General features: G+C 43.6%; 4 protein-coding genes across 12 annotated transcripts in view; 2 read left to right on the plus strand and 2 right to left on the minus strand.

The window, feature by feature from the left end:
- Nucleotides 1-3554: 3554 nt before the first annotated feature.
- LOC106560312 (AP2-interacting clathrin-endocytosis protein) lies at nucleotides 3555-17082 on the plus strand. 6 transcript variants are annotated; one of them, XM_045687713.1, is made up of 8 exons: nucleotides 3677-4139; nucleotides 5048-5109; nucleotides 6020-6665; nucleotides 10839-10926; nucleotides 11291-11427; nucleotides 11575-13560; nucleotides 15438-15519; nucleotides 15851-17082. In XM_045687713.1, exons 3-8 carry the CDS (start codon nucleotides 6149-6151, stop codon nucleotides 15858-15860), a joined length of 2820 nt encoding a protein of 939 aa, XP_045543669.1. In that variant the 5' UTR covers nucleotides 3677-4139; nucleotides 5048-5109; nucleotides 6020-6148; the 3' UTR covers nucleotides 15861-17082. The 6 variants fall into 6 exon arrangements, with proteins under 6 accessions (XP_045543667.1, XP_013978567.2, XP_045543669.1 ...); XM_045687711.1 differs by lacking the exon at nucleotides 3677-4139 and adding an exon at nucleotides 3555-3670 and having other exon boundaries at nucleotides 15438-17082; XM_014123092.2 differs by lacking the exon at nucleotides 3677-4139 and adding an exon at nucleotides 3565-3670 and having other exon boundaries at nucleotides 6023-6665; nucleotides 15438-17082.
- Nucleotides 17083-17228: 146 nt separating this feature from the next.
- Nucleotides 17229-22865, plus strand: LOC106560315 (protein SPO16 homolog). Its single transcript, XM_014123100.2, has 5 exons — nucleotides 17229-17621; nucleotides 17823-17916; nucleotides 21638-21809; nucleotides 22077-22155; nucleotides 22752-22865. The coding sequence occupies exons 1-5, from the start codon at nucleotides 17430-17432 to the stop codon at nucleotides 22863-22865; spliced, it is 651 nt and encodes a 216-aa protein (XP_013978575.1). The 5' UTR covers nucleotides 17229-17429.
- A 292-nt stretch (nucleotides 22866-23157) lies between these two features.
- On the minus strand, nucleotides 23158-36676 carry LOC106560313 (glomulin). Its single transcript, XM_045687715.1, has 18 exons — nucleotides 36461-36676; nucleotides 36149-36277; nucleotides 33004-33114; nucleotides 32775-32883; nucleotides 29669-29921; nucleotides 29397-29499; nucleotides 29023-29201; nucleotides 28862-28915; nucleotides 28733-28763; nucleotides 28543-28632; nucleotides 28398-28439; nucleotides 28229-28302; nucleotides 27891-27975; nucleotides 25380-25489; nucleotides 23910-23973; nucleotides 23663-23798; nucleotides 23427-23512; nucleotides 23158-23333 (listed from the first exon to the last, which is right to left on the minus strand). The coding sequence occupies exons 1-18, from the start codon at nucleotides 36494-36496 to the stop codon at nucleotides 23232-23234; spliced, it is 1794 nt and encodes a 597-aa protein (XP_045543671.1). The 5' UTR covers nucleotides 36497-36676; the 3' UTR covers nucleotides 23158-23231.
- A 28822-nt stretch (nucleotides 36677-65498) lies between these two features.
- The window catches only part of LOC106560317 (zinc finger protein Gfi-1), a 6377-nt gene continuing 592 nt past the window's right edge, over nucleotides 65499-71283 (minus strand). The window contains exons 2-7 of one of the 4 annotated variants that reach the window (XM_014123103.2): nucleotides 68694-68912; nucleotides 67957-68148; nucleotides 67336-67748; nucleotides 67044-67181; nucleotides 66739-66904; nucleotides 65499-66516 (exon numbers count right to left, since the gene is read on the minus strand). In XM_014123103.2, the coding sequence (XP_013978578.1) occupies nucleotides 66329-66516; nucleotides 66739-66904; nucleotides 67044-67181; nucleotides 67336-67748; nucleotides 67957-68148; nucleotides 68694-68805 (1209 nt within the window). In that variant the 5' untranslated portion in view covers nucleotides 68806-68912 and the 3' untranslated portion in view covers nucleotides 65499-66328. Of the gene's footprint in view, nucleotides 66517-66738; nucleotides 66905-67043; nucleotides 67182-67335; nucleotides 67749-67956; nucleotides 68149-68693 lie in introns of all 4 variants that reach the window. The other 3 variants (XM_014123101.2, XM_045687716.1, XM_014123102.2) reach the window with 3 other exon arrangements.

Raw genomic sequence — 71283 nt, forward strand, 5'->3', positions numbered from 1 at the left:
ACACACACAACATAGGACAGACACACACGACATAGGACAGACACACAACATACGACAGACACACACAACATACGACAGACACACACGACATAGGACAGACACACAACATACGACACACATACAACATACGACAGACACACAACATACGACAGACACACACAACATACGACAGACACACACGACATAGGACAGACACACAACATACGACACACATACAACATACGACAGACACACAACATACGGCAGACACACACAACATACGACACACATACAACATACGACACACATACAACATAGGACAGACACACACAACATGCGACAGACACATACGCAAACACACATGCAAACACACCCAGAGACAGAAAGAGAGAAATGACTCGTTCTATCAGTTGTAGACGGTCCAATGAGGCTAATAATATGCATGAAAACTTCCCAGTAACAACATCCTGCTGCATGCTGAGACAGCACTAGATGTTCTAGGTGCAGTCCCAGTCACAAATATTTGTATCATTAGTATCTGCACATATGATTTAAGTGTTCTATTTAATTCAGTGGGTGTCTGTCCTCATAATATGCCAATTTACTGTGTCTGACTGCCCTGATCGGAATACACATTACAATCCCCTTGCCTAGTCGCCAACCTCTAGAATCATTCCACACTGTTATCACAGTCACAGTTCATGTATACAGCTGTGGTGACGATGAGTTTCCTAAAGGATTATCCTAATCAGCCTCTGAAATTGGTCTGATTTAGTTAATGTATTGGCATGGGAGTCTGAGATGTGATTATAATCTAGCCGAATGCAGTGTTGCCCCTAGGAGTTTTTTCAGCAGTGGTGGCAAGGGTAGTGGGGGTAACGCCAGTAACGCTAGTGCATTACTACTAGCATTGACTGATTGATAATAATTGTTGGTTATAGTTGTTTTTCAAGGTTTGTTATGATCTGTATGGTGTAAAAAGTGTTCTACTTAAGCAATTTAATAGAAATAAGACACCTCGGGGGTTTTTGGTATATCGCCTATATACCACGGCTAAGGGCTGTGCCTATGAACAGTCCTTAACAGTGGTATATTGGCCATATACCACACCTCCTCGGGCCTTATTGCTTAATTATAAACTGGCTACCAATGTAATTAGAGCAGTAATAATACATGTTTTGTCATACCCGTGGTATACGCTCTGATATACCACGGCTGTCAGCCAATCAGCATTCAGGGTTTGAATCACCCAGTTTATAATGTGTAATAATTGTTGTTTTTAGCTGGGGGTTTCTCTGCCTCTGGCCAGTATTCACAAAGAGTCTCGGAGTATGAGTACTGATATAGGATAAGTTTTGCCTTCTAGAGATCATAATGAAAAAGTATATATGGAAAGTGAACCTTATCCTAGATCAGTAATCTTTTGAATACAGGTGTAAGGCCATGATCATTAAAAAAAATATTGTCCTCCTTCATCTTAAACGGCACCGACCCCCACCGCCTGCTATGCTCTCTTCCAAATCTCACACATACATTGGGTAAAAGGGAGTGATTCTTACTCTACATATACAAACGTATGTGAACACCCCTTCAAATTAGTGGATTCGGCTATATCAGCCACCCGTTGCTGACAGGTGTATAACATCGAGCGCAAAGCCATGCAATCTCCATAGACAAACATTGGCAGTAGAATGACCTTACTGAAGAGCTCAGTGATTTTCAACGTGGCACCGTCATAGGATGCTACCTTTCCAACAAGTCAGTTTGTAAAATTTCTGCCCTGCCAGAGCTGCCCCCGGTCAGTAAGTGCTGTTATTGTGAAGTGGAAACATCTAGGAGCAACAACGGCTCAGCCATTAAGCGGTAGGCCACACAAGCTAACAGAACGAGACCACCGAGTGCTGAAGCTGGTAGCATGTAAAAAATCGTCTGTCCTCAGTTACAACCCTCACTACCGAGTTCCAAACTGCATTTGGAAGCAACGTCAGCACAAGAACTGTTCGTCAGGAGCTTCATGAAATGGGTTTCGATGGTCGAGCAGCTGCACACATGCCTAAGATCACCATGCGCAATGCCAAGCGTCGGCTGGAGTGGTGTAAAGCTTGCCGCCATTGAATTCTGGAGCAGTGGAAACTCGTTCTCTGGAGTGATGACTCACACTTCACCGTCTGGCAGTCTAACAGACGAATCTGGGTTTGGCGGATGCCAGGAGAACACTTCCTGCCCGAATGCATAGTGCCAACTGTAAAGTTTGGTGGAGGAGGAATAATAGTCTGGGACTGTTTTTCATGGTTCGGGCTAGGCCCCTTAATTCCAGCGAAGGGAAATCATAACGGTACAGCATACAATGACATCTAGACGATTCTGTGTTTCCAACTTTGTGGCAACAGTTTGGGGAAGGCCCTTTCCTGTTTCAGCATGACAATGCCCCTGTGCACAAAGGGAGGGAGATACAAAAATGTTTTGTTGAGATTGGTGTGGAAGAACTTGACTGGCCTTCACAGAGCCCTGACCTCAACCCCATCGAACACCTTTGGAATGAATTAGAACGCCAACTGCGAGCCAGGTCTAATCGCCCAACATCAGGGCCCGACCTCACTAATGCTCTTGTGGCTAAATGGAAACAAGTCCCAGCAGCAATGTTCCAACATCTAGTGGAAAGCCTTCCCAGAAGAGTGGAGGCTGTTATAGCAGCAAAGGGGGGACCAACTCCATATTAATGCCCATGATTTTGGAATGAGATGTTCGGCGAGCAGGTGTCCACATACTTTTGGTCATGTAGTGTAGTTCCAGAGCCCCGTTATGCCTATGTAATTACTCCCAGGGGAGTGTGACACCGCTAAAGGCTGCAGACTGTAGACAGCCTGGCTTGGTTAGAGCTGTATAGGCTGCAGGCAGGGTTAGGCTGTCTGTGTTAAATCATACATCCCTACAGGGAATATGGCAGGATGGATTGAGAGAGAGAGAGAGAGAGAGAGAGAGAGAGAGAGAGAGACACAGACAGAGAGAGAGAAAGCATGATGAGGCATAGGAGTGGCCTTCTCTAATCTGTCTCTGTGTTACTTGTGGCCAGTAGTCAGAGGGGATGAAAGCCAGAGAGTGGGAGAGGAGGGGAGAGAGTGAGTGAGCGTAATGTTTACTGTTCATTTTGATAGTTTATTTCACTTTTGTATATTATCTACTTCACTTGAGTTGGCAATGTTAACATATGTTTCTCATGCCAATAAAGTGCCTTGAATTGAATTGAATTGAGTGAGGACGGGAGGAAGGATTTGTGTATGAAAGAGAGCTTCTCCCTACCCTCCAGCTCTGTTTTTTTATAAACATTGAGGCGATGTGGAGGAGGTAGGAGTAGCCTCAGCTGATGACATCATCCATTTAGCTCAAGGGAGCTCAAGTGGATTCTGTAAGAGACAGGGAGAGCGAGGGAGAGTGAGAGAGGGAAAGGAGGGGTGGTTACCATGGTGATGGGTCCTTTTAAGCAGCTGCTGATTTGCTCGAGCTCCCTCCCTCCCTCTCCTCCTCCTCCTCTCTCCCTCTCTCCTCTCCTCTCTCAACCAGCCATTTAGGCGAGAGATTGGTGCTCTGCGCGCTAGGCTGTGGACCTTCCTGCTCCAGTCATTCTACTCTGTCTGCCACATGCAGGGATGGGAGACCCTGCCCTCCAAGCACAGAGAGAGGATACTGGCAGGTAAGAGAAGGGAGGACATCTTTATTCTACGGGGCTTTAGCTGTAGTTGGGAGGTGATCTGATCTGTCTCTCACTGCAGAAGACAGCCAGAGCTCTGTTTCTCTAAGCTCAGATGGGATATTACAGATATGTTCAATGTGTTTGATCTTGCTTGGCATGACAATGACCATAGGAGATGGCAAGTGACAGCACAAACAGATCTGGGACCAGGCTACAGTGACAATGACCATAGGAAATGGCAAGAGACAGCACAAACAGATCTGGGACCGGGCTACAGTGATGAAGCACAGGCTCTGTCTCTGCATGATTCGAGAGGAAGGAACCAAAGCCCATGAAGCATATGTTACTGCTGCTGCTGCCTCTGGGTAACATCAGACATTAAATGGCTGCTTTCAGCACAGCTGCAGAACAAAACAGAGCACAAACAGACACGACCTGAGGTCCATCTGTTGTTTGGGCGAGGAAGAGGGTCAGTCAGTCACTCACCCCATTTTAAGCCAATTTGTAGCTAGCAACTAGGCTAAAACTGCACCATGTTCTCTTCTGTATTGTAATAAAGGGGTGGGGTGGAGGGTTGAATTTGTGGATTTGTGGATTTTACACATAACTATATGCATTCGCTGAGAAACAAATAATGCACTGCTTTGTTTTGACTGTATAGCTTTGTGATCCATTGAAATGCATGGCATGAATTATTTATTGAACTTGGTTTTAAAATTCCATTGACATTCCATACTGTTGAAATCTCTCTCTGTCACTAACATAGCTCACACATACGCATGCACATACTCACAACAAGGCACATAGAATTAATATGCATAGTTGCATAAGGTAATGTAGTCGCACACGTCACATCATACACCACCAACACAGACACATACAGTCACACAGTCACAAACACACTCAACTACATTTCGGTGCTTCGGTTTGATCTTTATTTGGAGTATCTCTGGGGAAATAGAAGGATGTGCTGTGAAGTCTTTTCTTGGTCAGAAGTCACAGTTGACTGATGTTTCATTGATTAAATGAAAGCCTCTCCACATTGTTTCACCTTCTGTATCTCATTTAAATCAAAATCAGGAAGTCTTAGGTGGAATAGCCTCGTTATAGTATCGTCTCTTCAATGGACATGTCATGGATTTGATATCTCAGGGACATGTTGGTACAGTTCACATGGAAAATACCCATCAAATTGAATGCTCCTTGTGTTGAGAATGCAAGACAGAACCAGGTCAATGTGTCTTGAAAGATGTTTGTGGCAACCTGTTTTTTGAATGAGTACTGTGCTTTGAAGGTTTTTGAATGTGATTGTAATTTAACCAAGTTTTAAATGTGTTGTTTTAATTATGTGTTCATTTAATTATGCCTCTCCCATAGCTGCTCTTGATAAAAGAGACAGTAGAAGACTTGGGGAAAAGCCTGTATTCACCAGCTCACAGGTAATGCATGATAAAAGCTTATTTATTATTTAATTCCCTAGCTATTGTTTTATTATTTTCTTGTATTGTTAAAACTGACTTGTGTGACATGTTCCCATCTATAACACAGATACACCTATGTAATGGTTATGATATGTGGTTAGGATGCTTATTAAGTTGCATGGACTGATTATACTTTACTCTGGATGAGAGCATCTAAGTGCTCAATGACTCAAATGTAAATGTAACGGTGTGATTATGATCTAGGATGGTGACTTTTAAAAGCCTGTAATTACTGCACACTGACACAGAAATGTGAATGGTCGAAACACTAGACTGGGCCTCACGCACACGCACACACACACACACACACACACACACACACACACACTGATTCTGCTGCTGATGACTGTAGTTTCATCATTGACACAGAAAGCAATTACCTTTCAGCCCCTCAGAGTGATAAACACACAGACCTTGTGTCGTATCAGACTGATGAAGAGTAACACAAGGCAGACAGAACCTGGAAAGATGTGATGAGGGTTGCTTTTGTGTTACAAGCCTGAGTGTACAGTACAGCTCAGTCACATGCAGGCATCCTCACCAGTATTATTCAATCCTATCGAATTAACATTTGCTTTTGGGAATTTAGAAGATGCTCTTATTGCGATTAACTTACAATTAGTGCATTGATTCAACTAATGTAGGTAAACCAACATATCATGAAAAACCTTTTTAGCCGCTATCTGCAAAATCAGTGCTAATCACTTTCTCTATCACAGGTTAATTACAGGTAATTACAGGTTAGATCAAACTTGCTTCATCCCAGTCTTTAGTTGTTGAATCAAGTCTGTAGACTACTACTCCATTATCCTAAATGATGTTGTGTGATCTGATCTTTCCATTCAAACCTCTCCCTCTCTCTCTCTAGCAGCCGAGGGGTGTAAGATGCCCTTGAGTTCCTGCAGCTCCTTGTGAGAGACTTCTTGTCCACAGGACCATTTGGGTCATCAGGAACACAGAGACAGGAAGTTGCACTGCGGTTGCATCATCAGCCACCATGAAGTCAGATGGGCTGGGGACGCCAGGCCTCCCATCCACCGCAGGGAGAGGGACTGGTGCTACCAAGCCTGGAGACACTGGCCCATTCAGGGCAAAGAACGTCAAGACCAAGCAGCCAGGCGACCACCAGAGCACCACGGCTAAAGCCAAGACTACAACCTCCACATCAGCCAAACCAGTGCTCAACGGTACGGCTGGCCCAGGGGGGGCTAGGAGGGAGGTAGCCACCGCTAACGGACCCAGGGGGTCCCCAACAGGGGGGAAGGGGACTATGGACCAGGACAGGAAGCCTAACCCTAACCCTGGAGCCAGGCCCAAGACCTCTCCCCCAGGCACTACCTCCACAGCTCAGGCCAGGCCAGGGAAGCTGCAGAAGAATACAGCAGGGAAGAGTGACTCTCTTCAGGGGGCAGACAGCAGCACGGCCCACCCCGCCACTACCACCCCCTCCACTTCAGGCAGTGCCTCTCCTGACAACAGTTCCGGAAGCCCACGCAACTGCCCCACCATGCCAGGTCTGGTCTAACATCCAACATAATTAACTTGCTCCCAAGTGGGCAAAACTGGTTGAAAATACATTATAATGACTTTGTAATGATTTTCAACTCATTTTGCCAGCTGGGAAACTGTATTTCCCTTGTCTAACATCCAATGTTATTAAGTTGCCTCCCAGCAGGGAAGAAATTGTTGAAAAGATGATGTTGTAATTACATTGTAATGACGTTGTGATAATAACGCTGTAATGACGTTGTGACAATGACACTGTAATGACGTTGTGATAATGACGCTGTAATGACGTCATTCTAACCAGTTTTGCCGCTGGGTTAATTCACTCATTGTTATGATGACATTCATTTCATTTTATGGCAGAAAGTTAGAGTGTCTGAAAAATTAGCTTGATTCAGAAATGAATGGTAGTAGGTTTTGTGAAGAATAAGTAGCAGAGTGATTTACATGAGTTAGGCAGGTAGCCTAGTGGTTAGAGCATTGGACTAGTAACCAAAAGGTTGCAAGATTGAATCCCTGAGCTGACAAGGTAAAAATCTGTCGTTCTGTCCCTGAACAAGGCAGTTAACCCACTGTTCCTAGGCCATCATTGAAAATAAGAATTTGTTCTTAACTGACTTGCCTAGTTAAATAAAGGTAAAATAAATAAAACAGGGAGACAGAGAGAATATATTGAAGTAGAAACGCATTGCAGTAGTGGTGTGTATAAAGATGAATCAGAAAGCACTCCTTTCATACGTATTAATCAGTTCAATGGTAGCACCACGGAATTAACATCCATATAGGTAGCACAGCCTGTGTGGCAACAGACACCCAAAAAAGCCGCAGAGCTGAAGGTCAAAACCACACAGCTCACACACAGGGGTGTGACCAATTGTTTCTCCACCGCAAGTCTGGTCCTAGCTCCTGTGGTGACGGTGTATGCTAGTTTGTAGACTAAAATCGAAGTTTATTGGTTGCATACACAGATGTTAAAGCAGGTGCAGCGAAAGTCAAAATCTTTTTTTAAATCTAGAAAAATCGGAAACAAATCCAAATTACAATCCAAATAACAATATAACAATAATCCAAAAAACTATCTGTGCGTATGTGCATGGGATTAATGTACACAAAGATATACTATGAATGATATGTACAACAATATATATATATTACAGTGAGCTATGTCAAGTATACAATATATACAGACACAGTGTGTCTAAACAGTATAGAAATGGGAAGCATTGATTGTCTAAATGCATGGGACAGCAGCAGTGTGTGTGTGTGTGTGTGTGTGTGTGTGTGTGTGTGTGTGTGTGTGTGTGTGTGTGTGTGTGTGTGTGTGTGTGTGTGTGTGAGAGAGAGAGAGAGTTTGTGTTTGTGTTTTTGTGTGAGCGTGTGTGTGTGGGTGTACAGTGCCTTCGGAAAGTAATCAGACCACTTGACTTTTTCCATATTTTGTTACAATACAGGCTTATTTTAATATGTATTAAATACTACTTTTTCCTCATCAATCTATACATAATACCCGTCAATTACAAAGCGAAAACAGATTTTTTGAATTTTTTGTAAGGTATTAAAAATAAAAACAGAAATACCTTATTTACATGAATATTCAGACCCTTTGCAATTAGCCTCAAAATTGAGCTCAGGTACATCCTGTTTAAATGTACCATCCTTTAGATGGTTCTACAACTTGATTGGAGTCCACCTGTGGTAAATTCAATTGATTGGACATGATTTGGAAAGGCACACACCTGTCTATATAAGGTCCCACAGTTGACAGTGTATGTCAGAGCAAAAACCAAGCCATGAGGTCGAAGGAATTGTCCGTAGAGCTCCGAGACAGGATTGTGTCAAGGAACAGATCTAGGGAAGGGTACCAAAACATTTCTGCAGCATTGAAGCTCCCCAGGTACACAGTGGCCTCCATCATTCTTAATTGGAAGAAGTTTGGAACCCCCAAGACCCTTCCTAGAGCTGACCGCCCGGCCAAACTGAGCAATCAGGGGAGAAGGGCCTTGGGAGGTGACCAAGAACCCAATGGTCACTCTGAAATACCTCCAGAGTTCCTCTATGGAGATGGGACAACCTTCCAGAAGGACAACCATCTCTGCAGCACTCCACCAATCAGGCCTTTATGGAGAGTGACCAGATGGAAGCCACTCCTCAGTAAAAGGCACATGACAGCCCGCTTGGAGTTTGCCAAAAGGCACCAAATGACTCTCACACCATGAGAAACAAAATGATCTGGTCTGGTGAAACCAAGATTGATCTCTTTGGCCTGAATGCCAAGCGTCACAACTGGAGGAAACCTGGCACCATCCCTACGATGAAACATGGTGGTGGCAGCATCACCGGACTTGAACCCGTTCTAACATCTCGGGAGAGACCTGAAAATAGCTGTGCAGCGATGCTCCCCATCCAACCTGACAGAGCTTGACAGAATCTGCAGAGAAAAATAGGAGGAAACTCCCCAAATACAGGTGTGCCAAGTTTGTAGTGTTATACCCAAGAAGACTTGAGGCTGCAATCGCTTCCAAAGGTGCTTCAACAAAGTACTGAGTAAAGGTCAGAATTTGTATAATTTAATACATTTGCAAACATTTCTAAAAACATGTTTTTGCTTTGTCATTATGGGGTATTGTGTGTAGATTGAGGGAAGAAAACGATTTAATCAATTTTAGAATAAGGCAGCAACGTAACAAAATGTGTAAACTTTCCGAATGCACTGAAAAAAGTATTTGATCCCCTGCTGATTTTGTACGTTTGCCCACTGACAAAGAAATGATCAGTCTATAATTTTAATGGTAGGTTTATTTGAACAGTGAGAGACAGAATAACAACAACAAAAAAATCCAGAAAAACGCATGTCAAAAATGGTATAAATTGATTTGCATTTTAATAAGGGAAATAAGTATTTGACCCCCTCTCAAGAACACCATCCCCACCGTCAAACATGGAGGTGGAAATATTATGCTTTTGGGGTGTTTTTCTGCTAAGGGGACAGGACAACTTCACCGCATCAAAGGGACGATGGACGGGGCCATGTACCGTCAAATCTTGGGTGAGAACCTCCTTCCCTCAGCCAGGGCATTGAAAATGGGTCGTGGATGGGTATTCCAGCATGACAATGACCCAAAACACACGGCCAAGGCAACAAAGGAGTGGCTCAAGAAGAAGCACATTAAGGTCCTGGAGTGGCCTAGCCAGTCTCCAGACCTTAATCCCATAGAAAATCTGTGGAGGGAGCTGAAGGTTCGAGTTGCCAAACGTCAGCCTCGAAACCTTAACGACTTGGAGAAGATCTGCAAAGAGGAGTGGGACAAAATCCGTCCTGAGATGTGTGCAAACCTGGGTGCCAACTACAAAAAACGTCTGACCTCTGTGATTGCCAACAAGGGTTTTGCCACCAAGTACTAAGTCATGTTTTGCAGAGGGGTCAAATACTTATTTCCTTCATTAAAATGCAAATCATTTTATAACATTTTTGACATGCGTTTTTCTGGATTTTTTTGTTGTTATTCTGTCTCTCAATGTTCAAATAAACCTACCATTAAAATTATAGACTGATCATTTATTTTTCAGTGGGCAAACATACAAAATCAGCAGGGGATCAAATACTTTCCCCCCTCACTGTATGTGTGTGAAAAGGACTCAATAAGGTGCAGATCAGAGTATAGGGCCTCAGCCGGTCTGTCCCTCCTTTTCATGCAACAGAGAAAGGGAGAGACTCAGAGTGCCATATGCTCTCCCTCCCTCCCTCCCTCCCTCCCTCCCTCCCTCCCTCCCTCCCTCCCTCCCTCCCTCCCTCCCTCCCTCCCTCCCTCCCTCTAACCAGCCCAGTCATCCCATCTATCTACTCTACTCCAGCTCTATGTTATTGGCTCTGATTGTGCAATATTTTGGCTCTGATGTGCAGTACTATTATCAGTTCCTAGCCTCTAGCTCTCACATCCCTGTTAGCTCTCCTTATAATGGAATCATCTCTGTACTTTGAGGATTTCATGAATTCAATTAGCATTTCTCCCCTCAAAACTGTGTTTATTGTTGCTCTATTTGTCCCCAGTAAGCTGTATAAATTAATTCTGCCTCTTAATCCCTCATTCTAAGTGAGCAGTTTTCATTTTCTGAAATGAGACAGTTTCCAACAATAAATATCAGTGTTTGGTTAAACACACTAACGATCCTCTATGTTTTAGATCTTAAGACAAAAACCCAGGCTAAAGTTCTGACCAAATCTCCACTGACCAAACCTCCCCAGAAAACAGACACCACAAAGACCAACAGGTAAGCAGCACTGCACCCGAAATCAGAACATCCAATTTTGGTAGACCATCCCTGAGAAATGGTAGAAATAACTGTGCTGCCCCCCACTGTTATATAGTGGTAATTGCTAGTCCATACAGAGATCGGTGAAACGATACATTGCAGTACTTGTTAATGCCACGGTCTTTTGAGGTTTATGCGCTTTCCTCGCTTAGTGTTATCAGACCCTTTGATTTTGTATCCATTATTGAATGATTGTTATTGTCCTAAATTAAACATATTTTTAAGCAATTAAAATGGCTTTCATTTTGTGAGTGTCAGGATTAATTGTCTGTTCTCCGGTGCTGTTCTTTTGATTTGATGGTTTTTTCATCTCCCTGATCAGCCCTACCAATAAGCCCAGCACCAGAGAGGCCAATAAAGCCAAGCTCCTCGCTACAGGAAGAACAACAACTGTAGGAACAGGAGCCAGAGCAGACACAAAGGGGATGAGCACACCAACAGGCTCAGCTGAGAACCATGGTGAGAGGCAGAACCGTGTGTGTGTGCACGCACGTGTGTGCGTGGACGTGTGTGCGTCCATGCGTGCATGTGTGTTTTTCCAATACAAATCCTAACATCATCTCACTGTGGGCCAAAGTATTGAAATATGTTTCTCCTCTCATGCAGTCTCTAGACCTGGGTCATCCCTGAGTGCCAGAAAGCCTGCGTCTCCCAGGAAAGAGGAGGATAAGGATGGCTCCAAAGTTTCAGCAGACAAAGCAGCCAGGAAGACCACCCCAGCTACCGCAGCCACGGCCAAATCTACTTCTAAACCAGTAAAAGCCAGCTCCAGCTCCTCTCCTTCCAAACAGCCTCCACTATCAACAGCCAAACCTGGACCAAAGCAGAATGCTACCTCTGAATCTCCTACAGAGAAAGCCTCAACCAAGTCAGCGGGGCCAGTTAAAAACATATCCTCTGTCGTTTCATCCAAAAAGCCTGCAGCTAAAGAGAAAGAGGGATCTAATGGTAAAACCTCTGCAGAGACACAGCAGGCTAATGACACTGGTTCCGGAGCAGAGAGGGTCTCCTCACATTCAGATCCCAGAGAGAAGGCCTCAGAGCCAGTAGCAACATCCACCGAGCAGAGTCCAGCTCATAACATCCCACTACCACCAGGCCCCCAGGGCCACAGTGGAGGAGGGGACTCCCTCTCCTTACCCCTGAATGCCAGCCCTACGCTAAGTCCTCAGAAGTCTGCCAAACAACCAGGTAAACCTAACTGCACAAGAGGAGTCAGGGCTCTGTCCAGTCAGCCACCAGCAATCAACCACATATTTAATGGGAATGACCTCATAAACGGAGAGCCTGCTAAGCACACAGAGGGGACACACACATGTAAACACACTCCTGGCTCAGCCACAGACCTTCCGCTGGACACCCCAACCCCAAGCAGCCCTCTGGAGGACTCGTGGAGCAGCCTGCACCACCAGGTCAGCCCCGAGTCAGAATCCGGCAGTGCCACCACCTCATCAGACGACATCAAGCCTCGCTCTGAGGACTACGACGCCGGGGGCTCCCAGGACGATGTGGATGACTGCTGCTCCAACGACCGCGGCGAATCCAAGGGGGGCGGCACCATGCGTTGCCATGACTTCCTGGGTCGCAGTAGTAGCGACACAAGTACGCCTGAGGAGCTGAAGATGCTGGATGGTGGGCTGCGGGTCGAGGTGAGGCTGAAGGGGTGCGAGGTAGAGACCACCAGCGAGGAGGAAGGGGTGAAGCAACGGCCGCGCTCCTGGCTGAGCAGGGACAGAGACGAGGTCCCTGTTGAGGAGGAGGTGCAGGCCAATATTACGGTGAAGCAGGTCCCCGACAGCCAGCTCTTCTCCTCTGAGGAGTCCGAGGAGTCTGAGGAAGAGGATGAGAGGTCAGAGGTGGAGGTTCTTCCTGGTCACCAGGCCCCTCTGCCTCCTGCCGACCCCTCTTCTCAGTTTCAGGGCATTGTGAACATGGCCTTCGAGGACGGAGTTGACCCTGGTCAAGACAACGAACAGCAGCAGCAATTGGACTACCAATCAGCCTCTAACTTCCGCCGCTCTGTTCTGATCTCTGTTGACGAGTGTGAGGAGCTGGGATCAGAGGAGTGCGGGGTGCAGACTCCGCCCCAGCAACAGCCTGATGACCCCCTCACGCCCTACGACGTCTTCGGGAGCGACCCTTCTCCGGCCCCTCAGTCAGTCCCCAACTTTGTCTCTCACTCTGGGGGGCACCTGGCATCAGACTTTCCCAAAAGCACACAGCAGCAGCAGGAACAAGGCAACGAGCACAAGTCCAACAACAAACCCATTGTTTTCCTCACTGAGATCCAGGATCCTCTGGTAGATGACCATAACCCCACCAAAGTGGAGGGAGTAGAGCTCAGCCCTGGTTGCCCTTCTCTGGACCATGACCCCACTGACCTGCCTCCCCAGGAACGGGAGAGACCCTGCCACCTAGACCTCCGGCCTGCTGAACAGTACAGCAATGGAGGATCACCACGCAAGAACCCCTCAACCAAGCCTAGCCAAGCATCTGTACCTGTGCATGTAGACAGCAAGAGATCAGACTTAAATTACCCTCAGCAGAAAGGGGGCTCTCCTGTACATGCAGCTATCCCACAATCCCCAGCAGGTAATGTATAATGATCTACATCTAGGAACCCACCTAATTTAAACCCTGTAGCCAAACCCCTCACCCATTCTCCCTCCCCACCCAGCCAAACTCCATTAGTCAAGGCATAGTTAGTTAATTAGTTCTCCCTTTGCAAGATACAATCTCCTCTGTCTGATATAACATGATGTTCAGACTATTCATTTGCATTATGACACGTACACTTATCCCCTTCCTCTCAAAATGAATATAATACAGATTACTTAACTAGTTCAAATTCAAATTGGATAAGGGGGTCGTTTTTTGATATGCCCATATACTGTAGCTGAAAGCTTGTTATAAATGCACAAAACATCTGTGTACCAATCCCTTGATTTGAATTGGTAACACCAATATCTGTAAAAAAAAAAAAAATGGAGATTGGTCAATCAAGAAACGTGCAGAAGTAGCTTAGCTATAATCATCTTATAACAACTGAACTACCTTTTTTCAGAGGCATTCTGACCTTGACTACTTAGATTACTTATGAAAAAAAAGCAATGTTGATTTCAATGAGAACCGATACTAAAATATTAAGTTTGAGTCCTAAATGGCACCCTATTCCCTTTAATAAGGCACTACTTTTGACCAGGGCCCAAAGGGTCAAAAGTAGTGCACTGTGTAAGGAATAGGGTTCCATTTGGGATGCATCCTTAGTGTAAAGTAGTGTGTCATGTGTTGGTTAGAAACCCCCTGCCTTCTGACAAGGTGTGGCGGACTGATGTAGTCCTAGTTGTACTAATGCACTTTGATGTACATAAAAATGCAAATATTCAATGATTTTTCATTGTTTCTTTTAGTGAATGCAACGAAATCCAACAGCTCCTGGCCTTTTTTAAGCCACAGCTGATGATATTATTTATTAGATTGATGTTTCCATAATTTGTATTTCATGCAGAAGACGTGCAACCAAGATTTAATTTTTTAAAATCAAATTACACAATAATATGCAAAGTGGCCAGTTGATTTGGAGGGTAAATCCACAAAAACTAAGCTGTCATTACGACCAGATTGCTTTTGAGAAAGATGTCAATCTTTGTTTTACTTACCTACAGGGACTCTTGCCTACCCAGGATCGGCTTGTTTTTGTTATTTATTGTCAGACCCGTCAGACCCTTCTAACCTGTCTGCTTATCTATAAAGACATCTGCATGATAGTAGTACATGCCATTTGTTGTGTCTTTTTATTTATTCCACCCAATATGTTTGTTTTTACTTCATTCTTTTTTTACTTGTTTTATTCTGTAATGCTGGTTTGGTTCAATAGACGTGTGGTATTGCCTGGTAGTTTTCTGTATGTGGTGTGTCTAGAACAATCTTTATATTCCATGTCTCTCTTTTTTCACTCATATGATACAGCAAAGCAATTACTTAGTTAGGGGTCACGTCTGAAATGGCACCCTATTCCTCATATAGTGCACTATACAGGGGATATGGTGGCATTTGGGATGCACCCTAGTTAGGCTCTATCCCAGTGCAAAACATATCAATCTTGTTTTTGCTGTCATCAATTGTATCATCCATTGCCAGCATGGATCTGTTATTTACAGTGATATGGAAGCAGTGTTAATAACAAAGAAACTGTACATAAAACCAGATGGGAAATGTTAGATTAACCTATGTACTTCCCTTTGTACTGCAAAGTAAATCATTTCTGCCTGAATTTAGGTTTTTGTGACAGTATTATAATCATATCTGTACAATACAATAGTTCTATTCATTAGTTAAAGATACCTGCACGGTTTATTTCTTCAAACATATCACTGGTGCCTGAGCAAACTGAGTTATTCAGAGTTCACTAACCAGCGCTGGCAATGCAATGCAATGAATGGCTTACTGTGTTTTTTACTGGTGGATAGAAGAGACACATCCAGACAACTACATCCCTCTGTGCTTGACCTTTAAGGCAGCTGTCCATCCTATCTATCACCCACAGTCCAGGTCAGTGACTACTCATGACTTATGCATATGATATAATTCTACATTATATCAACAATTTCATATTATAATCCATTGGTCTGTAACTAGGTACCAACAATGGTGAAATGAGGGCCTCCCGCCTCTCTCCTAGTGGAATAGAGGACAGGTTATTGACTCATCCTGTCATTTGATTATTAAATGGATGTTAAGAGGACACAGTTGCATTAAGGGTGAAACTTTAGTAATCTAAATGTTGGGATAATAACGGAAAGAAGTGACCTGCAGAATACCTGTGTAATGACTATGGACTTATGGTTAGATGAATCGTTATGTCATTGTCAACTGTTTTTAGGGGACATTGAAGGACAATGAGACCGACTGGATCAAACAACAACCCCAACCTGTACACATGACTGACGCCCCTCCAAAGCCCTCTCTACCAACTACGAACTGAACGTGAGACAAGCTTTTGAGCACCTCAGCTCCTCTGACAACAGGAGCAGGAGGAGCACAGTGAGGGAGGAGAACAACAAAGAGGAAGATTACAATGAAGAGAGTGGTAAGTTTGCGGAGCGTGACACGAGCATGCTGAAGCAACTCCTCTCGGACCAGGAGTCCAGTCTTGGCATCATAAACCCAGTCCCTGAGGACCTAAACCTAGCCCAGTATCTCATCAAGTAGACCCTGTCCATCTCCCGGGACTGCCTGGACACCCAGCAAACCTTCCTGCTCCACGAGAAGGAGACATTTAAACGCTGGGCAGAGCTCATATCACCCCTGGAGGACTCCACAACCAGCATCACTGTGACCAGCTTCTCGCCCGAGGATGCTGCCTCTCCGCAGGGGTAGTGGAGCTAGAAACGTATCACTGACAAACGCCTATACAGAATTAAGGACTAATGGATCATCTTGGAGTTAGAAACACATCACTTGATTGACAGGTTTAAGGACTAAGAAGACACTATGTTAACTTCTTTCTGGATTTATCAACCTTCTCTCTGGATTCATCAACTAAACAACACTTCTTCTGAGACAGACACTTAGTACTATCTATCAGCGGGACCTGTTACACTTTCTCTCTGGACTTCTGCAACATGTCTTTGGTTTACTGACATCTACAGTACCACAATTATTCTGTCTTGATGTTTGAGTCATCCTCTATTTAGTGGTTGACTGTCTCATGCTTTTATGCTGCTTTTTATGAGCTTTCAGTTTTTTCGGACTCTCAAACTGAGCTTGTTTGTTCGCATTCAGTCCCCTTCAAAGTGCTTGACTTGGACTGAAATAGGTTCCAGTACTAATTTTGGGTGCCAGTACTGTTTATATTTAGGTAAAGGAGCTCCACAATACCTTTCGATAAGATGAACAGGAGCTCAAGCCGTAGAACATTTTATGTGCCGGAACTCAGCTCCAGTGAGCTCCTGCCCAAGTCAAGCACTGCCCCTTCATCTTCAGTTATATACTTAATGGACTGAGAGTTTAAACACAAATAAGCTGTTGTGCATGTGGACATTTATGTAAGTTTAACTGTTTACTTGGTGTTTGCAACCTTTAGAAAGAAGAAAATAAAATGTCTTTCTCATGGCTCTCTACTCATGATGATGGTTAGACAGTGGAGTTCACAGAAACTAGAGAACATGTTGGTCTGTTGGCTTTATATTCATTGTGTACATGAAAATTAAAATGTTTGGTTCTAAATACAATGGTTGAATTTTTTTTTTTTTGGGGGGGGTTGGTGATAGTGAAAATACAATAGATCATTTTTTTAAATTAACATAATTTGTGAAATTATATAGATTTGTATTGTACATGTCGGGTTAAAATGAGGGATACACTTGGGTGTTTGTTGCTGTACGTGAAATGACCTAAATTGCGTCACCTTTTTGGGGTCCCGTGACGTCTTGCTCACACCTCCTTCGCGTGCCTCCTTGATGTCGTTAGATTCCAGTCAACTCAGCACCGCTCATTCGGGCAAAACAGACTTGGTTTGTTATCCAACTTCGCACCATATCTTATTTTGGGTGAATACAGTTAGCTACATACTACCACCAATAATGACTACCAACGGTAATGACAGGACAACTCAATGGAAAACAACAATTATAGTCAGCACATCACTTCAGGTAACGTTTAACACCACAAATGGCTAGCCAAAGAAGTTGCTAGCGAGCTAGCTTGGGCCAAAATTGACCATTTCTGTTGTATAATTCAGTTCTTCCCGATATTGATATTAAGTCAATATTTTTGACAATTTGATTATTACAGCTTATTAGATTTCATCAAGACATTACCCAGCTAAAACATTACCCTACTAAAACACACAGAATCATGACACATCCAGGATGCTTCTTGCACAGCACCATCGGATCCGATTCTCAGACGCTGTCAAGTCGGGATCCATTGTTTTCCCGCAGTCAGGTAATCATCAATTTGGATTACGTTATTTGATTCATGCTTCAAAGGTACAGTATGTATGCCTATACTAAGGTGACCAGATTTCTGAAATGAAAACCGGGGACATTTCCAGTTAGGCGGTCAATATATAATTAAAATATCAAATTTTATTTTCTATGAAATAAAAAAGGGGGACAATTCCAGTTTCATGTATTTAGTCTAACAGGCTCACTGTGATAGAGAAAACAACTATATTACACAAACACTACAGACAAGACAACTGTCCGATCTGAACAGCCATTCAGTGGTCCTGGTAGAATAAGAACAGAAGAGAACATGAGCAAAATTGAAAAACAGACAATAGTATATGTGAAATACTTAACAACATAATAAAGAAATAAGATGCTGATGAGATTGGTAACTACATAATATACTCATACCAACCTAATCTGTATATTTCTCAGAAGAATGTATTTTCTTCAGGATTGCTCAGTCTTTGGCCAACTCCTGGCAGGGGAGGTTGAAGTTTATCTTCACAATAAGCATGGCCTTGATGGTAGGAACAGTGAACCTATTTCTTGCTGCTGTCCATATATCATTATTTTGGGAGAACACACTCTCGACTGGTGCATTACTTCCAGCTAAGCACGTGACAGCAGACGCTAATCTAGCCAGGTTAGTGAGTGGGATGTCATTCTCTTTGAAGTGGGTAACCACCGCGCTCCGTCTCTGACTAAGCGGTGTCTCAGATGTTTTCCATTCTTCAAGCGATCCCCCCTTTAGGAACTCTTGCAGGCCAATAACCTTGTCACACAATGCATCCTCATTGATGGTCACATTGGAGCATTTTTCCTGCAGTGTGGCTGCTGCCTTCTGGATCACTTCACGCAGAGGTTGCCTTTTTAAAAGTTGACAATGTAAATCTTTTAGATTATCTGTGTGCTTTCCCCATGCTTGCAAGTAGTGAAGAATGATTGGGATGTTTGGAGAAAGCTCTCTTTAGACATGGCTCCATTTTCCTCTAGCTCTCTCAGAAGTCCTCTGACCAAAACTGGAATGAAGTTGTCATCACGTCTTGCAGTCAATTTTGCCTCAATGGTTCTCAGAATTGCAGCGGACTCCACAGCACAGTGGTCCTGGCCTTCAAGCATCTTGATCGTGTCACTGAAAATGGTCAAGTTTCAATGGACAAAGGCCAGCCAAAGTTCAGTCAGTGGATCTTCGAACATTGTTCGCAGGACAACAGGGCATTTGTCTTCAGAAAGAAAAAAGGATTTCAATGGCACATACATTTTCAGCACTCTTTCTAGAGCAGGGAGCATGGACATCCAGCGAACATTGCTGTGTCCTAAAATGTTATGGTACTCCTGGCCAACAAACTCACAAAAGCCCTTCAGTCTTTCTACTCTGACAGTGAAAATATGAACATATCCAAATATCTTTGTGAGCAGGTACTCAACATCAAGTGGAATCATATCCAAAGCTGTTCTGGCCGTGTTATGAATGATGTGGGCAGGACAACCTAAGCCAATCACCTCCCGCTGCAGAGCATTTTTAACTTTGGTATGGACATTGACCCTCCCCAGCCTATTCAGTCCTCCAAAGTTGGTATTTGTTGTCGGCAGAGAATGTTTTCCAGGTTACATTTTTGGATGACCACCAGGACCTCAGCTGCAATTTCCTCTGCTGTTTCTCTGTTCAATTCAACAAAATCAAACCGTTTTGATTCCACAGATGTGCTGCCATCATATATCTTACAATATTTGACTACTATTGGCAGCAGCTTTACATGTCCATGATTGGACGCATCAATGGACAGGGACACAAATTCAACCTGGTCTAGGTCCTGTGTTACCAAAGTAGTTGCCCATGTTGCTAACACGTTACTCACTATGGCGTCACATTTTGTCCTAGCACATGTAAACTTTGGCTCATAAAGCTTCCGTGCCAGTTGTGCTGTGCAGTACATAGATCTGTAACTATAATTGTGTCGCATAGTGTGGTATGCAAAGACACCCTCCTGCACAGCTAAACCATATTCTTCTTGGGAAGGCTCTACCTTCTTGAAGAATGTGGTGACAGAGGGTATACCAACACGGGCAATCAGAGAGGATTTATGGTCTGCTGATGTTCTACCACTGCCGTTCTTCTCCGGCTGCCAACTGAAAGAGAGGAATTACAACGGGTGCAGTGAACCATTCTATCGTCTTGACCTGAGCGTATAAATGGAAATTCTCTCATGTTTTTCATAAAAAGTGCATTTCTGTTTCTTGGAAAGAGTCATTGTATCTCCTCTGTCTGCTCTTCTTCACTCTCCTCGTGTCACTCTTCTTACTCTCTAACTTTTTCTTCTCCTCCAATGTTTCTCCTCTTTTCTTCACTCATCTTCCTTCTCTTTCTTCCTTTCCTTCTCTTCACCTTTCCACCTCACTCTTCTACTCTCTCCTTGCATCACTCTTTTTACTCCCTCAATTTTCCCTTCTCCTTCCTCTCCAATCTGTATTAATAAACAGCATACTATTAGATAAAGTACTTTGGTTAACAGGTTCCCATTGCTTGCCTCATTTTTATATTTTATCTCAAAAGCATTGTTTAGAATAATACATTGGCAGGCTCTGTAATCATATCTTTACCTTTCCTCCTCCATCTCCTTCAGTCTTCTTCCTATCCAGTCTTTCTCCTCTCCTTCCACTCCACTGCTAATGTTATCCATGAACATTTCTAAATATATTTTCACACTACTTATTATAATGCTAAACCATTAAAATTGTAATCTACAAAAATATTCTCATAATTAATTGTGCATTAATTTAATATAATCATATTTCCAAAATAGCCCGTCCACTGCATGTTTACATGTGAACGTTTTTTAACCTAGCTACCATAACAGTAGCTAGCTAACTTAGCTAGCTAACTTAGTCTACATAGCTAATGTTAGCTAGCATAACCTATTTAAAACCTTATAGAGCAGATCATCTATCTATATAATAAATGGTGACATTATAACATCACTAGCTAGTCTCTCAAACGATTGTAACGTACCTGGCTTGAAAAGACGTTTGTGGTGATGTTGTGGATTCACTTGACACTTGCTAGCTTCTGGTCGAGTTTTCCACAGCAGTTTTCTCTAAAACTATCGCGAGCAAGTAGTTAGTAGAAGAAGAAGAGTGAACGAAGCTGCTATAGCGAGCAGCCCCCTCTCTTGGCCTAAACAAGCACAACGCGATTGAGACCTCAACCGGTAGGCTGTGCTGCCCGGTCTTTCTTGCCAAGTAAAATATTTCACTTTGCGGTCTGTTTTTAACACATAGTTAAAAATGGGGACATTTCCGGGGACAGCTCCAGCCAAAAACGGGGACTGTCCCCGGAAAACGGGGACGTCTGGTCACCCTAGCCTATACTAGAGATCCGCAGTTGGTGTCTTTAGGCTATCACATTGCCAATGCCAAGAGGACGATGTCACAGTGCCACCTAACACCTGTTGTAAGGGGGTTCCCGCCATATACACTGTCCCCTGGGCCTGTCATGACATCAGATACCTTTCAGCTAATGTGGTCGTAACTTCAAAAACTGCAGGATTTTGCTCCTATTAAAAGACTGCAGAAGACTTCTGTCGGGCATTACCTAGATATTTTGTGATAATCCATTGACTCCCTCATAATCTAGCAAATAAAGCGCATAAGCCCAAGGCCAGTCTGCAAAACCAAAGTTGTGTTATAAATTAATGTATGTGTGGGTTGTCCAGGTATTGCATTCCTCATAATAAACCCACAAGAACTACCAGAGAACCTTGAGGAAGCAGGACTGTTTGACAAGATCAAGAAGTTTGTGACGGTTCACCGCAATAGTTTCCTTCTCCTGCAAGCCCCTTTTTATGGGAAGAAGGAACTGGACATCATGTCAGTGATACAGCACAGGTATGGTTATTTTATTATACTTTATAGCAGACAATTTTATTCCTGTCTGGAACGATTCTAACATGTGCAAATGTTATACATTACAGGCTAATGTGGACTAGTGTAGTTTCACAGTAATGATCACTCCTCCTCTAAACGATTATCCTACTGTATTGACCCAAATACATTCAAATGACCAGTAGTTTTGAATGATGCAACAATATTTCCGGTCACATGGCTATGTTAGTGCTGTGCTTTGTAACTGAGGGATCCTGTGGTCTATTGCAGATTCCTTGGCAGCAATCTCAGAGTTCTACCTGTACGTAACAACACAGAGATAGTCAAGGGGATGCTGACTATAGCCAAAGTAAGGATGAAAGAAGACACCCCTAAGTCCTCACACATTATATTGACATGGATATTAAGTAATAATAATAATGAAAAACTAAAATTAAGATACTTGGCATTAGTTGATTAAAAAAATCTAATCAAAATCAAATGTTATTTGTCACATGCGCCGAATACAACATGTGTAGACCTTACCGTGAAATGCTTACTTACAGGCCCTTAACCAACAATGCAGTTCAATAAAAAAATTATATTTACAAAATAAACTAAAGTAAAAAATAAAATAAAAAGTAACACAATAAAATAACAATTCCAAAGCTATAAACAGGGGAAACCGGTACCGAGTCAATGTGCGGGGGTAAAGGTCAGTCAAGGTCATTTGTACATATAGGTAGGGGTAAAGTGACTATGCATAGATAAGATATAGTCGATACAAATATTGTTTATAACGATAAAGTTGATACAAAGTTAGGCTACTTTACTTTGCTAGGTTCATCAGGGACAATGCACATTAATAAACATTTCTGTCAATGTGCCAGGTTTTTGCTAGCCGGCTAAAATTGAGAGTTCATCAAGTTTTCCCCCTGTGATAATGAAAGTGATCTCATCTTCCAGGCCACCAGTAAGCCCCATGTTGACAGCATGCGGGATCGGATGTCTCTGGCCAGGGCCCACATTATAGAGAGCAGCTCTGTCTGGGAGATGCTCAGGGACATTAAGCTGGGGTGAGCAGCTGGTGCAGAGTATGGATGCCAGGTCCCCTCAAATCTACCTGTTCATAATAGGTTAGTGACTCTAATGATTGATTTATGCTAGGTCTGGCATCCTCTGTTTATGGTCACAAGCACAGAATGGCTTTAACCCAACTGGCATGTATTTAGTGTGCTTGATATACTCAATGCATCCAATCCTGTATCCAGCAGAATACTATTACTGTATAGATTCAGTAGAAAGTCAATTGAAAATCCAGCATTGCAAATAAGTGAAATGAGGCTTAAATAAAAAAATTAAAAATTGTAGATTGTGTATTTATTATTTATTATTAACCTGAAACAATCATTTTTAAAAGCATAAGGCTCTGAGCCATCTCTGTTGTTAGACAGCAGTCCCAGTTTTCACTTTCTCCTCTGATATCTCCTCAATACGGATCACTAGACTCTCCATCAGGTCAAAGGTCACCAGAGCACACTGCAGTACCTGTGAAGTCCAAATAACTCAGTGCCAATTAAAATGATTAAATTCAATGTGACAAGCAAGCAAAAACAGCAGTGGTAACGTGGCTGTAGTTACCTGATAATGCATCTCTGGGGTCATATCTGATACCTTGTTCTTCACAGTCATAGTCTGAACTAATGCACCTCTAGCCTCTCTGGCTTCTGTTAGTGGATGAGAGTCACAATAATACATTGATTTGTGTACACAGTATAATACATGTGGTACATTGTTCCCAGAATAATACACAGTATTTACATGTAATACATTTTAATAGATGGAGTACTGTAGTGTAGAGAGATCTGCTTTCTTACCCTGTGCTTGAATCTTCTTGTCCTCTCTCATGTTCTTAACCTGCCCTGCGTAGTAGGCTCTAGAGAGGGCCAGACACACCCTCAGCATCTTCAGGTAGTCCTCTTTGATCTTGAACAGCTCCGGCCATATACTTGACTGAAAACATCAGCGTTAGGCCATCACCATGCTGTCTTGTCTTAACCACATCAACTGACTAGTAGCGAGGTTTAATCTTCTGAGTTATATGAATGTGTCAAAAACACTCACTGTCTGCTGCCAGTCCATGTCCCGCATAAGCAGGTATCGTAACAGATTGAGAGACTCCATTACCCTAAGGTAGAGATGGACAAAGAATACTATACGGAACAAAAATATAAACGCAACATACAACAATTTCAAAGATTTTACTGCATTACAGTTCATATAAGAAAATCAGTGAATTTAAATAAATTCATTAGGCCCTAATATATGGATTCCACATGACTGGGAAAACAGAAATGCATCTGTTGGTCACAGATACCTTCTCGTCACAGATCTCGTCACGGTATCTCTGTGTATTCAAATTACCATCGATAAAATGCAGTTGTGTTCGTTGTCCTTAGTTTATGCCTGCCCATACCATAACCCTTCCGCCACCATGGGATGCTCTGTTCACAACGATGACATCAGCAAACCGCTCGCCCACACAACGCCATACACATGGTTGTATGGCGTTGAGGTTGTGAGTTGTTTGAACGTACTGCCAAATTCTCTAAAACAACGTTGGAGGCAGATGGTAGATAAATGTACATTAAATTATCTGGCAACAGCTCTGGTGGACATTCCTGCCGGCAGCATGCCAATTGCACGCTGCCTCAAAACTTGACACATCTGTGGCATTGTGTTGTGTGACAAAACTGCACATTTTAGAGTGGCCTTTTATTGTCCCCAGCACAAGGTGCACCTGTGTAATGATCGTGCTGTTTAATCAGCTTCTTGATATGCCACACCTGTCAGGTGGATGGATTATCTTGGCAAAGGAGAAATGCTCACTAAAAGGGATTTAAACAAATTTGTGCACAACATTTTTGATAAATAAGCTTTTTGTGCGTATGGAACATTTCTGGGGTCTTTTATTTCAGCTCATGAAACATGGGACCAACATTAAATAAATAAAAATGTTACATGTTGCGTTTATATTTTTGTTCAGTGTATATTATATTGTCTGTGTTTCAATCGGGTATTACAAGTTGACAACAGTCAGCTGATGTTGACCTACTTACTACTGTCTATGTTTTAATCTGGAGGGAGAGTTGATTAATCAATTAAATCTTGTTGGCTAAGAATGCTATCTCCATTGTTAGAAAGAAAGGCATTCTAGGAATGAAACCTGAACTTCATTAGAGAGTAGATCTGTGTCGTGGTCCATGTTCCATCTGCCTAATGCTGGGCACCAGATATACGTGGCTAGAATATGCAGCTCTCTACTGCAGTATTAATGACCAGATAAGGGAACAGTCACAGCTTGTAGAGGGGCAAGGCAGGCTCACCAGTCCAGGGTTTGTATTTTAGACTACAGAGAGGTATCAGGATTGCTTCAACAGATCCTATGGGTCAACTTCCCAGACAGATTAAGCCTAGTCCTAGAAAAAGTATGCACACTGCTCACCATTGACAGTGTTTTTTAGTCCAGGACTAGGTTTAATCTGTATCCAGGTAACTGGCCCTAAATTTAGGGAGAGGACAAACGGTACTAACCTGTCCATACTGTTCAGCAGGTCTGTTTCTGGGCCCCGTGGGAAACAGAGAACCAGTCTCAGTAGGGGAAGAACCTGGATTCCCATAAACCATTCATTCTCATGACCTGGCTAGAGATAACCAGGAGAACACAATTATAGGTTGCACTGTATACACCTTTTCTAATGCAATGAAATGGAGCTACTGTCCTGTTTATCAAAATGTCTCCTACTACAGTGCATTCAGAAAGTATTCAGACCCCTTGACTTTTTCCACATTTTATTACATTACAGCCTTATTCTAAAATGGATTCAATTGTCCCCCCCATCAATCTACACACAATACCCGATAATGTCAAAGCAAAAACAGGTTTTTAGAAATTAAAAAACAAAAATATTATATTTACCTAAGTATTCAGACCCTTTACTCAGTACTTTGTTGAAGCACCTTTTGCAGTGATTACAGCCTTGAGTCTTCTTGGGTATGACGCTACAAGCTTGGCACACCTATATTTGGGGAGTTTCTCCCATTCTTCTCTGCAGATCCTCTCAAACTTTGTCAGGTTGGATGGGTAGCGTCGCTGCACAGATATTTTCAGGTCTCCAAAGATGTTCGATCGGGTTTAAGTCCGGGCTCTGGCTGGGCCACTCAAGGACATTCAGAAACTTGTCCCGAAGCCACTCCTGCGTTGTCTTGGCTGTGTGCTTGTCCTGTTGGAAGGTGAACCTTCACCCCAGTCTGACGTCCTAAATGCTCTGGAGCAGGTTTTCATCAAGGATCTCTCTGTACTTTGCTCCATTCATCTTTCCCTCAATCCTGACTAGTCTTCCAGTCCTTGCCGCTGAAAAACATCCCCACAGCATGATGCTGCCACCACCATGCTTCACCGTAGGGATGGTGCCAGGATTCCTCCAGACGTGACGCTTGGCATTCAATCTTGGTTTCATCAGACCAGAGAATCTTGTTTCTCATGGTCTGAGAGTCTTTAGGTGCCTTTTGGCGATCTCCAAACGGGCTATCGTGCCTTTTACTGAGGAGTGGCTTCCGTCTGGTTTGGCCGTGCGGCCAGCTTTAGGAAGAGTCTTGGTGGTTTCAAACTTCTTCCATTTAAGAATGTTGGAGGCCACTGTTCTTGGGGACCTTCAATGCTGCAGACATTTTTTGGTACCCTTCCCCAGATCTGTGCCTCAACACAATCCTGTCTCGGAGTTCTATGGATAATTCCTTCAACCTCATAGCTTGGTTTTTGCTCTGACATGCACTGTCAAATCCAATTGTAATTGTCACATGCGCTGAATACAACAGGTGTAGACCTTACAGTGAAATGCTTACTTACAAGCCTTTAACCAACAATGCTTTAAGAAGTTAAGAAAAAAAAAGCGTTGAGTAAAAAATTGAAAATAAAAATAACAAATAATTAAACAGCAGCAGTAAAATAACAAGCGAGGCTATATACAGGGGGTACCGGTACAGAGTCAATATACGGGGACACCGGTTAGTTGAGGTAATATAGGTAATATGTACATGTAGGTAGAGTTAAAGTGACTATGCATAGATTATAACAGAGAGTAGCAGCAGTGTAAAAGAGGGTTCTGGATAGCCCTTTGATTAGCTGTTCAGGAGTATTATGGCTTGGGGGTAGAAGCTGTTAAGAAGCCTTTTGGACCTCGACTTAGCAGAGAGAACAGTCTATGACTAGGTTGGCTGGAGTCTTTGACAATTTTTAGTGCCTTCCTCTGACACCGCCTGATATAGAGGTCCTGGATGGCAGGAAGCTTGGCCCCAGTGATGTACTGAGCCGTACGAACTACCCTCTGTAGTGCCTTGCGGTCGGAGGCCAAGCAGTTGCCATACCAGGCAGTGATGCAACCAGTCAGGATGCTCTCGATGGTGCAGCTGTAGAACCTTTGAGGATCTGAGGACCCATGACAAATCTTTTCAGTCTCCTGAGGGGGAATAGGCTTTGTCGTGCCCTCTTCACGACTGTCTTAGTGTGTTTGGACCATGATAGTTTGTTGGTGATGTGGACACCAAGGAACTTGAAGCTCTCAACCTGTTCCACTACAGCCCCGTCGATGAGAATGGGGGCGTACTCGGTCCTCCTTTTCCTGTAGTCCACAATCATCTCCTTTGTCTTGATCATGTTGAGGGAGTGGGACCTCTTCAACTGTGGGACCTTATATAGACAGGTGTGTGCCTTTCCAAATCACATCCAATCAATTGAATATACCACATGTGGACACCAATCAAGTTGTAGAAACATCTCAAGGATGATCAATGGAAACAGGATGCACCTGAGCTCAATTTAGAGTCTCATAGCAAAGGGTCTGAATACTTATGTAAATAAGGTATTTCTGTTTTTCATTTTTTATAAATTAGCAAAAAAATCTAAAAACCTGTTTTCGCTTTGTCATTATTGGGTATTGGAGGAATAGTTCTTAATTAATCAATTTTACAATAAGGCTGCAACGTAACACAATGTGGAAAAATGGAAGGGGTCTGAATACCTTTCAAATGCACTGTATATCTTACCTTCAAGGAGAGCTCAATCTGATTTTTGATGTTCTTTATAATGTAACCCTCTACTCCGGCATGGCAACTGGTTTTTATCATACACCTACGATAAGAAATCAGGATATTCAAGATGTTTGTAATACCATGTGGTCCTGGGGCCCTCCCTGGGTGCACGTTTTGGTTTTTGCCCTAGCACTACACAGCTGATTCAAATAAACAAAGCTTGATGATGAGTTGGTTATTTAAATCAGCTGTGTAGTGCTAGGGCAAAAACGAAACATGCACGGAGGGTACTGCTATAGAGTACGACAGATTCATCCATTGCGGACCACATACAGGCTATACAGCATTCTCACCTGAAGAATTTGTGCTTAGCCTCAGGTCCCAATTTATCTATGAAGAGCTGTAACACTTTAAACCCTCGTTCTCTCTGGTAATGGGAGAAAGGAGTTATTAGGCTAGCAGGTACATAGACCCAAAATTATTTCAATTGGTTTTATTCATGCAGGAGTTTTATTCAATTACCAAATGCAGAATTGGACACACAGTCAGGATCTGCACCAAGTGCTGCATTTCCACACAACAACAAAAACACATATCACAAATTATTATTATTACGTCTGTTACATATGCATCTGTTTAGCTGCTTCTGGTATGTAGTCAGACTCACCTGTGGAACACTGTAAAATGACTTTAGGTCCAGCAGTTCAACTGGGAGGCTGTTATCCTCCACTCTCTCCAAGCTTTTTGTATATAATTCCTGAGTGATAGAGCATGGAGAAGAATACTTAGCAATACGTACTACTAAGAGAGTTCACTCAATATAGTATTGGGAAGATTTGTAATCAATTTATCCTTACCAGGCCTTTGAGTAGGAACGATTCTTTCTTTCTATTTTAGGAAAGAAAACATCTTGTTTAGAGGAACACACTATATCTTGAACCAATGTTTTATTATCATGTAAGAACAGTATAGCTCTGAAAACATACCTACTCAGTAGGAGGTCAATATATTCCATATTACACTGCAGGACAAACACAGGGCTGAGAGATCAACAAAATAATATTAATACTATTATATGTTTCAAACATAGTTATCACCCCATATCTTAAATGATATGGTTATTCAGAACCTTTCAACTGTGTTTCACCTGAAAACTGCTGGAAAGCTCTCGATGGCGATGAACTGGACAAAGAGCATGTATGCCAGACAGGCCCGTGACTCCTGGGCTTCAGTACTGTCTGTCAGGAGGCCAGACTCCTCCCTCTTCTTCAGAGCCTTGTAGAACAGGAGGCCTGGGAGAGGCTCCTGGATGGCTGGTAGGGTGGCCTAGGATCAAAAACACAATGTAGTCTTGTTTTAGCTAGTTTATTATTAAAATTGTCTCTATGAGGTTGATTGCCTTGTTTGGTAGTCTCGCTGGACTTGCAGGAAGATGCAGCAGAAAAAGAGCTAACCCTTAGTGTAGTGTGCAGAGCCATTTCAAAAGGTCATCCCTCAACCAAGTAGGCCCGGATTACTTACCAGTATGTCTGTAGCAAAGTGCCATAGGGGAGACTGTTTATGGATGTCTATAGCCTGGTCAAGCTGTGCCTGAAGGAGTGGCTCCCTCAAGCTCCCCATGCAACTGTAGAGAGAAGAATAATATGCATTACAGATCAACAAGCCGGTGTCAGTATCTTCTACTCTCCTGATTATAACCTGGCCAATAACTAAATCTGATTGATACATTTTGGTGCTCCTTTTAGCAACATTAATATCCAACAAAGCACACAGACAGGCAGACAGACACCTACAACTTGAGAAGCTCAGTCTTTAGCTGATTGTCTGAAGCAGTGCCACCATCCTCGCTGTTGTCCCTCCTCTTCACTTCCTCCACGAATGGCTCCATGAACCTGGCCAGGGCTGAGCAGCAACGACACAGACCATACGCATCCTCCACTTCTTGCTCCTTGGTGTAAGGCACTGGCAGCCTGGACACCTGCTTCTGTAGGGCAGCCAGAGCCAGGCCTACCCAGGGAGCCTTCTCCTCACCCAGACGCAGCAGCACTAGGAGATGGACGGAGACATTCAAAAGTCACCAACATGAATAGCACTAAGAGAGGCAAGGATACATGAAGGAATGCATTATGTATAGGTTGTTTTACTGCATTCTGATTTGTTTTGGGGTAATGTATTAATAAATATTTGAAAAGGAATATATTAAAATGGCTCTCTACTGTCATTCAATCAATTACATGAAAAATGTAGGTTATCTAAGACTATTTAAGAAATCTTATTCAATAACTTCAACAGAATCTGGATTAACCTAAAGCATCTAACAGTAGCATAGAACAAATACTGAAAGAAGCTGCAACGCCAAAGAAGTTGATTGCCAAGTTATATCAAGGGTTGACTGAATTTTTAGCTGATGGTTCAGAATGTAAGGTAAAAATGGGAAACAGATCTCAAAGAAGAAATTGATGAGAACTATTGGTCACAGATACAGTTGAAGTCAGAAGTTTACAACCACCTTAGCCAAATACATTTAAACAGAGTTTTTCACAATTCTTGACATTTATTCCTAGTAAAAATTCCCTGTCTTAGGTCAGTTAGGATCACCATTTTATTTTAAGAATGTGAAATGTCAGAATAGTATTAGAGAGAATAATTTATTTCAGCTTTTATTTCTTTCATCACATTCCCAGTGGGTCAGAAGTTTACATACACTCAATTAGTATTTGGTAGAATTGCCTTTACATTGTTTAACTTGGGTCAAACGTTTCGGGTAGCCTTCCACAAGCTTCCCACAATAAGTTGGGTGAATTTTGGGCCCATTCCTCCTGACAGAGCTGGTGTAACTGAGTCAGGTTTGTAGGCCTCCTTGCTCGCACACGCTTTTTCAATTCTGCCCACACATTTTCTATAGGATTGAGGTCAGGGCTTTGTGATGGCCACTCTAATACCTTGACTTTGTTGTCCTTAAGCCATTTTAGCCACAACTTTTGATGTATGCTTGGAGTCATTGTCCATTTGGAAGACCCATTTGTGACCAAGCTTTAACTTCCTGACTGATGTCTTGAGTTGTTGCTTCAATATATCCAAATAATTTTCCTACCTCATGATGCCATCTATTTTGTAACGTGCACCAGTCCCTCCTACAGCAAAGCACCCCCACAACATGATGCTGCCACCCCCGTGCTTCACGGTTGGGATGGTGTTCTTTGGCTTGCAAGCCTCCCCATTTTTCCTCCAAACATAACGATGGTCATTATGTCCAAACAGTTCTATTTTTGTTTCATCAGACCAGAGGACATTTCTCCAAAAAATACGATCTTTGTCCCCATGTGCAGTTGCAAACCGTAGTCTAGCTTTTTTATGGCGGTTTTGGAGCAGTGGCTTCTTCCTTGCTGAGCGGCCTTTCAGGTTATGTCGATATAGGAGTCGTTTTACTGTGGATATAGATGCTTTTGTACCTGTTTCCTCCAGCATCTTCACAAGGTCCTTTGCTGTTGTTCTGGGATTGATTTGCAATTTTCGCACCAAAGTACGTTCATCACTAGGAGACAGAATGTATCGCCTTCCTGAGCGGTATGACGGCTGCGTGGTCCCATGGTGTTTATACTTGCGTACTATTGTTTGTACAGATGAACGTTGTACCTTCAGGCATTTGGAAATTGCTCCCAATGATGAACCAGACTTGTGGAGGTCTACAATTATTATTGAGGTCTTGGCTTATTTCTTTTGATTTTCCCATGATGTCAAGCAAAGAGGCACTGAGTTTGAAGGTAGGCCTTGAAATACATCCACAGGTACACCTCCAATTGACTCAAATTATGTCAATTAGCCTATCAGAAGCTTCTAAAGCCATGACATCATTTTCTAGAATTTTCCAAGCTATTTAAAGGTACAGTCAACTTAGTGTATGTACACTTCTGACCCACTGGAATTGTGATTAAGTGAAATAATCTGTCTGTAAACAATTGTTGGAAAAAGTACTTGTGTCATGCACAAAGTAGATGTCCTAACCGACTTGCCAAAACTATAGTTTGTTAACAAGAAATTTGTGGAGTGGTTGAAAAACTAGTTTTAATGACTCCAACCTAAGTGTGTGTGATTTGATTTGATGTAAACTTCGGACTTCAACTGTATGGGAAAATGTTAATATTTGCTCCTACAATTTTAGCCATAAATTATTGCAATTGAAGATAATCCATTGGATTTACTACACTCCTGCTAGAATGCATGTAATGTACCCAGAAATGTCATATCGCTGTTGGAGATGCAAAAAACTCAAACGAACCCTATTACATATGCTGTGGTCCTGTGAGAAATGGACACCATTTTGGGATAATGTCTGTGCCATCATATCATTGTGTCAAAGATTTTAGATCCATCCATCTCCATGATTATGTCTGTTGCGGAATGTAAATATTCTTGACCAATATCAAAAAAGGTTTTGTAATTTAGGTCTAATTGCTGCAAAAATATGTGTAGCTATCAATTGGAAAGCATCATACACACGCATCGTCATTAACAAACTGAAGGTAGTTACATTCCATTAGATTGTGTTTTATGAAATTAAGCAAAAAAAAAAGACACGTTTGATATAATCTGGAAACCTCACATTGGCAATCTTGAGGAGTGTAAGATTTAACAACATACATAATTGTGTTTGAATTTGATGTATATGTGTATTGAAATGAAAGGCTACTGTGTTTTTGTACGTTTATGGACAGGTCTGGGAATGTTGTGGTGGTTGTGTTGTTTTTCTGTTCTGTTTGCATTTATAAATGTTAAAAATATCGGTATAAAAAAATGAAAGGGAACGTCATCAAGATTAAGTTACAGTAAGTGTCCAGTAGAGGGAAGCAAACAACATCTTCAGGAGATAGCCTTCACAATACCACTGCTAAGTATTACCTGTTTGAAGATGTGGGGCCATAAGTACGATGGTATCAGCGATGAGGTCCGGATGAAGGTCATCCACTTGGCCGAGAAAAATCAGCATGAGTTCCATCGGGCTGCATGTCTGAGAGACAAGATTTATACATTACTGTTAACTCTGATGCCATGCCATGTGAATCTACCTGCTGTTTAGCCTTCTGCCATGCAATTCTGTCAAGGGTAATTCATAATGCTTATAGTTTACCTCGGCCAGGTGTGTGATAATGGCCTGACAGGTAGAGGAACTCTTCTTCTTCTTCAGTGCCTCGGCCACCAGGGACGCAAGGAGGCCACAGCCCATAGACTCCACTATTCCCTGGGTCAGATAAAATAACCAAAAACATCTGTGTCATGTTGTCTACTTTTTACATTTAGAAAGAATGATGATGAAAAACAGTTGTGCAAGTTTATGGGAGGGTATACAAATTGTTGGTTGCATGTGGGCTATCTTGCTTATGACCACCTTGACTACCCCCTCACTTCGGTCAAAAAAGCTAAATTGATGTCCTAGCGAGGTTGCTATAGACCCTGTTATGACGTCCTAGCGAGGAGGCTATAAAGCCTGGTATGACTCCATGACATCCTAGCGAGGTAGCTATAGACCCTGTTTTGACTCCATGATGTCCTAGCGATGTAGCTATAGACCCTTGTATGACTCCATGATGTCCTAGTGAGGTAGCTATAGACCCTGTTATGACTCCATGACATCCTAGTGAGGTAGCTCTAGACCCTGTTATGACTCCATGATGTCCTAGCGAGGTCGCTATAGACCCTTGTATGACTCCATGAAGTCCTAGCGAGTTAGCTATAGACCCTGTTATGACTTCATGATGTCCTAGCGAGGTAGCTATAGACACATGTATGACTCCAAGACATCCTAGCGAGGAAGCCATAGACCCTTGTATGACTCCATGATGTCCTAGCGAGGTAGCTATTATGACTCCATGATGTCGTAGCGAGTTAGCTATAGAGGCTGTTGAATCTCCATGACATCCTAGCAAGCTAGCTTTAGACCCTTGTAGGACTCCATGACATCCTAGCGATGTAGCTATAGACTCTTGTATGACTTCATGAAGTCCTAGTGAGGTAGCTATAGACCCTGTTATGACTCCATGACATCATAGCGAGGTAGATATATAGACCATGTTATGACTCCATGACATCCTAGCGAGGTAGCTATAGACACATGTATGACTCCAAGACATCCTAGCGAGGAAGCCATAGACCCTTGTATGACTCCATGATGTCCTAGCGAGGTAGCTATTATGACTCCATGATGTCGTAGCGAGTTAGGGGCTGTTGAATCTCCATGACATCCTAGCAAGCTAGCTTTAGACCCTTGTAGGACTCCATGACATCCTAGCGATGTAGCTATAGACTCTTGTATGACTTCATGAAGTCCTAGTGAGGTAGCTATAGACCCTGTTATGACTCCATGACATCCTAGCGAGGTAGATATATAGACCATGTTATGACTCCATGACATCCTAGCGAGGTAGCTATAGACCCTGTTATGACTCCATGACGTCCTAGCGTTGTTGCTATAGACCCTATTATGACTCCATCACATCCTAGCGAGGTAGCTATAGACCCTTGTATGACTCCATGACATCCTAGTGAGTTAGCTATAGAACCTCGTATGACTCCATGATGTCATAGTTAGTTAGCTAAAAACCCTGTTATGACTCCATCACATCCTAGCGAGGTAGCTATAGACCCTTGTATGACTCCATGAGATCCTAGCGAGGTAGCTATAGACCCTGTTATGGCTCCATTATGTCCTAGCAAGGTAGCTATAGACCCTTGTATGACTTAATGATGTCCTAGCGAGATAGCTATAGACCCTGTTATGACTCCATTATGTCCTAGCAAGGTAGTTATAGACCCTTGTATGACTTAATGATGTCCTAGCGAGGTAGCTATAGACCCTGTTATGACTCCATGACATCATAGTGAGGTAGCTATAGACCCTTGTATGACTCCATGATGTCCTAACGAGCTAGCTATGGACCCTTGTATGACTCCATGATGTCCTAGCGAGGTAGCTATAGACCCTTGTATGACTCCATGATGTCCTAGTGAGGTAGCTATAGACCCTGTTATGACTCCATGACATCATAGTGAGGTAGCTATAGACCCTTGTATGACTCCATGATGTCCTAACGAGCTAGCTATGGACCCTTGTATGACTCCATGATGTCCTAGCGAGGTAGCTATAGACCCTTGTATGACTCCATGATGTCCTAGTGAGGTAGCTATAGACCCTGTTATGACTCCATCAACATTAACTACATTTCCATTCCATATTCTCTTTTTAAAGTGAATATCCCTTCACTACAGTTAGATAATACTTTATGTCCAAGTTGTGTGCTTTCTCACAGATTTCTCATTTGTGAGTCAATTCAATATCTTCAACCCAGAAACCTCTTGAGGTTCCTTTAGCTCCTTAAAGACTTTGAAAAACCACCCTGACACATGCTCCTGTAAGTGTAGGGTTTAGAGCAAAAGAAGGCGTGGGGAGGAGGGACAACCAAGGGCACTTAGAGAAGAGCCTTTCCAAACAGGGTCACCATCACTGGAGCGAGAAATCTGACTGGATATCGGCTGGTTCAGTCCTTACACCTTCAGGTCAACAGCCCAACAACAAGCTCTGGGTAGTGGCAGAGAGGTGATCATTATTTTATGTATACATCGCAAATGGCACCCTATTCTCTACATAGTGCACTACTTGGGATGCACACTATAGCCCTATGTGCCCTGGTCAAAAGTAGTGCATTATGTAGAGAATAGGGTGCCATTTGGGATGCACATTATATGTCTATGGTGGCAATGTAGCAAAGTGGCCTGTACTGTTAGCTGTAGTAGTAGACTTGCTGATGTTGTCACAGAGGAGACTGGAGTGTGCATGTGTCTGTCATCACCATTATCGGCCTCTGGGACTGGAATCTACTACACTACACTGTCAATGTGTAAAAATGTGTCAAACACAAGGTATATTTTACAACAATTTTCACAAATAGAGCAGTGTAAAAGCACCCAATGTCCTCTCGGTTCACTCTGTAACAGTAAGGTGTGATTCTTCTTAGGATATCTTTGAATTGAATTACTCACTTAGCGGAGCATGAGAGGGGTTTAGGTCCCGTGTGGCTCAGTTGGTAGAGCATGGTGTTTGCAACGCCAGGGTTGTGGGTTCGATTCCCACGGGGGACCAGTACGGAGAAAAAATGTATGAAATGTATGCATTCACTACTGTAAGTTGCTCTGGATAAGAGCATCTGCTAAATGACTAAAAATGACTAAAATGTTTTCATTGGAGGGCTTGCGAATGTGATGGTGATCGATGCATTTACCTGGTTCTTCTCATCCTGAATGAAGTCTAGCAGTTGTGTTGTGTCACCCTGATTAATATACACCAATCCAGCATTCTGGAACAGTTCATGGTCCTCTGGCCTTAAACCATCTTCCACCACGGCTTTTCGCTGTAGATATACAAGATGCCAACTGACACCACTCACAGAGACAGCTAGTTCAAAGTAGTAATTCTGACAGTATTATGCATCTGATTAGTCATATTATTGTTGAAAATGTCATCAATGATATTATTATAAGCATAGCTAGTTCTTATCATTCTTATATGAGCCACTGTTAGCATGTTAGCTTACCCATCTCTGGATGACATCCTGCAGCTGATCAGCCATCCTCAGCGTTTGTCTTGAATAACAATCGTGGAGGGGTCCAAAAAATAAGAGTGTGAATATTCAGATTATAGATGAAATAATGATATCAAAATTTCTGCCAAAAATAGGACACCAGATAGTTACTGTTGCGGTTTGAAATTGCTTGTGGTGAAGGTGGACTGTCCAGAGACCTCAGTCAGTAAACCTCTTATCAAGCACTATGTGCCTGAGCTATAATAGGATTAAAGGAGTGCTACATAGTCACGGCAGGCAACAGAACTGTCTGGAAGGCTCTAGCTGAGTCGAGGGAGACTCAATCAATCTTAAACCGCTAGAACTAACTGCATGCTGGTGGCCTGGGTTTGTTTTCTTTTAATAAACCACAAATGTAGGCTCCTATAGGGAAATGAAATTCATATCTTGTACATGAAAATCATAACAGACTCTGTTACTCTAAGAACAAGTACTGAGCACTGGCCTAAGCTGTATCAGTTTGCTGCGACAGACAGACAGACAGACAGACAGACAGACAGACAGACAGACAGACAGACAGACAGACAGACAGACAGACAGACAGACAGACAGACAGACAGACAGACAGACAGACAGACAGACAGACAGACAGACACACACACACACACACACACACACACACACACACACACACACACACACACACACACACACACACACACACACACACGGCTGTAGCTAGTTGAGATAAATAGATAGGGTTAGCCAGGAGCATGTTTGAACGGTAGGATTTAGCCAGCGGCTGCTGGTTAGGATAGGTTTGCTCTCTGTATTGGGCCGTGATGAAAGCAAAGCCCTGAACAAAAGCCACAAAGCAAATACACGCAGAGACAGTGTGCTGTGTTGACTCTGATTTAGTCATCTTTAATTGGAGACTGATGATTGTTGTGACGGTTACATGTAACCTACTGTATGTCAAAGCTGCTTACAACAATATACAGTTGCAAGAAAAATTATGCGAACCCTTTGGAATTACCTAGATTTCTACATAAATTTGTCATGAAATTTGATCTGATCTTCATCTAAGTTACAACAATAGACCAACACAGTCTACTTAAACTAAAAACACACAAACTATTATACGTTTTCATGTCTTTATTGAACACACCTTGTAAACATTCACAGTGCAGGGTGGAAAAATGTGAACCCTTGGATTTAATAACTGGTAGACCCTCCTTTGGCAGCAATAACCTCAACCAAACATTTTCTGTAGTTGCAGATCAGACCTGCACAACGACCAGGAGGAATTTTTTACAAAACAAAGAGGAATGGGTTCGTTGTCTTGTTGCATCACCCAACTTCTGTTGAGCTTCAATTGGCAGACAGATAGCCTTACATTCTCCTGCAAAATGTCCTGATAAACTTGGGAATTCATTTTTCCATCAATGATAGTGTAACCGATGTGAAATGGCTAGTTAGTTAGCGGTGGTGCGCGCTAATAGCGTTTCAATCAGTGACGTCACTCGCTCTGAGACTTGAAGTAGGGTTTCCCCTTGCGTTTGTAACAGTGTAGGTTCCGTCCCTCTCTTCGCCCCAACCCAGGCTCGAACCAGGGACCCTTGCACACATCAACAACTGACACCCACGAAGCATCGTTACCCATCGCGCCACAAAAGCCGTGGACGTTACTGCAGTCCGCATGCCAATTGAACGCTCACTCAAAACTTGAGACATCTGTGGCATTGTGTTGTGTGACAAAACTGGACATTTTAGAGTGGCCTTTTATTGTCCCCAGCACAAGGTGCACTTGTGTAATGATCATGCTGTTTAATCAGCTTCTTGATATGCCACACCTGTCAGGTGGATGGATTATCTTTGTAAAGAAATGCTCACTAACAGGGATGTAAACAAATTTGTGCATCAAATTTGAGAGAAATAAGCTTTTTGTGCATATGGAAATTTTCTGGGATCTTTTATTTCAGCTCATGAAACATGGAAGCAAAACTTTACATGTTGCGTTGAGAAGTGGAGCCAAATTATGAATTATTTGCATTGAAATGCAATGCAATGCCCAGTATCACTTGGTGTCTTCACACTCCTGGACACAATAAAGATTGACACTGAAGAATTGTTCTCTTTTCCAAAGGGGAAATCATCTCAACTTCACATCAATATTTTATTGTACCTAAGTAAAAAGCCAGACTCTTTTCTGCGCAATAGAAACCTATGACTAAACTCCACCTGTAGAGGGCACTGTTTTCAACATGTAAGCTGTGGGGGTTCAAGTGGAGCTGAGTGTAGAGCCATAAGGGAGAAATATACAGTACCAATCAAAAGTTTGGACACACCTACTCATTCAAGGGTTTTTCTTTATTTTTACTATTTTTTACATTGTAGAATAATAGTGAAGACATCAAAACTATGAAATAACACATTGAATCATGTATTAACCAAAAAAGTGTCAAACAAATCAAAATATATATTATAATTGAGATTCTTCAAAGTAGCCATCCTTTGCCTCGATGACAGCTTTGCACACTCTTGGCATTCTCTCAACCAGCTTCATGAGGAATGCTTTTCCAACAGTCTTGAAGGAGTTCCCACATATGCTGAGCACTCCGGGGTCCAACTCATCCCAAACCATCTCAATTGGGTTGAGGTCGGGTGATTGTGGAGGCCAGGTCATCTGATGCAGCACTCCATCACTCTCCTTCTTGGTCTAATAGCCCTTACACAGCCTGGAGGTCTGTTTTGGGTCATTGTCCTGTTGAAAAACAAATGATAGTCCCACTAATCGCAAACCAGATGGGATGGCGTATCGCTGCAGAATGCTGTGGTAGCCATGCTGGTTAAGTGTGCCTTGAATTCTAAATAAATCACTGACAGTGTCACCAGCAAAGCACCCCCCATCATCCTCTTCCATGCTTCACGGTGGGAACCACACAAGCGGAGATCATCCGTTCACCTACTCTGCGTCTCACAAAGACACGGCGGCTGGAACCAAAAATTTCTAATTTGGACTAGTCAGATCAAAGGACAGATTTCCACCGGTCTCATGTCCATTGCTCGTGTTTCTTGGCACAAGTCTCTTCTTCTTATTGGTGTACTTTATTAGTGGTTTCTTTGCAGCAATTCGACTATGAATGCCTGATTCATGCAGTCTCTTCTGAACAGTTGATGTTGAGATGTGTCTGTTACTTGAACTCTGTGAAACATTTATTTGGGCTGCAATTTCTGAGGTGCAGTTAACTCTAATGAACGTGTCCTATGCAGCAGAGGTAATTCTGGGTCTTCCTTTCCTGTGGCGGTCCTCGTGAGAGCCAGTTTCATCATAGCGCTTGATTGTTTTTTAAAATGCAAATCAATTTATAACATTTTTTACATGCGTTTTTCTGGATTTGTTTGTTGTTATTTGTCTCTCACTGTTCAAATAAACCTACCATTAAAATTATAGACTGATCATTTCTTTGTCAGTGGGCAAACGTACAAAATCACCAGGGGATCAAATACTTTTTTCCCTCACTGTATATCCTCAGGCACCCCGTAGTGCCGGACGACATGCGTAAACAAGGCCTCCGCAGTCTGTACGGCGGTAGGGAGACCGGGCAGAGGGAGGAGACAACAGGACTTAGAGAACCGATCCACAACGACTAGGATCGCGGTGTTACCCTGTGAGGGGGGAAGATCGGTAAGAAAGTCCATCGACAGGTGCGACCAAGGCCGTTGTGGAACGGGTAAGGGGTGTAGCTTCCCTCTGGGCAGGTGCCTAGGAGCCTTACACTGGGCGCACACCGAGCAGGAGGAAACATAAACCCTCACGTCCTTAGCCAAGGTAGGCCACCAGTACCTCCAGCTCAAACTGTGCACTGTCCGACCGATCCCAGGATGACCAGAGGAAGGTGACGTGTGGGCCCAATAGAACAACCGGTCACGAACAGCAGACGGGACGTACAGACGCCCAGTGGGACACTGGACGGGAGCGGGCTCTGCACGTAACGCCTGCTCAATGTCCGCGTCCAGCTCCCACATTACCGGCGCCACCAGGCAGGAGTCGGGGAGCATGGGAGTGGGATCCATGGGCCGCTCCTCTGTGTCATACAGCCGGGACAATGTGTCTGCCTTCATGTTCTGGAAGCCTGGTCTGTAGGAAAGGGTGAACACAAAACGGGTGAAAAACATGGCCCAACTTGCCTGGCGAGGGTTCAGTCTCCTCGCTGCCCGGATGTACTCCAGATTGCGGTGGTCAGTCCAGATGAGAAAAGGGTGTTTAGCCCCCTCAAGCCAATGTCTCCACGCCTTCAAGGCATTGGCGACAGCCAACAGCTCCCGGTCCCCCACGTCATAGTTTCGCTCCGCCGGGCTGAGCAACCTCGAGAAGAAGGCACAGGGGCGGAGCTTCGGTGGCGTACCCGAGCGCTGAGAGAGCACAGCTCCTATCCCAGCCTCGGACGTGTCCACCTCCACTATGAACTCCAAAGAGGGATCCGGATTGGCCAGCACGGGAGCCGAGGTAAACAGAGCCCTCAGGTGACCAAAAGCCCTGTCCGCCTCAGCTGACCACTGCAAACGTACCGGGCCCCCCTTCAGCAGTGAGGTAATGGGAGCCGCTACCTGACCAAAACCCCGGATAAACCTCCAGTAGTAGTTGGCAAACCCTAAGAACCGCTGCACCTCCTTTACCATGGTGGGAGTCGGCCAATTACGCACGGCTGAAATGCGGTCACTCTCCATCTCCACCCCTGAGGTGGAAATGTGATACCCTAGGAAGGAGACGGACTGCTGGAAGAACAGGCATTTCTCAGCCTTGACGTACAGGTCATGCTCCAACAGGCGACCAAGCACCCTGCGCACCAGGGACACATGCTCGGCGGGTGTAGCGGAGTATATCAGAATGTCATCAATATACACCACTACACTCTGCCCGTGCAGGTCCCTGAAAATCTCGTCTAGAAAGGCTTGGAAGACTGGTGGCGCATTCATCAACCCGTACGGCATGACGAGGTACTCATAGTGCCCTGAGGTGGTACTGAAAGCCGTCTTCCACTCGTCTCCCTTCCGGATACGCACCAGGTTGTAAGTGCTCCTGAGATCTAGTTTGGCGAAGAAGCGTGCCCCATGCAGTGACTCAATCGCTGTGGCTATGCGCGGTAGCGGGTAACTATACATCACAGTGATCTGGTTCAGACCCCAATAGTCAATACACGGGCACAGACCTCCCTCCTTCTTCTTCACAAAAAAGAAACTCGAGGAGGCGGGTGAAGTGTACCCCTGACGCAGGGATTCGGAGACATATGTTTCTATAGTCTCCGTCTCCGCCTGTGAGAGGGGATACACGTGACTCCTGGGAAGTGCAGCGTCTACCAGGAGATTTATCGCACAATCGCCCCGTCGATGGGGTGGTAATTGAGTCGCCTTCTTTTTGGAGAAGGCGAGAGCCAAATCGGCATACCTGGTCTGGACTTTCCACCGTAGTAGCACCAACGGAAACCCCTAAAGACCTACCAGAGCACTCTTGCGTCCACCTCGTGAGAGCCCTCTGTGGCCAAGAAATAGTGGGGTCATGACAAGCTAACCAGGGTAGGCCTAGCACCACGGGAAACGCAGGAGAGTCAATAAGGAAGAGACTAATTCTCTCCTTGTGACCCCCCTGTGTCACCATGCCCAGAGGAGTGGTGGCCTCCCTAATCAACCCTGACCCTAATGGTCGACTATCTAAGGTGTGAACGGGGAAGGGCACAGCCACGGGAACAATGGGGATTCCTAAACTATGGGTGAACGGTCTATCTATAAAATTCCCAGCCGCGCCTGAATCGACGAGCATCTTATGCTGGGAATGCGGGGAAAACTCAGGAAAAGTGACATACACAAACATATGTGCAACAGAGGGCTCTGGATGAGAATGGTGCCGGCTCACCTGGGGGGACACCAGAGCGCCCTGCCTGCTGCCTCGATACCCAGAGGAACCAACCCGGCACCGACCGGCAGTGTGACCTCTGCGGCCACAGAAGGTGCACGAGCTGGAACCCCCTCCGGTCTCCCTGCGCACCGCCCCTCCCAGCTCCATGGGTATTGAAGAGGGGGTACGGGGGGATGGGACCAACAGACCCCGATCTGAATGTCCGCAGGTAGCCCCCCATGTCCTTGTCCGGAATTGTTTATTGTAGTGCTTGCGCACGCTATGCTGGAGTGTAACGGGTTTTGTTTACCCATTCATTTATTGTTCTGTTTACGGTGGTTTTATTTATTAAACTGCACCATTGTAAATCAGTTTTGCTCTCCTGCGCCTGACTTCTCTGCCGCCAGTACGCACCCCCTACAGAATTCCGGACCAAACTTATGGAGTCAGCAGGAGCAGGTACCCCGGGTATAGGGGTGGAGGAGCGCGTCCGGAAGCACGCAGAAATGCTCCACCATCTTGGCACCGCCATGGACCACGTTGTCCGCGTTGTCCAAACAGAGGGTTAAATACACAACATGTAATGATGGAATTGAAACCAGGTGTTTGGGAAGACAAGACAAAACAAATGGAAAATGAAAGGTGGATCGGCGATGGCTAAAAGACCGGTGACGTCGAACGCCGCCCGAACAAGGAGAGGGACCGATTTCGGCGGAAGTCGTGACACCTTGTCACAACACAACTGATTGGCTCAAACGCATTAAGAAGGAAAGAAATTCCCCAAATTAACTTTTAACAAGTTCATTGAAATGCATTCCTGGTGACTACCTCATTAAGCTGATTGAGAGAATGCCAAGAGTGTGCAAAGCTGTCATCAAGGCAAAGGGTGGCTACTTTGAAGAATCTCAAATATATTTAGATTTTTGTAACACTTTTTTGGTTACTACATGATTCCATATGTGTTATTTCATAGTTTTGATGTCTTCACTATTATTCTACAATGTAGAAAATAGTAAAAATAAAGGAAACTCTTGAATGAGTAGGTGTGTCCAAACTTTTGACTGGTGCTGTATGTGTAAGATAAATTCAGCTCGTGATTTCAGAATATAAATCAGTTTGTACAGTGATTTGAAGAGCTTGATGAGATATGTTAAAACACATAGACAATGAGAGTCCTCTAGCTATTGTGTTGGTGACCAATGATTGTTCATCTCAAGCAACCTTATAAAGGTGACACATGGAATACACTGAGACAGACATAAGTAAGATGAGCTGCTGAAAAGTGAAATTGTATTTGTAGTTCTGGTAAAGTGTTAGTTATCCACCTATGTAATAAACTGTCAATATTATTCACAATTGTCATTATATAAACCAACTGTGTTATTGGAAACTTTCTTTTTGTGGCTGTCAAATCACAGGTTTAGTGAAATGCGACAAACAGATTATCTGTTTTCGAAAAGTGCCGTGAAACAGTCAAAGGTTGGACTAGGTTTGGTTGCCATGGCTGTTGCCATGATTGCCACTGTGTAGTCCACTGTGTAGGCCTACTGTTAGGATTCTTCCCAGATGACAATAGACCAGTAGAGGAAAGTGATCCAGGCAGGGTCTCCCTGTGTCTCTGGCAGTGCAGTGACTCTCCCATTCCCCCTCTGGCATGGCCTGAAACATTAATGATCACCAGGAGAATGTGATCTGCCTGGCCACCGCAACTCACAGCTCCGCTCCCAACCACCGCCCCACCCAGCTACAGCCTTCTCTTCTGACAACATCACTGCTTGGAAAGGAGGCCAGTGGATAGGAAGCCTGTGGGCCAGGATGAGCTGTACTGAAAATACAGCACTTTGTGTTGATGATAGACTTTTATTTAGAAAACTATGAATGACATCTGATATATTTAGAAAATAGCAGGAAAGTCAATAAGCTTAGTCATTTAAGTGTTTTGAAAAATTAAATGTTATACTGTATTATTAAGTTATATATTATAGATATAGGCATACATGCTCAAAATGCAGATTGTGATATTACTCACCAATACCTAAATGAAAGATATTTCAGAATATGTAACTCTGTCTGTCTGTCTGTCTGTCTGTCTGTCTGTCTGTCTGTCTGTCTGTCTGTCTGTCTGTCTGTCTGTCTGTCTGTCTGTCTGTCTGTCTGTCTGTCTGTCTGTCTGTCTGTCTGTCTGTCTGTCTGTCTGTCTGTCACTTAGAGGAGATAGGAAGGGGCTGGAAAACGTCTGTGACAGGTCTAATAGATTTTTTAACACTTGAGCGAGCACTTAAACAGATAAAGAGTTTTTTTTCCTAAAAGGCTAAAAGCCTCCATCACTTCCAACAAGACAGTGGAACCCCGAACATAGAGTGTCAGCATCTCAAAACACTGGAATTGTGATCCGGCTGTCAAAATTGCTTTGACAGCCGGATCACATGTAACATCTCCAATGCTTCCACCTTGGGGACATGCCAGGGAGACGGGGCTGGTGTGCACTGTGCACGCCAAAGTTGCCGTGCACACCATAGCAGAGAGAGAGGCCGGTCTTGATTGTAGCCCCTGTCTGTGAATCGAGACACACAGTAGATTATTGATCACAGCCAGACAGTGTGTGTCAGTCTCAGAGACACAGCCGACAGACAGCCGTGTGTCTATCCCTGTCAATTAAAGTCCCCTCTCTGTCTGTATTGATTGGAGAACAACTAAAAACTGGTAATTGTCATCAATATGCCGATTTGCAAACAGGTGAGCAGAGCAGAGGCTGGTAGAGGAAGCACAGTACAGTGACAGTGACAGTCAGTATGGATCTGTTGTTGTGTGTTACCCCCAGCAGCCCCAGACAACAAGCCAACAGGCAGATGCTAGTGTCCAGGAAACAGTGAGGCCTGCTTCGTCATCTGGGTTTCCCTGTGCCTTGGGTGCTGTCTACTCTCTACTCTGCGGGATAAAGCAGCATTAAGGCCTGTTGAAAGATGTGAAAAAAAGGCCAGACAACATGCGCACCATGGCACGGTAGCCTTCACCAAAGTACACAGAAATGCGCACAAACACACTGACACACTTAGAGCTGTGCTCTGCTCCCTCACAGCAGCACAGCCCCTCCCTTTAATTGTTTGGTATGGGCCATATGGGGGGCAAAGCTTTTGCAAAATGGGCCCAGGGAGGGTCAGGATGTTCCCTTGTGAGACCTGGAGCTCCATTAATTCAGTCCACTTGGGAATCTCTTTATCCCTGTCAAAACTAGTCCTGCCCTTCAAAACCCTATTCGTAAAACCTACCTTGACAGTGAAACTCACAATTCTTCCTACAGTGAGCTCCAAAAGTTTTGGGACAGTGACACATTTGTTGTTTTGGCTCTGCACTTTGGATTTGAAATGATACATATTGGATGAACCGTTTAGAAATGACAGCACTTTTTGTATGTATTTAGTGCCCAATAGAAATTAATGGTAGATAATGTATTGTGTCATTTTGGAGTCACTTTTATTGTAAATAAGAATAGAATATGTTTCTGAACACTTCTACATTCATGTGGATGCTACCATGATTACGGATAATCTTGAATGAATCGTGAATAATGATGAGTGAGAAAGTTACAGAGGCATTAATATCATACCCGCCCAAAAATGCTTACCTCCGCTGTTATTGTAATGGTGAGAGGTTAGCATGTCTTGGGAGTATGATACACTACATGACCCAAAGTATGGGGACATCTTCTTGTCGAACATCTCATTTCAAAATCATTGGCAATAATATGGAGTTGGTCCCCCCTTTGCTGTTATAACAGCCTCCACTTTTCTTCGAAGGCTTTCTACTAGATGTTGTAACATTGCTGCGGAGACTTGCTTCCATTCAGCCACAAGAGCATTAGTCAGGTCGGGCAATGATGTTGGGCGATTAGGCCTGGCTTGCAGTCAGCGTTCCAATTCATCCCAAAGGTGTTTGATGGGGTTGAGGTCAGGGCTCTGTGCAGGCCAGTCAAGTTATTCCACACTGCTCTCAACAAACCATTTCTGTATGGACCTCTCTTTGTTCATGGGGGCATTGTCATGCTGAAACAGGAAAGGGCCTTCCCCAAACTGTTGCCACAAAGTTGGAAGCACTGAATCGTCTAGAATGTCATTGTATGCTGTAGCATTAAGATTTCCCTTCACTGGAACTAAGGGGCCAAGCCCGAACCACGAAAAACAGTCCCAGACCATTATTCCTCCTCCACCAAACTTTACAGTTGGCTCTATGCATTGGGGCAGGTAGCGTTCTCCTGGCATCCGCTAAACCCAGATTTGTCCGTCGGACTGCCAGATGGTGAAGCGTGATTCATCACTACAGAGAACACGTTTCCACTGCTCCAGAGCCCAATGGCGGTGAGCTTTACACCACTCCAGCTGACGCTTGGCATTGCGCATGGTGATCTTAGGCTTTTGTGCGGCTACTCGACCATGGAAACCCATTTCATGAAGCTCCCAACAAACAGTTCTTGTGTTGACGTTGCTTCCAGAGGCAGTTTGGAGTGTTGCAGCCAAGGAAAGACCATTTTTACGCGCTACGCTCTTCAGCACTCGGCAGTCCTGTTCTGTGAGCTTGTGTGGCCTACCACTTTGCGGCTAAGCCGTTGTTGCTCCTAGACAAAATGTTGCTCCTTCACAATAACAGCACTTACAGTTGACCAGGGCAGCTCTAGCAGGGCAGAAATTTGACGAACTGACTTGTTGGAAGTCACTTTGAAAGTCACTGAGCTCTTTAGTAAGGCCATTCTACTGCCAATGTTTTTCTATGGAGAGTTCATGGCTGTGTGCTTGACTTTATACCCCTGTCAGCAACGCGTGTGGCTGAAATAGCCAAATCCACTACTTTGAAGTGGTGTCCACATACTTTTGTATATATAGTGTATCATTATTCACGATTCATTCAGCACCATCTGTAATCATGGTAGCATCCACATTAATGTAGAAGTGTTAAGAAACATATTATATTCTTACACAATAAAAGTGACTCCAAAATGACACAATACATGAATGCATCCAACAAGTTTGTAGAGTCACAATCTTAATGTAATCATTGTGCGCTAGGAATAAGGGATCAAATACTAAACTAAATAGTGTAATTTCTAAACGGTTTCCCCGAAATGGATGAAAATACACTAAAATGAAAGCTGACAGTCTGCACTTTAACCTCATAGTCATTGTATTATTTAAAATCCAAAGTGCTGGAGTACAGAGTCAAAACAACAAAATGTGACACTGTCCCAGTACTTTTTGAGCTCACTGTGCCTTCAGAAAGTATTCAGACCCCTTCCATTTTTCCACATTTTGTTACTTTACAGCCTTATTCTAAAATTGATTAAATAAAATACAATCCTCAGCAATCTACACACAATACCCCATAATGACAAAGCAAAAACAAGTTGTTTGATTTTTTTTTGCAAATGTATTTAAAATAAAAAACAGAAATAGCTTTTTACATAAGCTCAGGTGCATCCTGTTTGCATTTATCATCTGTCACAACCTGACCAGCAGAGGGTGGGTGGTTGAGCTAGCACTGCTATTCTTTTTGTTTGTAGTAGCCTGTTAGCCTGTCGTGAGTTTCGTGTTTATTGTTTTCCTGTGTATACTTTGCTTTAATTTATTAAAAAGATGAGTATCCACATTTCGCCTCCTGCAGTTTGGTCCATTCAACACGGTTGCAATTATGACATCATCCTTGAGATGTTATTACAACTTGATTGGAGTCCACCTGTGGTAAATTCAATTGATTGGTCATGATTTCGAAAGGCACACACCTGTCTATATAAGGTCCCACAGTTGACAGTGCATGTCAGAGCAAAAACCAAGCCATGAGGTCAAAGGAATTGTCCGTAGAATTGTCCGTAGAGCTCTGAGACAGGATTGTATCTAGGCACAGATCTGGGGAAGGGTACCAAAACATTTCTTCAGCATTGAAGATCCCCAAGAACACAGTGGCCTCCATCATGCTTAAACGGAAGAAGGTTTGAACCACCAAGACCCTTCCTAGAGCTGGCCGCCCGGCCAAACTGAGCCATCTGGGGCGAAGGGCCTTTGCCAGGGAGGTGAGCAAGAACCCGATGGTCACTCTGACAGAGCTCTAGAGTTCCTCTGTGGAGATGGGAGAACCATCCAGAAGGGCAACCATCTCTGCAGCACTCCACCAATCAGGCCTTTATGGTAGAGTGGCAAGACGGAAGCCACTCCTCAGTAAAAGGCACATGACAGCCCGCATGGAGTTTGCCAAAAGGCACCTAAAAACTCTCAGACCATGAGAAACAAGATCCTCTGGTCTGATGAAACGAAGATTGAACTCTTTGGCCTGAATACCAAGCGTCACGTCTGGAGGAAACCTGGCACCATCCCTACAGTGAAGCATGGTGGTGGCAGCATCATGGTGTGGGGTTGTTTTTCAGTGGCAGGGACTGATGAAATACTTGATGAAAACCTACTCCAGAGCACTCAGGACCTCAGACTTGGGTGAAGGTTCACCTTCCAACAGGACAACAACCCTAAGTACACTGCCAAGGCAACGCAGGAGTGGCTTCGGGACAAGTCTCCGAATGTCCTTGAGTGGCCCAGCCAGAGCCCGGACTTGAACCCGATCTAACATATTTGAAGAGACCTGAAAATAGATGTGCAGCGATGCACCCCATCCAACCTGACAGAGCTTGAGAGGATCTGCAGAGATGAATGGGAGAAACTCCCCAAATACAGTTGTGCCAAGCTTGTAGCGTCATACCCAAAAAGACTCAATGCTGTAATCGCTGCCAAAGGTACTTCAACAAAGTACTGAGTAAAGGATCTGAATACCTATGTAAATGTGATATTTCAGGGTTTTTTTTTTAATACATTTGCAAAAATGTATAATAACCAGCTTTTGCTTTGTCATTATTTGGTATTGTGTGTAGATTGATGAGGGGAAAAAAACAATTTAATCAATTTTAGAATAAGGCTGTAACATAACAAAATGTTGAAAAAGTCAAGGGGTCTGAATACTTTCCAAAGACACTGTATATTAGCACAATTTGGGAAGTACAAGAAAGCAATTCCTCCTACACAATTCTAAATAGCTATAAACCTACTGAAGCAGGGAGATTCTTGAGAAAATGTGATCTATGGGTTCATACTTGACTATGGGGAACTTCTCTCCTTTTACTTGTGCAATAGGAAGAGCCTGTGGTATTCAACAAATTTCCAATTTACTCTGTGGGCAATTTCTACGCATTATTTAGGTAATCAGTGCTAAAAAGGAACTACGAATTGAAGAGGAAACTGCGAGGTTCCTGCTAATTGACTTTGTGTTCAATTACTACACCTCTCCTTTAGGTTACAGTACTCTGAGATTAAATGGGAAACACCATCCAATCAAAGAAGCAAATCAAGGCCAGCATGTCAGAAGAATATCGGTTTGAAATCAGACGCATCATTCGGGGGGGGTCTGGGGCAGGCAGGAGTGGTAGCAGAGGCAGTCTGTTAGGGGCCCCTGGGAGCCTGGTCCTTCACACTGAGTTGGGCTAGGGTGGCTGGCTGGCTAGTAAATGGTCCACTGTGTGTACGTTCTCTAAGAGGTCACTAAGGAGAAAGTAAGAAAAAGGGGGAATCTCTCCATGGAGAGATTATACTGTATATACAAATACAATTCTGTTATAAACACCTTATAACTTCAACAATGTATTACTCATCTATATCACTGTAATTCCTTAATCAATCGCACATCCTAATAAAGAAATTGTTCTTTCAAATTTTTTAATTGTTATTTTCAGGAGAGATAAAAAAATAAATCCTAGTCACACATCTTTGAGCGTAACCCTGCAGAGCCATGCTGAATCTGTTAGCTGCATGGCCAGGTTACACAACTGTTTATTGTTGTTGTTCTGCCTATTAAATATACATGGCTATACGATAGCAGTGACCTGAGATATGCCTCCTGTCCTGCAACACTGCTGTTGCTCCCCACATGCCTTCATCTTTCAGCTGCCTTCAGTTCAGCTGCCTTCAGCTGCCTTCAGTTCAGCTGCCTTCAGTTCAGCTTCCTTCAGCTGTATCACATCCGGCCGTGATTGGGACTCCTATAGGGCGGTGCACAATTGGCCCGGGGTAGGCCGTCATTGTAAAGAATTTGTTTTTAACTGACTTGCCTCATTAAATAAATGTTAAATATATATATATATTTTTTAAATGTTAAAGCTGCCTTGGCCTAGTCACAATGACAATATTTGGGAAGGGCTGGGGTAACGCTTCTTTGCTATGACTGCACAACATTGATTCAATTCACTGGTGTCCATTGCATTGTTTGTTGTTCCTGTGTGTGTGTGTGTGTGTGTGTGTGTGTGTGTGTGTGTGTGTGTGTGTGTGTGTGTGTGTGTGTGTGTGTGTGTGTGTGTGTGTGTGTGTGTGTGTGTGTGTGTGTGTGTGTGTGTGTGTGTGTGTGTGTGTGTGTGTGTGCTTGTGTCTCCATTCACGTGGGTGACTTATAGCCAACATGGCAGTTTTTCAGGGGTGCTCTCTCCTCTCTACTGCTTTGCATAAGCCAAGGCAGAAAGGAAAGGGCCTTTGGGGCTGTGGAAGTACTTGCCGGCTGTGCGTCTCCGCTCCGCTCTGCTCCCCACGCGGCCTGGTCCCTGGCATTACACTGCTTTGATCCTGCCTCAGTCAGACACATGACCACACAGCCCCCTGAACGGCCATTAGAGCAAGCTTCAGTCACACAGCCCCCTGAACGGCCATTAGAGCAAGCTTCAGTCACACAGCCCCCTGAACGGCCATTAGAGCAAGCTTCAGTCACACAGCCCCCTGAACGGCCATTAGAGCAAGCTTCAGTCACACAGCCCCCTGAGCGGCCATTAGAGCATGCTTCAGTCACACAGCCCCCTGAACGGCCATTAGAGCATGCTTCAGTCACAAAGCCCCCTGAACGGCCATTAGAGCAGGCTTCAGTCACACAGCCCCCTGAACGGCCATTCGTGCAGGCTTCAGTCACACAGCCCCCTGAACGGCCATTAGAGCAGGCTTCAGTCACACAGCCCCCTGAACGGCCATTAGAGCACAAAAAGTTACTTTACTTGAACGCCTCTGCATTAATATTTGATCAATAGCTGATTTTGTTCTCCTTCCTTCCTAAAGTTGTTTATCTCTCTTCTCTTATAGCTCCCCTACGCGCACACACTTGGCTCGGATGTTTGTGAAATGGATCCTATGAATTTTTCAAAAGGATTCATAGCTGCAATCAGGCCTGGTTAATTGTATCACAAAGCAACATCTTCTGCTGCTCTCTCTCTCCCTCTTTCTCTCTCTCCCTATCTATCTCTCTCTGTCTCTCCCTCTCTCTCTCTCCCTATCTATCTCGCTCTCTCTCTCTCCCTCTCTCTCTCTCTCTCTCTGCAAATCACATGCTGTTTGCATAGACAGGATTTTTACAGGTATGGAGAGAAAGAGGTGTGTGTGTGTGGGGGGGGGGGGGTTGAAATACCATGATGTGCTCTGTGTGTGAAGATCAGACATGTAATGTGCTGTGTAATTAAATAAGGTTGGGATGAACCCCAGGGAGATCTCTGGTAGATTACATTGTTTCTTTTTTATTTATTTAATCTTTATTTAACAAGGCAAGTCAGTTAAGAACAAATTCTTATTTACAATGACGGCCTACCCCGGCCAAACCCTAATCCGGACGACACTGGGCCAATTGTGCACTGCCCTATGGGACTCCCAATCACAGCTGGTTGTGATACAGCCTGGAATCGAACCAGGGTCTGTAATGACGCCTCTAGCACTGAGATGCAGTGCCTTAGACCGCTGCTCCACTCGGGAGCAGTCACACCATTGTAAGTGGTGTGTGAGTGCCAGTTTTACCTATGCTATGAATGATGAGCAAGCTACTGCCCTGACTCTAACAAAAGGCGTTTCAAGGTCTTTTCCCTGACTGACACTTGTTCTGGATTTCCTTACCGTGTGCTATTTATCCCCTGAAGAGAAACACTTTGTTATTAAGCCTCTTAACCAAAGTTAATCCTTTTAACACCACAGTCAGAATTCATCTCACATTAAACAGGACTTAAAATAAAGATGAAACAAAGCCTACATGATACTGAGATAGAAATTGTGCGACTGTAGACAAGGTAAAAGGATTTGGACAAATAAAAAGCTTTTTCGCATTACACTTTTACTCGCCCATGTTATGAAGTTTGTATCTATGCTTTGTGAAATATGATGACACAGAATATAATATGAGAATGAACGTGTAAAAGGGCCTGTCTGTTAGTGTCTGCAGCAGTGAGACCTAAGGAATCTGACTAAGATATACAGTAGACTGCAAGCTGAGCAGAAGGACCAACCCCCTCTTTTCTTCAGGCTGAGTGAGTGACAGCTCACATCCAAATAGTGTAGTGATATGTAATGGTAAATCAAGCAGATAAACATGTCTTTAAATGAGCAGACGACCTTGTAGTCAGTCAGAGCTGTGTCACAAATAACATCCCTATTCCCTTTATGGTGCACTACTTTTGACCAGGACTCATAGGGATCTGGTCAAAAGTAGTGCACTATAAAGGAAATAGAGTGTTATTTGGGATGCAGACAGTCTGACCCCCACCTTTTATAAGTCAGCCTAGTGGGGGAGGGTCGGGTCTTTCCTTAAGGAGCCGTGCTGTTCAGGGCCACTCTCGGCCCCATCTCAGCCCTCCCAGCAGGGCTAATGGAAAGCTTTCAAGGCATGATGCTCCACAAAAACGTCCACTCTCATTTGGCCTCTGCTTGCCTGGCTCTGATGTGATGTCACTGGCTGCTTGCAGACGGGCATTGGCCACTGGCTCAGCTCATTCTTCTGGCTTGACAGCCCCCCAGGCTCGAATGCATGTACACAAACACACACACACACACACACACACACACACACACACACACACACACACACACACACACACACATAAAAAACACACACACACACAGGGGACTTGCCATGTTAAACAGGCCTGAAAAGAACAAGAGCTTCAGAACAAAATTGTAGATCACATCATGTGCACATTGGACATACCAGACCCAGAGCAGGCTGACTGGAAAGTCCCCCATTCCTCTTGAGAAGGCAGGTAGGCGTCACGTCAAGGGAGACCCATAGAGAGACACTGGTTCATAGCCATCTTTACTTCATAGACAATCTTGAGCATCTCTGACCTTTCTGAAGCTATTGTATCGCAAATCACGTAATGGATTTAGATGTAAATCTTTCCACAATACATGACATTAAAACACTGCTGTAGACTTAAAAACACTGCTGTATAATGTTAATTGACTGCTGAATTGCGTGGAGATTTACATTTTTATTTTGTGTTTCAGAGTGCATAAAGCCCACTCCAGTCTAAGCCAGTAAAGATGGAGTTTGACCCAAGCCCTGTCAGAGCAGAGAAGCCTTTTTACCCTGTAGATGCCAGCTTTCCCCACACACCCTACCCTCTCTTGTTATCATTTTTCTCTCATTCTCCTCCCTTTATCGTTCCAGAATCATTAATAATTTGTGCCTTAGACTTGCTGCTTGATGACAGCTGTGCAGTTGGCTTCAGTCTATTTTTCAGATCAGGTGAATAATGAATAACCTCTTGCAACAAAAGAAGTCAGAGTCGTTCTTCTATACGAGCCCTCCCTCCTCCATCCTACCTCCCCGTCCTCCCTCATCCTACCTCTTGTGTCAGGGGGGAGGAGGCAGGTGAAGAGAAAAGTGACCTTCTCTTACTCTCTGACATGTTGGATGATTTGCAAAGGTCTAACAATTACAACTGTGGGTAAAATGTATGTCCCTTTTGTTGTTTCGTATAATAACACTGAAACAGTCATATTATGGTATTCACACTGGTATTCAGTAGCAGCAGTGTACAGAGGGGGGGTGGTGTCAATGTAAATTGTCCGGTGGCAATTTTATGAATTGTTCAGCATTCTTATGGCTTGGGGGTAGAAGCTGTTGAGGAGCCTTTCGCTCCGGTACCTCTTGCCGTGCGGTAGCAGAGAGAACAGTCTATAACTTGGGTGACTGGAGTCTCTGACAATTTTATGGGCTTTTCTCTGACACCATCTATTATATAGGTCCTAGATGGCAGGGAGCTTGGCCCCAGTGATGTACTGGGCCGTTCGCACTATCCTCTGTAGCGCTTTATGGTCAGATGCCGAGCAGTTGCCATACCAGGCGGTGATGCAACACCAAGGAACTTGAAACTCTCGACCCGCTCCACTACAGCCCCGTCGATGTTAATGGGGGCCTGTTCGGCCTGCTTTTTCCTGTAGTCCATGATCAGCTCCTTTGTCTTGCTCACATTGAGGGAGAGATTGTTGTCCTGGCACCACTCTGCCAGTTCTCTGACCTCCTCCCTATAGGCCGTCTCATCATTGTCGGTGATCAGGCCTACCACTGTTGTGTCGTCAGCAAACTTAATGATGGTGTTGGAGTCGTGTTTGGCCACGCAGTCGTAGGTGAATAGGGAATACAGGAGGGGACTAAGTACACACCCCCAGTGTTATGGATCAGCGTGGCAGACGTGTTGTTGCCTACTCTTACCACCTGGGGGTGGCTCATCAGGAAGTCCAGGATCCAGTTGCAGATGGAGGTGTTTAGTCCTTAGCTTAGTGACGAGCTTCGTGGGCACTATGGTGTTGAACACTGAGCTGTAGTCAATGAACAGCATTCTCACATAGGTGTTCCTTTTGTCCAGGTGAGAAAGGGCAGTGTGGAGTGCGATTGAGATTGCGTCATCTGTGGATCTGTTGGGGTGGTATGCGAATCGGAGTGGGTCTAGGGTGTCCAGGAGGATGCTTTTGATGTGAGCCATGACCAGCCTTTCAATGCACTTCATGGCTACCGACTTGAGTACCACGAGGCGGTAATCATTTAGGCAGGTTACCTTCGCTTCCTTGGGCACAGGGACTATGGTGGTCTGCTTGAAACATGTAGGTATTACAGACTCAGTCAGGGAGAGGTTGAAAATGTCAGTGAAGACACTTGACAGTTGGTCCGCACATGCTTTGAGTTCACGTCCTGGTAATCCATCTGGCCCAGCGGCTTTGTGAATGTTGACCTGTTTAAAGGTTTTGTTCACATCGGCAACTGAGAGCGTTATCACACAGTCATCCAGAACAGCTGGTGCTCTTGTGCATGCTTCAGTGTTGCTTGCCTCGAAGCGAGCATAAATGGCCTTTAGCTCGTCTGGTAGGCTCGCATCACTGGGCAGCTCACGTCTGGGATTCCCTTTGTAGTCCGTAATAGTTTTCATGCACTGCCACATCCGACGAGCGTCGGAGCCGGTGTAGTAGGATTCAATCTTAATCCTGTATTGACGCTTTGCCTGTTTGATGGTTCATCTGAGGGCATAGTGGGCTTTTTTTTTATAAGCGTCCGGATTAGTCTCCCGCTCCTTGAAAGCGGCAGCTCTAGCCTTTAGCTCGATGTGGATGTTGCCTGTAATCCATGGCTATGGGTTGGGATATGTACAGTACGTCATCGACGACGTCATCGAGGCACTTATTTATGAAGCCGATGACTGAGGTGGTGTATTCCTCAATGCCATTGGATGAATCCCGGAACATATTCCAGTCTGTGCTAGCAAAACAGTCCTGTAGTGTAGCATCCGTGTCATCTGACCACTTCCATATTGAACGAGTCACTGGTACTTCCTGTTTTAGTTTTTCCATGTAAGCATGAATCAGGAGGATAGAATTATGGTCAGATTTGCCAAGTGGAGGGCGGGGGAGAGCTTTGTATGCATCTCTGTGTGTGGAGTAAAGGTGGTCTAGGATTTTTTCCCCCTGGTTGCATATGTATGCTGGTAAAAATTGTATTGTGTGGTTGTCAACAATATGTTTGCCCAGACACAATATGACTATCTGTCTGTATTGTTCAGCTCTCTGTTGATATAGTACTGTCCCAGGTACCACTCTTCTGTCCATCATCGCCTTCTAGTGATTTAGGCTTGCAAAGATGTTCTTTCCAGTGTGGCTTCTGTGTCTGAAGCAGAGTACAGTTTGATAGGATTGTTGTCTATCATTCTGGCCTTCAGTCTGAGTAAGTCTTACCTCTGTTCACTGGGAGTAACACAGTGTGTGACCTTGTTAACCTGATATGGATAGGGGGCAGTATTTTCACGGCCGGATGAAAAAACGTACCCGATTTAAACTGGTTACTACTCTTGCCCAGAAACGAGAATATGCATATTATTAGTAGATTTGGATAGAAAACACTCTGAAGTTGCTAAAACTGTTTGAATGGTGTCTGTGAGTATAACAGAACTCATATGGCAGGCAAAAACCTGAGAAAAATTCAACCAGGAAGTGTAGGATCTGAGAAATGTAGTTCTTCTTTCTAGTCCCTTTCGAAACTACAGTATCTGTGCTGTTACGTTGCACTTTGTAAGGCTTCCATTGGCTGTCTAAAGCCTTCAGAAAGCGGATTGAGCCTTCTCCTGTCTCTGGGCAGAGTATAGGAGCTCAGTTACTGAGTGGTCTGCCTGAGGACAAAGAGATTGGATATGCACGTTCCCGCGAGTACGCCGGTTTTTCTTTTCCTCCTTGAATGAATACACTATTGTCCGGTTGGAATATTATCGCAATTTTACGTTAATAATCCCATAAAAATTGATTTTAAACAGCGTTTGACATGCTTCTATGTACGGTAATGGAACATTTTTACTTTTTGTGTCTTGAATTGCGCTCGCGCATTACCCTTTGTATAGTGACCTGAACACACGAACAAAACTGAGGTATTTGGACATAACTATGGATTATTTCGAACAAAAACTACATTTCTTGTAGAAGTAGCAGTCCTTGGAGTGCATTCTGACGAAGATCAGCAAAGGTAATACAATATTTCTAATACAAATTCTGAGTTTAGGTTGCCCCGAACTTGGCGGGTGTCTGAATAGCTCGCCGTGATGGCGAGTATTTTAGTTGTTTTTGTATTTCGCGCCATGCGATCCCATTGGCTGTTGGCTAGGTGTTCCGCTGGCGGAAGAGGGTACCGCTAGCGGAACGCCTAGATGTAAGAGGTTAATTTTTTAGATGAATCCTGCTTTTAAACAACTCCCTGCGCCTTGCCTGGACTGGGCACCGGCGCAGAGGAAGGCTCTGGCCATGGAGCTGGGTTGGCCTCCGTGCCTGGACTGGGCACCGGCGCAGAGGAAGTCTCCGGCATTGGAGCGGGACTGGACGCCGTGCCTGGACTGGGCACCGGCGCAGAGGAAGGCTCCTGCCATGGAGCGGGACTGGACGCCGTGCCTGGACTGGGCACCGGCGCAGAGGAAGGCTCCTGCCATGGAGCGGGACTGGACGCCGTGCCTGGACTGGACACCGGCGCAGAGGAAGGCTCCTGCCATGGAGCGGGACTGGACGCCGTGCCTGGACTGGGCACCGGCGCAGAGGAGGGCTCCGGCCATGGAGCTGGGTTGGACGCCGTGCCTGGACTGGGCATCGGTGCCGAGGAAGGCTCCGGCCATGGAGCTGGGATGGCCGCCATGCCTGAACTGGGCACCGGCGCAGAGGAAGGCTCCTGCCAGGGAGCGGGACTGGACACCGTGCCTGGACTGGGCATCGGCGCAGGTTGCACCGGACTGATGACACGCTCCTCAGGGCGAGTGCGGGGAGCTGGCACAGGACGTACCGGACTGGGGAGGCGCACTGGACGCCTGATGCGTGGAGCCGGCACAGGTGCACCGGACTGGTGACACGCACTTCAGGGCGAGTGCGGGGAGCTGGCACAGGACGTACCAGACTGGGGAGGCGCACTGGAGGCCTGGTGCGTGGAGCCGGTACAGGTTTCACCGGACTGTTGACACACACTTCAGGGCGAGGGCGGGGAGCTGGCACAGGACGTACCGGACTGGGGAGGCGCACTGGAGGCCTGGTGCGTGGAGCCGGTACAGGTGGCACCGGACTGGTGACACGCTCTTCAGGGAGGGTGCAGAGAACTGGCACAGGACGTACCGGACTGGTGTCACGCTCTTCAGCACGCCTGCGCTGCAGCATACTCCTCGCCAAAGTCATTCTCCGATATCCCTCCTCACACTGCTCCATCGACTCCCAGGCGGGCTCTGGCTCTCTCCTTGGCTCGGCCGACCACCCCTCGTGGCCCCCCCAAAATAAATCTTGGGGTTTCTGTGGCCGCGGCCCCTGGCGTCGTCGCTGTTCTTCCTGATTTCCTGGTGACTCCCGCCAAGGAAGGGTCTCGCATCCTCCCATGATCTCTTCCCAGGTCCAACTCACTTTTCCCTCCGTTGCACGCTGCTTGGTCCTTTTGTGGTGGGATGTTCTGTCACGATCGTGATGAGAGACGGACCAAGGCGCAGCATGATTAGAGTTCCACATCTTTTAATAAACAGTGAAACTTCTACAAAAAAATAAACCAACAACGAAGCGTGGACGTAGTGGTGCTACATGCACATACACAAAACAATATCCCACAACCCAGGTGGGAACAATGGAGAACTTAAGAATGATCCCCAATTAGAGACAACGAACATCAGCTGCCTCCAATTGGGAACCATACCAAGAGCACCAACATAGAAATGAAAAGACTAGAACACCCCCTAGTCACGCCCTGACCTACAACACCATAGAGAACCAAGGGCTCTCTATGGTCAGGGCGTGACACAGACTTACTGCCAAATTCTCTAAAACAACGTTGAGACGTCTGTAGCATTGTGTTGTGTGATAAAACTGCACATTTTAAAGTGGCCTTTTATTGTATGCTCCAAAAATATTGGGAAATTGTTTTTACTGTATGTTTTTTGTGTGCATACAATGTAGCTCAGTATTTGAATTATTTATGCTCGTCTTTATCAAGGTTGTCAATAATTTCGGACCTCACTGTACATGGATAAGGGAGAAACAGATCCTGGAAAGAACAGTGTTTTAACCCAAAACTGAGCTGTTATCGAGGCTGTGTAACGTCCGTCGTTCAAGGTAGACCAAGGTGCAGCGTGGAATATGTTCATCTTGTGATTTATTTACTCAGAACACGATAAAATGTAAAGAACAAAGAAAATACGACCGTCACGTTCTGTAGGCACACAAAGCAATACAAAAATAAAATCCCACAAACACAGGATGAAAAAAGGCTGCCTAAGTATGATTCCTAATCAGAGACAACGATAGACAGCTGCCTCTGGTTAGGAACCATACTCGGCCCAACAAAAAGAAATACAAAACATAGAATGCCCACCCCACACCCTGACCTAACCACATAGAGAAACAAACCCTCTCTCTCAGGTCAGGGCGTGACAGGCTGTTTCATCCCTCCAACTCAGCATGCTACTGCTGTGCTCTGTGCTCTAGACGTATGCAAAGATTCTTATCAAAAACCAAAGCATGACTTTTATATTTAAATTGTTATCTGACATCAATAATAAAACTGCCCAAAACCACCACACTCAACTCTCTAATTGAACAACTATGTTTTATTTGTAAAGAGAGATTAAATGAGTTAATCTCAGCTGTCTATTGAAAGTGTGTGTGTATGTGTTTTGTGTGTGTGTGTGTGTGTGTGTGTGTGTGTGTGTGTGTGTGTGTGTGTGTGTGTGTGTGTGTGTGTGTGTGTGTGTGTGTGTGTGTGTGTGTGTGTGTGTGTGTGTGTGTGAGTGCGTGCGTGCGAGCGAGAGAAACACAACTTCAGAGCAGGTCTAGATTTGATCCACATAATGTGCTCTGATTTTTTTCCCACTCGAATCGATCATACAATTTCAGGACTTATTCTATTCATATTTGATATGCCTCGGGGCAGTGGGGTAATGCTTTAAAACTCTAGCCCAGGCAGCAGCCAGAGGCCTGGAAGGAAAATCTGGATAGACTAATGGCTCATTTGAAGGCTTTGCTTGAAAAGCCTCCTCGGTCTACTTTCAGAATGAACCACACAGGACTGAAGCAACTGAGTATTTTTTAGACCCTGTCAGCCAGTCAGCCAGCCAGACAGCCAGTCAGTCAGCCTAAAAGATGGTGAAGGACTGCTCTCCCTTCTCATAGTAATACATCCTTTACTGTACTCAGTTATTATCAATGCTTTCTGCTGATGCAAACATATCTCACAGCATTTTTAACTCTACCAGCGCTATGTGGAGCGAAACAGCAATTCATTCAATTCATCCCAAAGAAATGTGACGTTGTATTTAGGATATTGTGTGACTTGCATATTCATCACAGGATTGAGTGCTTAGCAAATTCAATCAAGTTCTTGGCCATTTTGACTTTCACTCAAAGTCAACCCATGAAACTTTCCTCTTGACCTGGCTGACAGTAAGGCCCTTTGACTTAGGTAAACTGAATCACTAACTAATGCCTAAGGAATCCATTTGGCATTAGGCGCTATAGGACATGGGCTGGGTTATACTGTATAGCTGCATGATAGTGGGATGGGAGCATTTAATAGCTCAGGTAGCTTCAGGCTGCCTCTAAGTGTTAAAGGTACATAATAATAGAGCGCTAGTTAGCGGCTTACTACTGTTCATTCTGCCAGAAGTCCCTAGAGCCAGACACAGCTCAGACCAGATATAGTGTCTCAATCAGAACAGTCAGAGTGAGACATCAGAAGGTCACCCTGGTGGAGAGGGATCCTGTCACTTGGCAGATGATGATAGAATCATCTGTGTAGAGTAGGATCAGTCTTGACAGTTTACTTTGTGTTTCTTTGCTTTGTTTTACTATGACTTTCCTATGTAATAGGTGCACACTTGAATGATCTTTCCCTCAATGCAGGTCCACAATTGGTCACTTCTCTATTGGCCATTTATAAAACATAGACAAATCGGAATTATTATTATTGATATAGGAACTAGGGAATACTTATTACATGCAGTAGCTGTCGTGATTAGTGCTGGTCTTTTTCCATGGATTTAAAAGAGGAAAGTCATAAACAAATACTCACAGGTTAATCATCATTCTTTCACAAGTAAACTCTACCTGGAAGAACGGCTGGCCAAAAGCAATGGTTATGCTTCCCTTCAGTGGCAATTTTACCAGGAAATCTTGGTGGGGCAAAAAAATAAAAGTGGAATGCATGCCAGCAAAGCCACTACACAACACAACACTAAACAATACATTAATTTCACTATAACAGTGACAAACGGTGCCAACAAACTGTTAGGGCCTACATAAAGCTGTCCCAACACTTTACCACTGTTACACCTGGCTACACAACGGAGCCTTGTCTGGCAGCGAAACAGTTCATTCAGACTCATTTACTGCTCATAAAACCTGCTTAAACTTGCTTAAACAAATGTGGTTTCTAATGACAATTGAGATGTACAAACTATGGCATAAGGGGACGACAAGCGGATAAGAGGCAATCCGTAATTTCAATTAAGACATTAATGAGCGAGCTAGGATAGGCGTAACGTTAGTCAATATAACTATTTGTTTAGCACTTTTGAAATGTACAGAGACATAATTCAGAACATGGGCCTATCTTACAGTGTTCTCCCTGTACACCAAGTCAGAACCGTAGGATAAATAAAGGCGGCATATAAGTAGACAATGAAGGCTCTTACAATATTCGATGATTACATTTCTCTAAAATAGGTTATAGGCTACAGTAGAACAGTCAAAACAGTTGACAAAATTAAGAGGGGTAAATAGACCAAATTATTAGGGTGATGCACATGGGCTACTAACATCTTACTACACAACATACACTTAGTATTACTTTCTTAGCTACAGTATACATATCTCTCTGGCATATTACATCATTTATGAAGCAGCGTACAATAGATTTTTGGACTCACATTGTTCATGCTGTGCTCACTTGAACAGGAAGGTAGAGCGGCGGTCCTCCGAGTTAACAGTTGTTTTGAGCACGGCAGAAATCATGCTTCATTGACAGAATGGCCAATGTTGAATGTTTATCATTTTAAATTTGGAAAAGAGCCCCTTAATCCCAGATTTGGGACCACACAGACACGGTCACTGATTCCTTCCAAACCATTCGTTGAATTTGCGATTTCCTACTTGTTGTGTAATGTTTATGTCAAATGGCCGATGAGCACCGATACGTTTTATCTATAATTTATCTTCATATGACAAGGATTAAAAAGGATTTGCCAGTAGATTGTCGACTTGATTCATGATGATAACTGCTAGCTAAAATTGTGAAAGTAGGATATTGACATCAGTCCAATCAAAGCTACAGTGATTTGACTTCATTTTATCTGTGGCCAATGACCTTGAGCCTTCTTGGATGGGCACTTCTATGGCAGCAGCCGAAGGGCAAAAATTTTCAAGATCTCCTCTCAAGTGACAATTTTCAAAGTCCCCATGAGTGACAGAACACTGAGCCAATCACGTCGCAACGCTCCGTATTTTCTGCTGGCTTGCCCCACCACCACAGAAAGCATTGAGCAAGGCTGAAACACCTGTATTTTGGAGTTGCCTTACTCAAGAAAACAAAAAAAGATCCTGTTTGTATGCGGCTTTATTAACTCAATGATATATATTATTTTTACATTGTTTGCAAACTGATATGTGACACGTATTAATGCCAAAATAACATACAAAACAGGCAAGCCCCCCCCAAATAAAATATGTATTATTCTTTTTTATTTATTAATTTTGCTAAAAATGTAGGGCTCAAAAACAGGTGGGGCTCTGCCCTGAATGACGGGTCGCCACTGCTTCCCTTTGGCCTTTCTCCCTCGTTTGTTAAATAAGCAGACATTTTCCTGTACTCCTCAGTCTGTTCTTCAGGGGGTTTCAAATATTCAGTATTTTTGTAGGCCTGAACATTGTAAGACTTGAGTGAAGTGAGGCGTGTAAAATCCTTGTGAGTCAGTGATTTCAATCACTGTAGAGGAATAAGCACTTCCTGATTAAGTTCTGTATCGAGATGAAATGATGACGTTGATGTAGGCTATAGGCCTTCCCAATATATGGCATTTTGTCTAATTGACTCCGGGACTCCGGGATGAGTTCCTCTGTCCAGTGTTTGTATTCTTTGCCCATCTTAACCTTTTTTTATTGGCCAGTCTGAGATATGGCTTTTTCTTTGCAACTCTGCCTAGAAGGCCAGCATCCCTGAGTCGCCTCTTCAGTGTTGACGTTGAGACTGGTGCTTGCGGATACTATTTAATGAAGCTGCCAGTTGAGGACTTGTGAGGCGTCTGTTTCTCAAACTAGATACTCTAATGTACTTGTGTTCTTGCTCAGTTGTGCACTGGGGCCTCCCACTCCTCTTTCTATTCTGGTTAGAGACAGTTTGCGCTGTTCTGTGAAGGGAGTAGTACACAGCGTTGAACGGGATCTTCAGTTTCTCGCATGGAATAGCCTTCATTTCTCAGAACAAGAATAGACTGACGAGTTTCAGAAGAAAGTACTTTGTTTCTGGCCATTTTGAGCCAGTAATTGAACCCACAAATGCTGATGCTCCAGATACTCAACTCGTCTAAAGAAGGACAGTTTTATTGTGTCTTTAATCAGAAAAACTGTTTTCAGCTGTGCTAACATAATTGCAAAAGGGTTTTCTAATGATCAATTAGCCTTATAAAATGATAAACTTTGATTAGCTAACATAACGTGCCATTGGAAAACAGTAGTGATGGTTGCTGATAATGGGCCTCTGTACGCCTATGTACATATTCCATTAAAGATCTGCAGTTTCCAGCTACAATAGTCATTTACGACATTAACAATGTCTACACTGTATTTCTGATCAATTTGATGTTATTTTAATGGCCAAAATATGTCATTTTCTTTCAAAAACAAGGACATTTCTAAGTGACCCCAAACTTTTGAAATGTAGAGTATATATACAGTATGTCAGGCCTATAGGAATATTAGCTATAAAGGAATGTAAATAGACATTGATGGTTTCTTTATAAAGTTCATGATTATGATTAACTTTCTATTTTATATAACTGGGTAACTTGTATAGTTGTTTAGTTTCTTGTTGCTGTTCATTCTCTCATTTTATAGCTGCCCTATTTCTATGTTAGCAAACTGCTAATTACAAATGTTTGAATAAATTAATGAGTATTGTTCTCAATGGAAGGGATAATAGTAGCCCACACATACACCTGTGTCCCCCCTTCCTGCTCTTGCGCTTACAAGCTGTGTTTTGGGCAGAGGTGGTGTACAGTGGATGCCCTCCAGCCATGCTATGTGACGCTTTTTGATGGGTCTTTAGTTCCACCTGCGTAAATCAATCCTGTCCGGTCATGTTTCCAACTTGAGCTTTATACAGAGTGGCCAAAGTTACATACCATTTGGTTAACGTGTAATATGCTCAGGCAACGTTTGAGGTCTAAACAAATAACTCCTTACTGCCTTGGTAAAAACAAACCAAATGTTTATAGGAGCTTTAGTTTGATGAAACGCAGCAGCATCCTGTAGCCTAGGTCTTGGTGGAATTGAGTTTCTATTCTCTATGTATTTTTCCACATAAAATAATATTTTATTTCACCATGACAAAAAGCTAAATTTACTCGTGGATGTCATTTTAAAATTCGATTTAAGTTAGCCGAATATTTTAAGCATGTAATTCTTCATTCTAAACGAACTTATTTGATTGATAGATGATTAAGCAATCAACTCTATGGCTTTAGAAAACTGCCCTTCTGGGTGGTTCAGATAAAAACGAGAAGAAAACACAACCTGGTTTGATGAATGAAAAATGGGGGAACATAAACCTACCAGTTGGAAGGCACTTGAAGACCTTCCTTGTGATACTCGACTTAATTTGTGGTCACCTCTCAGATTTCCAGTAAAATAGCCAACGGCAAGAAAGCACTTTATAGACAGACCTATTACATGGAGTGGAGAATACACCAAGCCGCTGTAGGTGCTTTTTCGTGTATGTTTTAAGAGACTTCATATCAATTAGTGCTCAGCCAAGTTTTTCGGTTTCCCTCAATGAATACAGGAGAGACATGTTTTCTATGAAAAATGACTGGTTAACCACGAGGACAATCACTATCCACACAGTGGAAATCTAGTATAATGGCTCTATTCCACCCGCATCGCGGAGGTTCAGCTTTACAGCATGATTTAAATTAACTTTACATTTAGTGAAATTAACTTTACATTTCTATCGCTTCGGCGTTACAGATTGAATATATCCCTAATAATAATAATAGTAATAAAGGATTAAACTATTAAATGAAACGAAAATGAATTGCCTCAAATTAACATTATCACAGGTCCCCCTCCAAGACGCATTTCAATGGGGTTTATTTTGTCTAGAAAATGTAACAATGTTAGTTGGACCAATAGTCTAGACTAGCCTACTACAACGAATCTAGATAATCTGAGTTAGAATTAAAAAAATATTCTGAATATTTGCGTTGGTAGTCCTTCAAATAATTCAGATAGGCCTATGCAGGATTTTGCAGCTTGAAACATAATGCAGTAGGCTACATAGAAACGAAAGAAAAATGAACAAAAACCTCTCGAAATCTGTTGGATTACAGTTTTCATATTTTATTTAAACGATAATCTGATTAATAAATAAGGTTTGACATTATAGTAAATGACATCTAGATATACCGTATAGTTGATATTCTTAATATAAAATACAAATGTGCTATTTGAATTCTAAGAAGAAAAAAATGAAAATAACATTGTTTCTTAAAATAAATACACAACCATTGTTTATTAAAAAATCACATAGCCTTATTGTAGTGACTGTTGTGCCAGCATCCATGGCGTCCAACTAAAAACAAAGTGTCTGTCATTCTTTAGACAAAGTCTATTTTCCCAATTGTCCGTTGGAAATTGGTCTTCTGTTGTTTTTGTTAACGCGCTTTCTTGGTGGTTATGACCTATCTGGTTATTTTGTACAAATATTTTGGGTTCAGATAGTGTCCCTCTCTAGTTCAAACCGGTTTTGTCTTAACCTACACTGCACAAAAGCCTCTATAACTCTTCACCAGTAAATCACAGTCTGAAATGTTTGAGGAATGGATAGCTACAGTAGCTTATTTCTGGTTTCCAAAAACAAGTGTTTTGTTTTATAGTGTTTGGTGTCCATTCTTTTCTTTTATCTTAGTTTGAGGGTTTTAGTCCATGTTGTGACTCTTTGTGTCTTCTTAAGTCGACTTTTCTCTGGAATCCCTTGCTGCAGAGGTCGCATCCGAATGGTTTGAAGCCCGTGTGTTTCCGGCTGTGCGTTATGAGGTTGGAGCTCTGGCTGAACGCTTTGCCACACACTTGGCATTTGTGCGGCTTCTCGCCTGCAGAACAAAAATTTATGCATTAACCATCGTGTTACCTTCAGTAGCCAAACCATATAGGCAAGCAAGCTGTTTTATTTTATTGTATCAGGTCTTCAGTAAAAATGCATGTCAATTACGCATGACCTGACCATTATGCATTGGGTGGCCGTGTATGCAATTAACATATTTAGTGTTGTAGCGAGGTTTACTAATACATTACCATTTCTGACGCCTACTTGCCTGTGTGGATGAATGTATGTTTCTTCATGTCTGATTTCTGGTGGAACCTCTTCCCGCAATGCTGGCATGGGTAAGGCCGTGTATCAGAGTGGATGAGGAGATGCGTGGAGAGAGTCGACGACCTTTTGAAGCTTTTACCGCATATTTTGCAATCAAAGCTTCTTTCCTGTGGAAGTATATAGGCAAATATAAGTCTAAATATGATATTGATTAGCTCGTCAAAACAGTAAAGTAGCCTATTTTGCTTTTTGCCTTTGAATAATCAATGACAAAAACTAGAATGGTCTAGATTCTAGAATAGTCACCTGAGAGTGCACAGCTTTATGTTGCTCGAGGCTAACAGCATGTCCGAAGGTTTTGCCACAGATATCACAAGCGTAGGGCCTCGTGCCACTGTGTGATCTACGAACGTGAACCTCCAACCCATGGGGAGTCGAAAACGCCTGCAGAGGGAAGTTGTTTGAAATTCGTGAGGGGAATGATGATGGTACAAGGTCAATAAAGGGAGGGACAATTGTGTCCATAACCATACATCTTCAAGCAAATCATTGCTAACATAAAATGCTTAAATCTTTACATTTGCATACATTATCTTACCTTACTGCATTTGATGCACTTGTAGGTACCATTCAGAATGAACCGTGAGCAGGGTAAGTCAGACTCAGCCTTGATTTCTGGGCTTTTCCCGTACAGGTTCCCTTCAGAGTACAACCCAACCCCGGGGGCGGCGGCTCTCTCGAACAGACCGGCAGCGGAACAGTAATCACTGTCATTTTCTGCTACCGGACTTCTGTTAAAGAGGGTTGGTTCGATGGCCCGGTCGCTGTAGTACCCTATCGCCGGGCTTCTCTTCAAGTCCATGGGGTGCTGGTGCTGGTGATGGAGACTCTGCTGGACCAGGTGACGGATGTCCGAACCAGAGTAACTGTTCCACGCATAGGGCCGGAAGGGAACAACGGGGAAGGGTTGTGTCTCGTCCACCGGGGGAGACAGGGATTTCTCTGAATCTACTATTGAGTTGCAAAAATAAATATAATTCATTAGTGTAGGGCTATTGTGATTTAATATCTTAAGATGGATATAGGCTTACAAGCAATCAGGATGTCCCATCATCAAATAGTGAAATTGTAATCGCGGTGCATAATTTATCATTGCCTCTGCTACAATCTCCCACTTTGGGATAGCTACATTTGAATGCACCACAGACTAGATCTCTACCTGGTGATGCTGAAGGCGATGGAGGCCGCCAGAAGTCTTCATAAACTGAAGCTGGACTGCACACACTGTCCCCACAGCTGAGTGTGGACTTGGAGGAGAAGTCAGCCGTGTCCACTAGGTGAGAATCTGGGGAGAACCCGCGGATGCCATCGCCTCCTGTCAAGGCATCCGAGTCCTCTAGAATCGTATTCTCTGTTTTAATTACAACGAGGACAACGTGAGTAGCCTATTACAATAGCCTTAGCCTATAACAACGACAAAAATACAACTTTGATAATGATATCCTATACTGTAATAATTATTGTAAGAAGACACAATATAAATAACTTAAGTAATAGCCTATATGTGTCAGTACTATTAAATGTTATGAATAATAACTATACGAGCAAAATCATTCCACTGAGGTCAGTGTAGCTATCGAAATAATGTAAACATGTAAGATGTGGGTACAGGATATGCCCTTATGGGCTATATAGTCCTTTGAATTAATAGCTAGGTTTTCATTATAAATCATAAGCTTGTATTTCTAATATATTGCTGCTTCTTTTGAATAAAGCCGTGCCTCACAATATAACAATCTGTACAACTAGACAAATAAAAATGGATATTTATAACAATATAATTAGGCTACAGAAAAACGAATGAGTTTGTTCTATTTAGATTTAAATAATTTGCATTTATAAATGGTGCACCTCACACAACATCCAGACATTAACATGGAAATAGCATCCACATACCTGCACATATATGAGCTAAGATAGTATCCAGCCTACTGTAGTCATCTTCTAAGGAGCGAGGCTTGTGGTAGCTGTGCGCCTTCTTACTCTTCACCAAGAAGGACCGAGGCATTTTCACTCTCCTTGTTCGGTTTTTGCTAATATCCAAAATCACTGTCCATCCAGATCCAATAGCAATCTGCACCTCTGTTCCTGGGATGCGGTGTTGCTGTCTTATCCCTGAAAAGATTTGAAGACTATTGGTTGACAATGTGTGGTCAACTATAAGAGATTTCTGGCTGAGGATGGAGCACGCGCACACGCCCTCTCCCGTCTGCCAGGTGTTGTGGGCGGGGACAGGTGCCTCGGCTAGGGAAACTCGTCCCCAGTTCATTGCCGCCCCTGGAGCCTATGATTGGTCCGTCTCCAGAACAAACAGCTCTCCAGACAGCTCCCTCTCACGGATCAGCCTGCATCTCTCCACGGGGAATTAAAACCCAATCAGGATAAGTGATATACTGCTTTAGGTGTTACTTAATCCCTCCCTATACCTAGCTGCAGGACAGGACAGACAGGGGAGAGAGGAAACGCGGAGACCAACAGCACCTGGGTGCCAGTCAGTCAGGGTTTCTATGGGCCGGAGTGTGCTACGTGTGTTTCTAATCAACATGACTCATGAGACGTGTTATCTACATGCTTGATCATTTCCGTCATCGATTGAGCACGAATGAAAATGCGAATTAGAGAATAGTAGGCGAAGTATGGACGTGGTTGTGCCCAAATAGTCACATGTTGAATAGCCCCTCACTGGCTTATATAGCATTTCTCAAAGTGAACAAACGTAAAAAGACTAATGCATGATAATACTGCATCCGTCTGGAATTGTCTTGCGTCCTTCACAACTGTATTTTTATCCATCAATTTGGTCGGTGTCTCTTCATATATACATAAGGCTATATTTGATAACGGCAGACAGTCGCTGTCCACACGCCTGCCTGAGAGGCCACGGGAGTTTCGTATTTCCTGCAGTATTATAATATGCTCAGCGAGTAAACAGTGCTACCTCTGTTCCCTGTGCGCATAGTAAGGCCGCTGATGACCTGTTCTGGACCAATTACGCACAGAACAACAGGCCATGCAACGAGCGCATTCAGCTCGCGGAGCACTCCAGACTGCCCGTGGGGCGGAGAATATCAGTATCAGTCACATTTACAACGTTTCAACCAGCTGATGGCGCGTGCCAGACATTCAGAATCTGTGATAGACATAAGTTCTATGTCCTTACATTATAGGTCTATTGCATTATCTTGCTACATTATTCATATTCGACAGGTGAAATGATTAACTCAAAAACACCTATAAGCCTATTATTTGAAATGATTTGGAGTGTACCACAATGTAACTAAATGAGTTACTTAAGGAAGTTAAAAATTGGCCAATCAAACTAAATAATAGCAATGTTGGTACGAATTCATATTTAAATATAAATGTAGGCCTATTCGTTTATGACCTTCGCAGTGAGACAATACGTTGGTGACAGGAAGAGATTTAAAACATTTTATAATAAATCATTTTGTTTTAGACTCATGACGTAGCATCTTTTTTTAGTTATTTTCTGTCATCTTATTTCTCTTATTTTTAAAATGCAGAAGTATTCTATCCGGTGCAGAAAGGCAGGCCAAAAACCACAAGTGACTTGCAGGAAATCAAAGCGCCATATGCCCTCTATCGATTAGAAACATCGCCGCTGCATCCGGACCTCGCATTGGGTTGGAGGAGATATGACACGCTACCGCAACACAATCTCCAAAGACACCCTGACGCGAGGTAGTCCTGACCATTATCCAATTTCTGGTACAATGATATGACTGATGTGACTTTATTTCATATAGAAGCCTAGAAAATATATTCAACTAATCAAACCACTGGATCGCAATTTGAAATGCTTTAATAGCATAATCCAAGCAAATCATTTAGGTAAAAGTTCATTTCTAGCCTATTTGAATGGAAAAACGTTTAATGCAATTAATTATATGCCTATCATTTAACAAAATAGCACTCAAAGAATCAAATAATTTAGGTTATTAAATTTGATAGGCTATACAATAAATCTGATAAGAATGCCTTTGGCACCATCAATGCATCGCCTATCAGTTAGCCTATCAGTTAGTCTATCTCATAATAATAATCATACATTATGAGGCCGTTTTTCAAAATTCAGCAGGCCTATAATTTCCAACTAAATAACCAGTCATCTGATTGATTTGTTCTCCCTTTATGCTTAGCTTATTAAACAACAGGTCCTTCGTGTCTTTTTCCAGATGGCTATTAGCTGTTTTATGTGCATTAGGTATAGACATTTTTTTTTAAAGTACAATCAACAACCATTGCTGAACTATTTCTAATTTATAGACTAACTTTTTTTTTTTTTTTTTTTAAATAAGAAGGCTTTTCCAAACAAGTTTTTGCTTATTGAAATGTATCACGGTATTGAAGGATTGAATCAATGGCATTGGCTGCATGTAATGAACTTAATAGCCTCAGCCTCTGTTGAAAGCCTGTGTCAAACTTCGTTATCCTCTCCTCTCATTTGAAAATGCCCGCTGGATCC

Source organism: Salmo salar, chromosome ssa10, assembly GCF_905237065.1.
Source record: "Salmo salar chromosome ssa10, Ssal_v3.1, whole genome shotgun sequence".
Taxonomy (NCBI): Eukaryota; Metazoa; Chordata; class Actinopteri; order Salmoniformes; family Salmonidae; genus Salmo; species Salmo salar.

Excerpts from the sequence above, each read along its gene's own strand:
- LOC106560312 (XM_045687711.1), top strand. The coding sequence starts at position 6,149 with ATGAAGTCAGATGGGCTGGGGACGCCAGGCCTCCCATCCACCGCAGGG. Across the intron at positions 10,927-11,290 it reads GACACCACAAAGACCAACAG|CCCTACCAATAAGCCCAGCA; the intron begins GTAAGCAGCACT and ends CTCCCTGATCAG. Across the intron at positions 11,428-11,574 it reads AGGCTCAGCTGAGAACCATG|TCTCTAGACCTGGGTCATCC; the intron begins GTGAGAGGCAGA and ends CCTCTCATGCAG.
- LOC106560315 (XM_014123100.2), top strand. The coding sequence starts at position 17,430 with ATGTCGTTAGATTCCAGTCAACTCAGCACCGCTCATTCGGGCAAAACA. Across the intron at positions 17,917-21,637 it reads CATTGTTTTCCCGCAGTCAG|GTATTGCATTCCTCATAATA; the intron begins GTAATCATCAAT and ends TGGGTTGTCCAG. Across the intron at positions 21,810-22,076 it reads ATGTCAGTGATACAGCACAG|ATTCCTTGGCAGCAATCTCA; the intron begins GTATGGTTATTT and ends GGTCTATTGCAG.
- LOC106560313 (XM_045687715.1), bottom strand. The coding sequence starts at position 36,496 with ATGGCTGATCAGCTGCAGGATGTCATCCAGAGATGG. Across the intron at positions 28,633-28,732 it reads CGTTCCTACTCAAAGGCCTG|GAATTATATACAAAAAGCTT; the intron begins GTAAGGATAAAT and ends TCTATCACTCAG. Across the intron at positions 23,799-23,909 it reads ACATGGACTGGCAGCAGACA|TCAAGTATATGGCCGGAGCT; the intron begins GTGAGTGTTTTT and ends TGATGTTTTCAG.